The sequence below is a fragment of the Asparagus officinalis genome, chromosome 8, assembly GCF_001876935.1.
Source record: "Asparagus officinalis chromosome 8, Aspof.V1, whole genome shotgun sequence".
Taxonomy (NCBI): domain Eukaryota; kingdom Viridiplantae; phylum Streptophyta; class Magnoliopsida; order Asparagales; family Asparagaceae; genus Asparagus; species Asparagus officinalis.
The window spans coordinates 37,365,320-37,437,408 of record NC_033801.1 but is presented as its reverse complement, the minus strand read 5'-3'; the positions used below and the strand labels follow the sequence as shown (position 1 = coordinate 37,437,408).

Genomic DNA, 72,089 nt, shown 5'->3' with positions numbered 1-72,089 from the left:
CCTTCTTTTTTTAGCCAACCAAACAATCTCAAAATAATTTTTCTTAGAAATAGGTTTCTTATTCTTTGATTTCCCTCTTTTTTTAGGCAAACAAACAGCCCATTACCAGTATATCGCTAATTAGCACTTACATACCTATATAGTTTCTCTTTGCACTTGTATACCCAGTCGATCGTTCGTATTTGGTTGTATAATTTAGATCCAGAAACCAATTGAATAACACAATAATGTTCATATTTATATTCGTTTAAATTTTCGAGCTCGGATACAAACTTGAATATCATTCTCTGGAAGGCTGAAATTTTATGAATGTAAATTCAAATAAAAATGTCGTTTGAATATTGATGAACGTTTATCGAATATCACGATATATTTATTTGATTAGTTCTTTATGTTTCATCAATATTAAAGTATGTAGATCAATTTTATTTGGTTAAAGCAGATTTGGCTTAAAAACTAACCTAAAGCCCTTTCACTTGGTTAGAAATTAGTATGGAACCAAAATTACAAAGTGAAATGGGTGAAAACATGATATCATGCATGTAATTATAGAAATTATAGGGGATGAAACCTTCAGCAAATAGTTGATAACAAAACATATCAAATATAGATATGGTTAACTTCTATTCAATTATGAACAAAATTGTTTAACGTTAAATGAACTACTACTGAATCAAATATAACTGTATAGTTAGTTGAACAATTATTGAACAGTGTTAATTTTTTAGGTTTGTTTTCACCCCTTTATATACATTGAACTTTACAATATTAAACATTGTTATCTCATTGCGTGGGGGGGAAACCTTCTTTGTATAATCAACACCAACCCCTCGTGGTAAATCCCAAATGTATTATTTGGCAAAGGGTTAAGGAAGAAAGATTAACGTAATTAGCCCATTTGATAACCCGAATGACTAAATTACTAACTCGTTAAATAAGTTTTATTTTAACTCTTGTGATCAATTTTAGTGTTTGGGAATAACAAAGATTTTGGCTATACTCTTTATAAATAGAGGGATTAACTCTTAATCATTTTAAATAGGGGTATTAGTAAACCCCTCATTTTGAGGGATTAACTCATTTTAATCCCTCTAGAGGGGTTAGCTTAACACTTATGTATTTTTTATGTTTGGCAAATTATAGATGACTAACTCAATGTTAGCCATTGTATAAATGTTTAGGTTTGGTGGGTTAAGAAAATGTTAAGTCTCATTAACCCCTCACTTAACCTGTTGCCAAACGGCACCAAATTGTTCAAAATCTCATTTCCCTCCCGAAATTTACCGAGCCCCCTAAATTAAAATTTGGTTTCAACCCGGAATCAATTAAAATCAATGTCAAAATTGAATTTTGAAAAGGATTCATGCAAGATCCTTGAACTTTTGGTTTGAATTTTCTCTTATATTAGGTAATTTATCTTAAACATAAGGTTTTTAACTGCAGTAGTTACCCTATTCTCCTCTTCACTACCCATTTGGCATTTAGAACTTTAGCACCATGTGTGATCCTTACAGAATTTATACTCCATTTTAAGCTCTGTAAGAAAAACTCCCAAATTAACCCCCTATGCACCTATAAATGGTATACGTTGCTCTAATGAATATCAATATATCACTATATTAAAGTGAATGGGAAACTCTTATAAAAAAAGGAAATTGCATATTCGTCCCTTAAATCATCTTTGTCATAGGTACAATCTGAATTATGCACTTGGATTAACCAGACCATGCCTGCACTTGGATTAACCAATGAGATAACCCACTCAAAGCGTGGGACATCCACAATCAGTCTATCACTTGGTCATGGCCCATGGACCTCACCTAAAAGGCCGGATACAACAATAGAGGTCCATGTAGACATTCAAAAATACCAAACTTCAAAATATGAGGAGGGTCATCAAGAAAACGAACCTCGTCTCGATCTAAGACGAGGCTCGTTGCTCAGCAAAGATCCACTTCCCAAACGAAACTCGCCATGCAGCGAAGCTCGACAACAAAAGTGAAGCTCGTCATTGGAAATGAGGTTCGACGTTCATCTTTGAAAGATGAGGTTCATCAGTGAAGATAAAGCTCATCGTCAGACTTGAAGCTCGTCAGTGAAGACGAAGTTCATCTAAGGGAAATCCACCAAATTTGCTATGCAGTTGAACTCAACTATCGAAGACGAAGTTCGTTAGTGAAGACGAAGTTCGTCAGATGAAATCAGTGAAGACAAAAATCGTCAAAAGGTACTTGTTTACTGTGAAGTTTGCTTTGTAAGACGAACCACGTTGCATATCGAGGCTCGTCTTACATAACGAACCCCATTTCAATTAAAGGACGAGGCACATCATCCACGTGAGATCTAGCTATAACGGCTCCGAGGACTTAGTCAGCCACGTGGGCTAATCTTCAGGACATGTTATGGCACATGCTGATTTGGAGGAGGCAGTTACGCCCCTCTACCCATGATCTTAGAATGTCGATTACATGCTTAAACCCTATAAATAGCCATGGATAGCTACAGTGAGAGAGAGAGAGAGGGTTAGAAAAAGTTGATTGGTTCGGACTTCTAAAGCTTTAGATAATCATCAGAGATCAGAGCTCATGCGTATAGATCTGAAATTCGAACCTCGATTCTAGCAGTCTAACGAACGTCAGAAGCTCCACTAATCTTGTTCTGATCGTCAACGGGAGGTAATCTCGACTCAAGTATCGGGGGAAGCATCCTTTCGCCACCAAGAACCCACGTTAAACAAGGAGGAGCTAAATTAATCTTCTCTTCATCTGTAATCGAGAGAGAGAGAGAGTGAGTGATTGTAAGGGTTTCGTACCAAGTGATCGAACCCAGTTTTCTTAAAACAATAGAATCAATCCCAGACAATTTTTCAACCCTACAGACAATGGCGACCATAGTGGGAGCAGCCATTCTTTCCGACGAGATGGTGGTGGCATAATCAGACAAGATTGCAGTGGGAACCGAAGTTGAGACACTGGTCATTGAGTTTGACCAAACCAAGTACGGGGAGTATATCTCCTCTGGAGCATCTAGTCCCACGAAGGCATGTAAGTGTCGTCGAGTCTCGTACGAGACTTCAGCCTAAGTGGCTTCTGATGATTCAACTCGAGTTAACCTCGAGGAGAAGTCCATGCCCCTCAAAGAGGAGGCTCTAATAACTAGTCGTCAGGCTAAGAAATGGGTTGTCAAGCAACCTAGACAAACTTCGGCTTCTACTAGCCAAATTATGGCTTTTGATAACAAACCTCGCCCAGCTTCGGCTGAGGCAAAGGTTCCTATTGGTCTACTGTCGAGACGAGCTCGACAATGTCAGCGCCAGAACCAAGCTCGCCACATGGCTTGAACATTGGTCTCGCTAGATGGCTTTCACTATCGACCGAGAGCTGACCAGCCTAAGGTCAACAAGTCTGACGAGGGTTAAATAATTAAGGCAAGTTAAAATGACGGACCTCATCCTCGTATCCGAGTAGACTCAGAACACAGACCTCATCCTCAAAAAGAGGTTCAGCAAATTCAACAAGCGGTTCATACCGAGGTTCGTTAAGAAAACGTACCTTAAGTTAAGAACCAACCGAGAAGGCGAATGCGTCAAGCTCGTCCTATCAACGAACCTTAACACATGAATGACAGAGTTTGTTAGCCTACCCAAGTTCGTCAACCTCTATCATTCAGAGGGTCTCGCTCGGGTAAAGCTAGAACAACAGAGTTAGCTGGGGGTTGTCCTATTGGCGACCTTTGGGATTATCTCACGCGCAAGCCCAGCTTGAGTTAGATGCAATCTCATTGCTGCTGTGAGAAGCTTATTTTTGTAGTACTTTCCTAATGCCCATGTGGGGAGTCGGCACATAAATCTATAGTCTTCAAACGGTTGACTGAGCCATCGACTATCTTGTCATCAAGAAGAAGACACTTTCGTCCAAAAAAGCAAGCATCCAAGAATCGTCACATTGAAGTGATGATCAACATGGTCAGCAAGGACAAGAGCAAAGTCTTGGCTAATTCATCTGAATCTTCTGATCCTGAATACTCTCCAGGATTAGGTGAAATGCTTGTAGAAAGACAAAGGGTATTTCAACGCACTCGTACTCGTAAGGGTGTAGTGATTCTGTTTAATTACAGACGATTAGCGGGTATCACAAACGTGACTGAAGAAGAGCCTAAAAACTCAGCCATTGCCACTTCTCAGCCTTCCAACACAGATCAAAGTGAACAAGCAAGTGCTCGCATGGCCAGAAGTGAGGAAGACATGGCAAAGAAGATGGAAGAGCAACAATCAACCATCCTCCAACAACAGGAATCTATTAGACACTTGGAAGCAGTGGTGGAGAAACTCCTCGGGGAGAAGGAAAAGAAGAAGAAGAAGGTTTATCCCTAAGCCTCGAGATCAAGGCATAGGCAACCTTCACCCGTCGATGAAGAAAATAGCTGTCGAAACCCAGATGGTGATGATGAAGGCGATGAGGAGGAAAATATTGTGAAGATCCATTCTGAATCATCTGAAGCGGAATCCAATCCTCGTACGAAAGTACGGGACCAGAAGTTAGATGATTTCCAAAAGCAACTTGACGCATTGAAGCTCCAAGGAAACTTCAAAGAACTGGGGGTGGCTAGGCCAAATCCAAGTGAATGGGATATGATTCTGTATCCTCCGAAGTTCAAACCACTCAATCTAGTACAATTTGATGGCAAGGGGTCCCCTACCCAACATATTTATTATTTCCAGGCACAGATCGGACATATAGTGGGTAATGATCCTATTATGACTAGACTGTTCATCAGCACCCTAAAGGGGGTGGCTTTTGCGTGGTTCCGCAGATTTGAGCCTGGGTCAATTAAAAGTTTAAGAGATTTGGAGAAGCTTTTCCTGGCTCGATTCTTTGATGATAACACTGAGGTGTCTATGGCCACGCTATTGGCCGATAAGCAGAAGAAGACGGAGTCTGTCAGTGACTTTGTCAAGAGATTCAAAAATCGATCGTTGCATTCGCGTGATCAAGTTTTTGAAGCTACTCTTATGGAAACGTGCCACAATAATCTTTCTATCAATATCTTGTCCAAGATGGAGTTGTTGAAGCCCGTTCATTGAAAGATTTGGTTTGACAGGGAGAGCAGGTAGAAAACATACTCAAGAGGATAGAGACCGAAGAACCTCAGGAATCTCAGCCTAAAAAAGGGAGGGGTAAAGGCAACTATAATTCCTAGAAATAATCAAAAGGGAAAGATATTCTAGCTGTTGAGACAGCGCCATCCCCGAAATCTTCTGCAAAATAGGAAGGAAATGCTTCCGACAATCGTTTTCAGAAGAAGTATGATTTCAAAGATGAACATGTGATTTCCATCCTCACATCTTTGATCAAAATGAAGAAGATCAAATTGTCAAAGGTGAGGCGGACCGAAGAAGTGACAAGGACTGACGATCCTAACTACTGAATGTACCATAGGATGGAGCACCACCCAACCAAGGTATGTTACATCTTGAAAGATAAGATCCAAGCTTTGTTAGATGCAGGTGTGATGACTCTTCAAGCCGAGCAAAAGAAGGTGTCTGCAAATATGGTTTCACTGCAATTCGGAGACTTTGCTGAGGTGCAAGTTCAAGATGGTGTGAACCAATTCCCCAAGCAGAGACGGGGGTTATAAACCTTGACCCTCATCAGAAGAAAGAGAAGGGAATGATCTCATACACTACCTCTAAAAGTTAAATGATGTGGATTCATCCTGACTTACTAGTGGACGAGCAGTGGACATCGGCAAAATCGAAGAAGCGTAAAGTCAAACGAAGATCTTGCAATGCTATTTCAGCCATCCCAAATGAGGGAGTTGAAACTGTGTCACTCAGTAATTCTGAAGATGAGCAGCCAGCATTCACCGCACAACCTACACAGATATCAGGAACACGCAAAGGAAAGGAGTATTTGAAGAAATACTCTAAAACAGCAGTTGCACCACCCAAACTAGGGAGGGACTTCGTTACAACAAAGCACTCAGAAAAGATGCACCAGAGAGCTCAAAAGATCCTTTTTGGTTTGATGTGTTAGCTCAGTTAGCCAACATCCCAGCGATGATTACGTTGTTTGAGCTTTTGCGTTTATCTCGATTAACGAGAGAAGCTCTTCGTGAAGTGTTGGCAGATAACGAGGCTTTTCTTACCACTTTCCACCAAACCCAGCCGAAGCAACGCTAGAAGAAGCTTGCCCTCAATATTGTCAAGTCTTTCAAGGAAGAATGTCGTGCATCACATTTTCTCAAGAAGATATGCATGTGAGGAACCCGAAACATGATAGACCATTGTACTTCATAGGGTATAGCTCTATTCGGGTAGACAGAATTCAGGTTGCCTCCGGTTCTACTTTGAGCATCATACTGTTGAGGCTCATTCATCACATTGGAGTCCCTCTGTATCGTTTATCAACGATGGGAACCATCATCTATGGCTTTAATGCTTCCAATACTCATCCCCTTAGCAAAATTAAACTCAAATGCCAGATGGGTGACTTGAGGACAGACGTCACTTGCTACATCATTGATGCAGAGATATCTTAACATGATAAAAATGCTTGCCGATTTGTCAAAAAAGACTCTGAATCCCAACTCCAAATCCTATCCTTCTCCTTCTCTTGTTCTGGTTTTTTTTCTTTTTTTTTTATTTCGTTTTTTTTGTGTAGGTTATGAGGAAGAAAGGTAGAGGAGAGAAGATAGGGTTTTAAGAAGAAGTTGGGATTATGAAAATCCCTAAGACTAAGGGAATATCTATTTAGTGGTAAATGAGTAGTTACCAAATAAATCTGCGGAATATCCCACGGATTTGTTTTTGGGAGTTAAAGCCATGAGAGATTGTTGGCGTTATATCTGGAAAAGAATTTTTCATGATCTCATCAAACTTTCAAAAATCGCAACAAAGCATGCAGAAGGATGGAGTTGCACAAACTCAAGGGCTCTTGCTAGGTTGTGAACTCTAATGGGCCTTGATTGTTTTATTTTTTTTCTCAATTCCCATATTATGTGGGCCTCTATATGAAAGCTTGCTAGTTCATTAAATGGGCCTTAAGAAACTTGTTTTTGTTTGTTTTCTCTTTGTTTTTTCAAAATTCCATATCACGTGGGCTTTTCATATAAAACCTTGAAAAATTTGATTATTACACAAACCATACATGTCATTTCCCAGATCAATTCTATTCGAGTGTTCATGACACAGCCCAGCGCATTGAACAACCAACTCGCTAGATGGGCACTGTTGCTCTCCCAATATGATATTCACTTTAAATCTCAAAAGACAGTGAAATGTCAAGCTATTTATGATCTTATGGCCAACCATCCATTGAAGGGAAAGGTTGAATTGTACCAGAACATGCCAGATGAGACGTATTAAGCCAATGCTATTTCTAAAGAGCAGGTATGACAACTATACTTCGAGGGTGTAGTAAGAGCAAACCCTGCTGGTCGAGTTATTGCCGGAGTGGGGGTAGTCTTTATCTCCCCACAAAATCATGTGCTACCATAAGCCGTTTCTTTAACAGAGTCGTGTTCTAATAATGTAGTCAAATACAATGCTTTGTTGGTCGGCCTTGATATAGCTAAACGACTGGGGGTGAAGCACCTAGAATCATATGACGACTCGCAACTCATCATTAATCATATGAAGGGAGAATATGAAGTTAGGAATGAGGATCTTATTCCTTATCATACCACAGCGATCGCATTGGTTGAATCCTTTGAGGGTTTCTACATTGACTATGTGCCATGTCTCAAGAATACTTATGGCGACGCATTAGCATCGCTTGCGGCCACGTTGACTCTACCTGAAGGAGCTACTCAACAAATCACGGTGACAAGCAAACATTTATTCAAGTCGAAGTATGCGTTGCAGATCAACGTGATTGAAGATGAGCCCGCAACGCTCGAACCTAAAGATTGGCGATTTTCGATCATTGATTATGTCCTATATGTCTTATTGTTTGAAGACATCAAGGAAAGAGAATCTATTCGTAGACGAGCACCTAGATTCTACTATGATTCCCAATCTCAGACTTTATACTGAATGTCGTATGACAGGCTATTGCTTCGCTACTTGTCAAATAGAGAAGCAAAAGAAGCTCTTAAGGAAGCTCATGATGGCATCTGTGGAGCTCATTAGCCCGGCCCTAAATTGTGGGACCAACTACGTAGATTGGGTTATTACTGGCCTAACATGGTACAAGATGTCGTCACTTATACCAAACAATACCATGCCTACCAGATACATGCTAACTACATGTATCAACCGCCCGAGCATCTTCACCCATCAGCCACTTCATGGCCTCTTGAAACGTGGGGTATGGATATCGTTGGCCCAATAACCCCACCCTCTTCTAAGGGACATCGCTTTATTTTAGAGATAACTGATTATTTCTCTAAATGGACCGAAGCAATCTTGTTTAGAGAAGTTAAGACGAGTGATGTTGTTAAATTCTTAAAACATCACATCGTATACAGATATGGCATTCCGATGTGTATCGTCCATGACAATGGGCCTCAGTTCGTTAGCCAAGCCTTCACTCAATTCTGTGATAAATTCAGGATCCAGAATTTGGCTTCAACAGCTTATAACCCTGCTAACGAGTAAGTAGAAGCTTTCAACAAGACCATCGTTAGAATTCTCACTAAGGTGGTTTCGACAAATAAAAGAGACTGGAATGAGAAGCTGGGTCAGAGCTTGTGGGCTTATCGCACGACGGTTCGTACATTGACAGGAGCGACACCGTATTCCTTGGTATATGGATGTGAAGCCGTATTACCATTGGAAATCCAAATTCTGTCTCTGCGGATAGCACTTGCAACTGGCATGACAACAGAAGATCGTCATCGCCGACACCTTGAAGAACTAGAAGCACTAGAGGAAAAGCGACTGTTGGCTCAACAACACATCGAGCTTTATCAAGCTCGGATTTCCAGAGCATTCAATAGAAATGTTAGATACTGCACATTCAAGGAGGGTAACTTGGTTTTTGCCGTCTGACGCCCAATAATTTTGAATTCTAAAAAGAAAGGGAAGTTCGAGCCAAAATGGGAGGGACCATTTGTGGTAGAAACTTCCTACTCAAATGGAGCCTATCGTCTTGTCACTCAAGATGCTTATCAATGATAAATTTCTGAAGAAATATTACCCATAGACCCCATGGTCAAGTGTGTCTCATAGCAGGAGGAGAAGCAAATAAATGTAATGGTTTTTTTACTTCGTCTCTTCTAAATTTCCCTCACTAATCCTCTTTAATAGGATAGTGGGTCCATAAAACTATCATATTAATGATTACCTCTAATAGTCATTATTTAACTCTTGTTCAAAACATATCTTTCCAATTGTAACCTACGATGTAATTTTCGTAACGTCGTCATTCTCCCAAATGACGTGCATTTTCCAACGTTGGCCTACCAAGTGATGTGCCTTCGTTATCATCATTGTCGTTATATCCCTAAGTCACTGAACAACATGATTCTTCCTAATGTTGTCATTCTCCCAAATGATGTGCGTTTTTCAATGTTGGCCTACCAAGTGATGTGCATTCGTTATCATCATTGTCATTATACTCCTAAGTCACTGAATGACATGATTCTTCCTAACGTCGTTATTTTCCCAAATGACGTGCGTTTTCCAACGTTAGTCTACCAAGTGATGTGCCTTTGTTATCATTATTGTTGTTATACTCCTAAGTCACTGAATGACATGATTCTTCCTAATATCGTTATTCTCCCAAATGACGTGCGTTTTTCAACATTGGCCTACCAAGTGATGTGCCTTCGTTATCATCATTGTCGTTATACTCCTAAGTCATTGAATGACATGATTCTTCCTAATGTCGTCATTCTCCCAAATGACGTGTGTTTTCCAACGTTGGCCTACCAAGTGATGTGCCTTCCTTATCATCATTGTCGTTATACTCCTAAGTCACTGAACGATATGATTCTTCCTAACGTCGTCATTCTCCCAAATGACGTGTGTTTTCTAACATTAGCCTACCAAGTGATGTGTTTTTATTCATATAATGTTTGAAAATACAGAAAATTGAAGTACAGAGATTGAACTTAAAAGACTCGAACTACACTACGAAGTTCAATTACAAGTTCTTTTGATGACACTCGAACTACACTACGAGGTTCAGTTACAAGTCTTTCAACGACCTTCGAAGTTACACTACGAGCTTCGTCCACAGCAACGCTGTTGTTCTTGTTGTTAAAGTTCCATCTTTCATTCATGGGCATGAAGTCTTCCCCATGCCTAACTTTTAACTTTGGTGCTTGTAGCATATGCCTACTTACTTGGGTAAGCTGAGTACTAATAGAAACACCACAAGCTCTGAGCATAGGATCAGCACTTCTCCTATCTCCGTAGAACGTGAAGGCAACTCTAACATTGTTGCTGACTCTTCCGAAAAGAAGCACTTCACTGAGTCTGCGAAGCTACCACATAGACCGAAGTCTAAAAAAGGGACTGCATGCTTGGGGGTGCATGGCATGTTAAGACAGTAAGCATGTTTAAAATTAAGATATTCCGTTGGGGTTACATTCAAAAGTCCAACAAGTTGTCGAAGTACAGTTTGACTTCATTTCTGAAAGATTAAGAAATCCTCAAACGAATGAGCCACTGCAAAGATCAATGGGTCAGAATTGCATGAAGTTGAAATTAAGGTCTGTTAAATGACTGAACTTCATCAAACTTACAAGCAGCAAGAATAACCATCAGATCAAGAATGTTACCTGAAGCAGTGGCTTCATCAGTTTTGCCTACCTCACCAGTGACGATCATCGAAGACAAAGAAGCTTGGAACTTCACAGGAGATAAAGAGAGGAACTTTAAAATGCAGAGATCCCTCTGAGTTATTTTGAAAAGAAGGAAGATGGATCTTCTCAAAAAGCAACCGTCAAAGAGTGCTGAGAACGAAGCGACGCAATCAATTGTTTTCGTAATTAACATCGACGAGGACGTGGCTCAAAGCGACGCATTAAGTACCAAAGACTTAATGTTGATGAAACGAAGTGGCGGATCTATGTGGATCAACAGTCTGGGAACTGTTGAAGGTTACCACGTCGTTCAACGAGATTTATATTCTCGTTCCTAAGTCAAAATGACGAAGGTCGCTATTTCGATTAAAACTCGAATGTCGAGATTCAGCCAAAATTAGTTTGAACCTCATCTTTAACGAAGGTCATTCCTCTAATTGGACTCAAATGCTGAGACTCGGTTGAGATTAGATTCGAACCTCGTCTTATAACGAAGGTCATTCCTCTAATTGGGCTCAAATGCTGAGACTCGATTGGGATTGGATTCGAACATCGTCTTATAACGAAGGTCATTCCTCTAATTAGGCTCAAATGCTGAGACTCGATTGAGATTGATTCAAACCTCGTTGTAGACGGTAAAAAAATACCTCTATGGGCTTACGGGGAATTCGCCTGCGAGGAGAACTCACACGCTCGGTCCTCTAGTGCAGGCCTAAACCATGTAGGCGTCAAATGTACTCGATGCTAGGTTCGCCTAAATGATCGGCTCGCCTGCACGAGTTAAGATCGATTAGGATAGCGGAAGTTCGCCTCTTACTCGACTCGCCCGCCCGATTCCAAAGACGAATCCGCCTGCAAACCTCAAGGCCACTAGTACAGCTGGGTATCCGCTACCCCACGCGCTGGGACGGGCCATCCCATCTCTCTCGACCCGAAGGGAGAGAGCACGGTACCCCCAGACCGTCAAGCGTCTGCTCACAGTACGAAGGCCTGGACAGGTGTCGAGTCAACCTGAGCATTCATAAATGCGACTCACCTCGGCTGTCTGAGTCAAGAGCTGGATCCGCCGGCACTCGGCAAGTTGGCTAGACCCACTCAAGTACTGTACACCTACTTCGCCGCCTCTCCTGACCGGAAAGGAGAAAGCACCGTGCTCAAAGCACGTCGGACGGTCACGCACAGTACGAGTGATCGGACAGACACCTCATCAATCTGCGAACTCATAAATGCGGTTCATTAATGATGGTCAAGTCCACTCGGATAGCAGACGGCCGTTGCCTCATATACAAGGATGGGCCTTCCCATTTTAGGTGACAGGACATAAAGCACAATCCCTCGAATGACCATTCATGGTATCGAGGAGCAGCTAGACGTCTCTGAAGAAGATATGGTCACATCCCATAATTCAAGGATGAGTCAAGCTGTCCCTCTTCCATTTAAAAGCCCCTTCCAGCGCACTGGAGGAGAGGTCGTAAAAACTTGGAGAAAAGTAATTGAGACCAAGCTGTTAGCAGACCCTTGCATTACAGCACCACTGCCTAGTTCTGAGCTCCGATCGTCGGCGAACTAAGCAGACCCGAACTCCATCGATTCGAGCTTCTACTGCGAACTGAAGCTCTCCAGCAACCTCGATCGAACGGTCCAAGGGAAGCAGACTCGACACGAGCATCGAGCGAAGCGTCCTATAGCCACCTAAAGTCCCCACACAAAACAAAGAGGGCATTCCCTCTGCTTCTGTTGTAACCATTTGATTATTAGTTTGTAATAAGCTTTCTTATTAATACAAACGAACACTCCCTGTTTTCGGGAAATCAAATTTACACCATACAGAAGATGGCGACCACAGTGGGATGGCCCAAACTTTGGGATCGCCTACGGAGGATAGGCTACTTCTGGCCTGGGATGGTTACTGACGCAGTCGCTTATGCAAAGCGATGCTACGAATGTCAAATCCATGCCAACTACATACACCAGCCTCCGGAGGACCTGCATCCGACGAAGGCGTCTTGGCCCTTCGAAGCATGGGGGATGGACATAGTCGGGCCAATTTCTCCACCATCGGCGAAAGGTCATCGCTTCATCCTCACGATCACCGATTACTTCTCTAAATGGGCCGAAGCCATCCCCTTAAGAGAAGTCAAGACTAGCGACGTTATCAAATTCATCAAGCACCATGTCATATACCGATACGGCGTACCCCGAAGTATCATTCATGACAATGGCACGCAATTCGTTAGCCATGCCTTCACCAGGTTCTGTGACAAATTCCGAATACAGAACCTCTCGTCCACGGCCTACAACCCTTCAGCGAATGGCTTGGCCGAGGCTTTCAACAAAATGATCATCAAGATCTTGACCAAGCTGACTTCCACTAGCAAACGCGATTGGAATGAAAAGCTAGGCGAGAGCCTGTGGGCGTATCGCACGACGGTCCGCACACCGACCGGCACCACGCCCTACTCATTGGTATACGGCTGTGAAGCCGTATTGCCATTAGAGATTCAAATCCCATCCCTCCGCGTCGCCTTAGCAACAGGAATGATGACCGACGAAAATCACCAGCTACGACTTGCGGAGCTCGAAGCCTTGGACGACAAGCGACTGGAAGCTCAGCAGCACATTGAGTTTTATCAAGCTCGGATGGCCAAGAACTTCGACAAGAAAGTCAGGCGCCGAGCCTTCAAAGAGGGAGAGCTCGTGCTCTCCGTTCGTCGACCAATGATCCTCACTTCCAAGAAGAAGGGGAAATTCCAGTCCAAATGGGAAGGACCGTTCGTAGTAGAGACAGTCTATTCGAACGGCGCCTATCGCCTCATCAAACCGAATGGCGATAAGATCATGATGCCCATCAACGGCAAATATCTGAAGAAGTACTACCCCTAGTTCTCCTTCGCCAACTCCCACGAGTGCACGAGTCTAAACTAGCCCTCACACCCTCCAAATGGAATAAGAGGTAAAACTATTCCTACGCTTCAGTTTCTGGAACCAGCTTGCCAGTACAGGCGAACTGCCCAGATCAGGCGAATCGACCACATCAAGCAGGCCTATCAGTCTAGGCGAAATTCACTCTACCAGCTAAAACACCTTGTCTTGGTCAAACCTTCAAATAGCTAGGACCAGAGCCAAAATCACTCACTAATCCTCTTCCAAAGGATGGTGGGTCCTCAAAGTCGTTCCAATCGCGACACTCCCTGTCACGTTAACATTAAACCTCTGACAAAATCACTCTCCAATCCTCTTCCAAAGGATGGTGGGTCCTCAAGGTCGTTCCAATCACGACATTTCCTGTCACGTTAACATTAAACCTCTGACACAATTCACTTGCCAATCTTCTTCAGAAGAATGGTAGGCCCCCACAGTTGCTCCAATCGCGACAAGACCCCATCAAGTTAATAATCACCTCTGATGATTGGCGCCGTTATTCCTACGAATAGCACAGCCTAAGTAATGGCCTACCACGCGACGTGCTATTACTTCTGTCAATAGTCATACTCCTACGTCCCTGAACTATTTGACCTATTCCAGATATCCTAACATTCCCTTAGGATAACTGATGGGTAGTGGTCTACCACGCGATGGCTCCTACCACAATCAATTGTCACATTCTCACATGACGACAATTGTCAAAGGCGGTTCGGCAGACGACCTGTCTGTCGGTTCCCCAGGCAACAGCTCGCCAAGAGGCGAGTTGAAGTTGAAGTTCTTTAGTTGGCCGCAGGAACGAGCGATTGTTCTTTACTGCAAGCCAAGGGCTGCCCTCTCAATTCCATTGAAGCTACAACGCGAAGATCGGAGTTAACCCGATCCCACGCTGTGAGCAACAGAAGGCAAAACAAGAGCCTAAAACGACTAAATCCAAAACAGAATAGTCAAAGGCTCGCCAAGTTCAACTCAGAGGACAAACAGTGCAGATAAAGAAAGAGAAAACCGTGCAAGCAAAGTAAGGAAAGACATAACAAGCAAAAGAAGGCCATAGCGGGCCAAAGTTTACGCAAGTTTGCAGTTTAGCTGTGGCGCCTGAGGCACCGACTAAATTAACAAAACAACAAGAAAAAAAATGGTGGGGTAAGCGGGGACTTAAGCAGCAGCATTACAAGAATTTCAGCAGGCTAAAAGAGACAATTTTGGCTTTGAGCGCAGCACGCTCCGCCGCACGCCGGACCCTCGCCTTCTCCTTTTGCTCCTGCTCCCGCCTGGCCATGTCCACCTTGCTATCCTCTTCCTCCTGGCGAAGGAGTTGGAGCACCTGGTCCACTGTCACGGCAACCTCGCTGAGCCTCCTCGCCTCGAGCTCACGCTCCAGCAGTTTCGCCTCACCGCGGAGAGAGTCGGCGTCCTCAAAGAAGGCTCTGTCCAGGTAGGCGTCCATCCGGTCCAGCACCATTTGGTGCCGCTTCCGCAGACGTCCAAGCTCAGCCTCCTTCGCCCAAATCCGCTTCGCCCGCTCCTCACGCTCGAGCAGGAGGTACAGTGGAAGGGGCGGCGGCACGTCGGAGGGATCATCATGGGCCAATTCCTCGAGGCGGTACATCCACCCCTTCACGCGTTCAAGCTCCCGCTCGCATCGCCGTGTGAGCAAGGCATCACCCGCACGGCGGACCGCCTCTAGACCCGCTTCCACGAGAGGAAGCGCATCATAATATCGCCCGTCGCCCACGCTGACCGAGAAGCTCTGGAGGGGCACGAACGCGCCCGTGAGCACGGGATCCGGCAACAGAGATCTCGGGCTTGAGCTCGCAGTGGGAGCAGCGCCGACGTCGACGACGGTGGCGGAGGAACCGACACCCTCGGAGTCGCTGTGATCGGAAACAGAGGCCATGGGGAAGAGAAGTTTTCCGCAGAGATCTTCTTCTGGCAGATTTTTTCTTTCTCGGAAGCAGTAAAGACTCTGCTGAAGAGAGACAAGTACGGATATATATTCAAAAAAAATCCGACGGCTGAGATTCATTACCCCAAGCGATCAAGCGGTCCAGATGTCCTGCGGCGCTTCGAACTCAACGCCAATAAAGGCTATTCCTCTCGAGACTCCAAACCGACCGATCGAATTGGACACGAGAGGCGAAGCGTTCGGTCGCTTCGCCATTAATGAGCATTAGTGCGCCCGCAGAGTGTTAGCTGGCAAGCACGTGGGCCCGCAGACGGACGCGTGGCACGAGCTTCGCTCACGGTGGATTTCTGACTGTTAGCCAAACTTACCACCATCCAAGTTTCGCCCGTAGTGTAAACTCGCCATCATACGAGTCTCGCCTAAGGCTCAGATTCGCCACCAATCGAGTTTGGTCTTCAACACAAACTCACGATCTCACGGGTTTCGCCTGCAGTGTAAACTCGCCAGCAGTTGAGTTCAGCCATTTCCTTGAACTCACCAGCAGTTGAGTTTAGCTTCCAAGCAAAACTCGCCGCGATCGAGTTTCGCCTGCAGACAAACTCGTCAATCAATTGGGTTTCGCCAGCGGCGTGAACTCGTCAAGAGCCGAGCTTCACCATCTTAGCGAACTCGCTGTCGCCCTAGTTTCGCCACCAGCGTAAACTCATCAGGATAGAGTTTGGCCTCGAAAGTAGGCTCGTCATCATGAAAGAAGCTTCACCTGCAGTACGAGATTGTCGGCAACTACAGAGCGAAACACTGGAAAGCGAAATATCCAAAGAATATGCACACAATGAGCGGGCACAAACCTCATTGATGCTTTGAGACAGTACATTTGAACAAAGTTATGGTTTTTGCAATTACGAAAGTCATAATATTACGTTCAAGGAAGCAAAACATGCACCCAGTGTTTAAGACAATACATTTGAACAAAGTTATGACTTCATAAACAAACAAGTCATAAATAAAATGTCTTAACACCATCACAAGGCAAAGGTCTTAGTCGAACACGCTAAAAGTGGAGATCTCTTCTTTGGCCACCTCCACCTGGCTCGCGTGGTCCTCCCGAGCCTTGTTTTCAGCAGCCCTCCGAATCCGATCTTCACGGCTCGACCTGGCGGCAGCATCTGCCTGGCGCAAGGCTAGCAGGCGTCGAGTTTCCGCCTCAACGTTCTTACTGACCTTAACAACGTCGGACTGGAGCCCCTTCCACTTCGCCTCCGCCTGTCCCAATTCGGCCCTCAGGCGAGCCATAGTGCGATTGAGGTCAATGATTTGCTCCTCTAGCAAATGTTGTTGACCCACCCAAAAGTTGGCGACAGACTCCAAATCCGCTATTTCTTTGGAACGGGTCTCCTGCTCCAGGGCTTCCTGATGCCTAACATGAGCTAGGCAAGATTCCATGTTGGCTTCCGGACCTTGCCGTAGCAAGGCCTCTAACCCTATCATGCGTGGCTCCAAGAGACGAAGTTCACGCATGCAACGGGTAGCGAGCTGATTTTCACCCGATCGCCGCAAATCAGCCACACGATCAAAGAGAGACTGCCTGAAGCTGTCGAAACTGCCCATGCCGAGTTCGACAAGGGAAATCACCTACCTCACAGCGCTCTCAAACTCTTCGATGTGAGCCTGCCAGGACAAGGACTCGGAGGGAGCAGGTTCTTGGCCCGGAGCGAGCGCCGTAATGGGTGGGATCTCAAGGCAGGGTTCATCTCCCGGCTCGGGAGCAGGGTCTGAAGCGACGGGGGTCGCACGACCTTCAGAATCGTCATCTGAAATCAAGATAGGCTCGGCCGCAGGCTCCTCGGCAGTCGGCACCTCCCCTCGATCTGTAAAACACAACAACATAGAGAGGAGTCAAGGGAAGAATACTTGTTCAACCCGCGCGAGAGCCAGGACGAAAGAGTACCTTCGGCCGCAGAAGCCTCAGCAGCGCCCGAGGAAGAAGGTTCTTTCCTTTTCTTAGAGGCGACCCTCTTCACCTTCGGCGCCATCGGGGGTATGAGGAAGGGAAGATCTGGGTTTACTCTGAGGAAGATGATGAGAAGGCTGAAGGTCCTCTTGATAGAGAATAAGGGTGTTAAATACCCTAAGAACTCTAGGCGGTTACTCGATGCTTGATTAGACCGTTCAAGGCTAACACAGTTGAAGGGTAAGGCAAAACGGATCGGATCTTACCTGGACGGACGAGATCTGATGGTTCGTGACCACGATCTGCAACAACGGCCCGAATCGGGCGCGAGAGACGAAGAGGCCCACTACTTCGCATTTAATGCGAAACGGCTAGCCCACGTCTCCTTAACTGGCGCACACGTGGATTGACATGTGGCCCACTGAAAGCGGAACCCAGTCAGGACCAGATTCGCCGTCAAGACATCTGCAAATCCGCCTGCAGACAAAATTCGCCTGCAGGTGAGATAATCTTGCAGCAGAAACTCGCTGACAAGAGTTCCTCTGCAGTTGAGGTTCTCCTACGGCCAAATTCTGACTAATGCAGGATTACAAGATGGAGCACACACGCAAGTGACAATAGACCAAAAACAAAAGGATAATTTCATTCATAGAAAGAGATCCTAGTACAACTGGCAATCGGACAAGACGAAAAGAGGCAAAATTACAAGGCTTTCAATCGAAGTTCCGCCTCACGGATTTCTTCAGCATGGCGAAGCTCAAGCCTCCTTAGGACCTCTCGACGAATGTCTTCCTCTGTGCATGAGATCAAGTCTTGAATGGTCTCCCTGACATCCTTGAGAGCTCGATCCTTCTCCTCAACAGAGTCAGTGGTCAATCGCCGGCGAGACCTAATGCCCTCTAACTCTTTTGCCACCTGATCACGAGCCTTCTCTTGAACAACCAGGGAAGCCTGTGCGTCAGCTACAACCTGTTTCAGCCTCTCTATTTCGAAGGAGAGTCGGGAGAACTGGCTATCGACCACGAAGAGCGAGCAGCTGCCGAACAGCCCCCTCCACTTCGTTCAGACGCTGAAAGTAGGGCCTCGCCGCGGTAGCGCCGAGCCTCTTACGCAAGAAGGACGCATCGTGTTCTAGAACTTCCTTAAATTCTTCGAAGGGGCAATTCTCCTCCAAGACCAGCCGGGTGCAGTGGGCCAAAGTATCTTCGAAATTGGCCAGAGCTCGCGCCACCTGCGTCTTTCGCCAGCGTTCCAAGGGAGAGAGGGCGGCCTCCTCCGCCGTGGATGAAATCACGGTCGAGGTACCTATAGCCATAACCGTAGGAGTGGTAATTGGCACCACCGAAGCCGGGGTGACCAATGACGCCCTCGGAACAGCAGTCACGGCATCAACGGCCACCGTCGACAGGGAAGTGGTCACTTGCAGAGTAGAAGCCTCCCTTTGAAGCGGAGACTCTCGCACCGACGAACGATCCCCAGCCGACGCTTCCGCAGGAGCGGGAGATCCCCCTATTTGGCCAGGCGTGTCCTCAGGAGCCAAATCCTCTTCCTCGCTGGACAATGCCTCATGAACCGAGACATTATCACCCTCCTCAGATTCGCCCGTCTCCCCAGATGAGCGATTCGCCCAAGAGTGAGGATCCTCTTTACCTGCGACTTCACGGGCAGGATCAGCTACAAATGCACGAAGAGGGTTAACAGAGGCCCCTCGAAAGGGACCCTATTGGGACTCCCGTCTGTGGCCTCACGCCAGACTGCGGAGGAGCGTCCTCCGAAGTCGCCAGAGCCGCCCCCGATGCAGCAGAAGAGGCGGGCAGCGCAGCTCCACACCCAGACGTCACCGCTCCGGGGATGCCTGCCTGGGGAACGTTATCCTGACCTTCCGCCGCTCGGACGGTCTCCGCTGTCTCATCACGACGGACCTTCTTAGCCGCCTCCGCTCGAGAACTCTCGGCCGCTGCCTCCCGCTGACGCTTCGAAAGAAGCGAGCTACTCGGAGACAGAAGAGGCGCCCCCATCTGTCCAATTGCCGGACTCTGGACCTGTCTTGGGTGCTCGGACTCCTGTGGTCCACCAACGATACCCAACGAAGGACCAGGAGAAGGAACTCGAACCACGGGATCCTCAGACTCGTCTAAACCGGCGTCAAAGCTCTCGGGATCCTCCGTTGGATCCTCTGAGAACAGCTCCCTAGCAGTTTGCTGGCCTCTTTGCCTTGAAGAACGGAGAGACCCTCTAGCAGGACGATCGCGTTCCGGCAGACATGCGTTTTGGAACCAGAAACCAGCAGGATTAGCACTGGCGCCCCGATACCATCGGCAGTATAGGAGCGTATGGTGTAAGTCGTGATCCTTCGCCGGTAACTCAAAACGAGCCTGGGTACCACTGGCATGGGTCCAGAACCACCCCCAAGCTCCATCCACCAGTCCTCCTTCGAAGTGTAGGCGGGGATTGGTGTTGCCCACGTACAATTAGTCATACCCGAACTGATGGGCGAACCTGCAGGGGATATACGGCTCGAGATAGCACACAGAGCCTGTGCGTAGAATGTGATACCCCGGCCGAATATTCACCAACCATCGAAAAGCGCCGCGTGAGAGAGCTGTGGGGCAATCCGCCATCGGCACATCCCTAAGAGACTCGCCGTATCTTCCCCCGCTGAAGTAAGGGAAGAAGCGACGAAAATTGTAATGGACAAAATGGGAAAGTGTCTTCCGCGCATCGGGAATGTCTTTACACTTCCAAGAGCACCTCTCCAAATGCTCAAGGAATGGAACAAACCTGTCTCCTTGAAGGGTCGCAGGGACGCTCATCAAGCACTCACAGTGGTAAACAAACCACGCCATCAAGTAGGTGTACGGCAGTCCCACTCTGGGATTGGGAGTCCTGACAACGCCCCCTTCCCCTTCATCAACAGTCGACACACGGCAGAACTAGGCCGTCAACGTGTGGAGTCCTCGATGGATACATGCTATCATCGCCGATACCAAAGAATAGGACTTCCCGTGAGCTAAACAAACCGCGGGATACACCACCTCCACCGGGATCACCTCGAAGGAATGAGTGGGGACCACGCACCTCTTCAGCCACAGCATGAGGTACCCCGCGAACAGAGCCTTCCCAGAGATAGGGGACATAGCCTGATGATGAAATGAATGGAAGGTTAATCCAGATTTGAACCCGCCCTCGTCATGATCGAGAGCTATAGTAGCTTCCCCTTCAGCCATCCTCCTCTCCACTTTGGCCTGGTCGCACCCGCCTATAGGAATAGCAGGCTTCCCTTTGACGTCGTTTCCCGGGAACAGATAGTCCGCCCAATTCTTATGACTGATCCCCGGAGTCCTCTTCTTCTTCCCCTTATGATCCCTAGCCCCTAAGGTGCTGAGGCAGATGTGATAATGGCAGAGCAGCTCCCACAGAGTTTCCACTACCAAGGGAGAACAGTCGGAAAGCTGATCGATCTCTTCTTGATCAGGGACGTACTCCTCGTAAGGGAGATCCCCCATAGGCAGCCCCGACACGTCATACATCTCGTGAGGGGAAATACCAAGCTCACCGTTAGGGGTGAAGAAGGTGCCACTTTCCGCACAATACAGTTCCAGAATGCTGTGGAACTGAGAGGCATTAATCCTCAAACCATGTCGAGTGGCTTGGATGGCCACATACAGCTCCGAATCCTTGAGGTCAGAATTCTCGGCAAGGATGCAGTCGGTAATCTTGGACCACCAAGTATCACTACCTGGCGCAGAATATACCCACCCCGGGGCTCTGAAATCCTTTGGGGGAAAACTCCCGCCTACTCGGAAGAATCGGTGACGGAAAGTCTCTGCTACCGCCGTCGACTCCCCTGCAGGCGGCTCGTTAGACAATAGGCCAGGGCGCAGACCCGTCACGCGTCACCTCCGGCGAAGCCAGTGGCCACGCCCTTTGGGAGGGCTCGGTCGGAAGAGGTCACTGCAAAACAGAGTCAAGAAAAATCAGGGGGGCAGATGCAGATCCGCTTGTCAAGAAGCGAAATTCGCCAGACATGACGAGGCCCGCTTGCACAGGCCACGTTCACCTTTATTAGACGAAAATCGAACTCGCCTGTCAGAAGACGAGTTCACTCTCGCCTAATAGAGACCAATCTCGCCTATAAAGACTGGAATCACCCAACGCGAATGAAGGTAAAATCCACCTGAAAAGGGGGGGTTTTACCAAGATCACGGGGATTGCCTAACCTACCAAGGCAAGATGAGCAGCACTCATCTTCCTGGCACGATAGCGGTGACCAACACAGGGACGTTAAAGTAAAATTTCCCAAACTTACCCGAGCGCGACTCCGGCATATCGGCAGTCGCACCGGCGGACAGGCGGGCGGGGGGGGGGCCGCAGTCGCACCGGCGGACAGGCGGTCGGAGTAGCGTCCGGGACCCTTTCCCCTCACTTTACACCTCTTGAATTTCGGCGCCATTGAAACGAAGCGGGAATTTTTTCTCTTTTGGGAGGTTTTCACGCACAGTAACTTTCAAAAAGAGGAGAGGGACGAAACCTATTTAAAGGCGAAAAGACTTGTGTGACCCCGATGGCACTTGCAAAGCAAGACGCTCGCGTTCAAGAGACGTGGCCACGATCGAAATCGACGGCCCAGATTGCCCTTCACAACTTGTTCTACAGTTGCGAAAGAGCCGTTGAAAAAGGGAACGGGCCGGTCGAAGCCCGAAACCCGAATCAAAACTCACGACTTGATCTAACGGCAGGGTTCGAAAGCCACGGCCACGATGCGTCGTGGGGCGAAACGCACGAAGCTGACATCATGTTGTCAAATCACGATCACCACGACCCGACGAGATCGCGCCGCCTTAGCTGGGAAGCACGAAGCCCTATCGGCAAACACGTGGCCCATATCCCAGCTGATCTGGTTCCGCCCCGAAAGGAGGGATCTCGCCCGTGAATATTTGGCCTGACCCCACGAGTCGCACGAAATGTGGTTCCCAAAGACTAATTTCGCCTTGACAACTCATTCGCCCTTAAAATTACGAATGAAGCCAATAGAATGACCTCGCTTAAACGGTTAAACCCACGCCTCAGACGACTGAGGGTTAGAGCAGAAATCTTAGCATTAAGCCTAAGAGAAACTGTTCAGCAACTCATCATATTGAGGGGAATAGTATGGCTAGCCCGATTCAAACGGTAATCGGTAAAGGCACATCAAACCCGTTGATAGCTAAGGGTTTGCTAAAAATCCTAAAAGAAATCAAATGCGCTTGCTTCGCCAAGGATTTCTTCATTCAAAGTATTCCAGACCACACGCGGCCGGTTCAGGTCTGAAAACTTTGAAGGGGGTCTTGTAGACGGTAAAAAAATACCTCTATGGGCTTATGGGGAATTCGCCTGCGAGGAGAACTCACACGCTCGGTCCTCTAGTGCAGGCCTAAACCATGTAGGCGTCAAATGTACTTGATGCTAGGTTCGCCTAAATGATCGGCTCGCCTGCACGAGTTAAGATCGATTAGGATAGCGGAAGTTCGCCTCTTACTCGACTCGCCCGCCCGAGTCCAAAGACGAATCCGCCTGCAAACCTCAAGGCCACTAGTACAGCTGGGTATCCGCTACCCCACGTGCTGGGATGGGCCATCCCATCTCTCTCGACCTCGAGTACTGTGCACCTACTTCGCCGCCTCTCCTGACCGGAAAGGAGAAAGCACCGTGCTCAAAGCACGCCGGGCGGTCACGCACAGTACGAGTGATCGGACAGACGCCTCATCACTCTGCGAACTCATAAATGCGGTTCATTAATGCTGGTCAGGTCCACTCGGATAGCAGACGGCCGTTGCCTCATATACAAGGATGGGCCTTCCCATTTTAGGTGACAGGGCATAAAGCACAATCCCTCGAATGACCATTCATGGTATCGAGGAGCAGCTAGACGTCTCTGAAGAAGATATGGTCACATCCCATAATTCAAGGATGAGTCAAGTTGTCCCTCTTCCATTTAAAAGCCCATTCCAGCGCACTAGAGGAGAGGTCGCAAAAACTTGGAGAAAAGTAATTGAGACCAAGCTGTTAGCAGACCCTTGCATTACAGCACCAGTGCCTAGTTCTGAGCTCCGATCGTCGGCGAACTAAGCAGACCCGAACTTCAAACGGCAGATAAAAATCTGTTGATAAATGAAACTTTCGCGTCTCTCTAAAATTGCAGTCATGGTAAAATCTTGGTTTATTCAATTTTCAAGGACTCCCAAGCACACGTACTAACTATAACTACAGGCCCAAAACCTTCGACCCTTCTTTCTATATGGGGGTGCCCGGGGCACCTCATCTTGTCATTTCGTCGTTGCTCATTCCCGGTAGGCCGAAGTGTTTGGCCTTTCCTTAGTTTTTTGTGATCTTTTTGTTCAAATAACAATTAAGGTGAAGCAGGGTCAGGAACTTCCATCGATTCGAGCTTCTACTACGAACTGAAGCTCTCCAGCAACCTCGATCGAACGGTCCAAGGGAAGCAGACTCGACACGAGCATCGAGCGAAGCGTCCTATAGCCACCTAAAGTCCCCACACAAAACAAAGAGGGCATTCCCTCTGCTTCTGTTGTAACCATTTGATTATTAGTTTGTAATAAGCTTTCTTATTAATACAAACGAACACTCACTGTTTTCGGGAAATCAAATTTACACCATACACTCGTCTAATAATGAAGGTCATTCCTTTAATTGGGCTCAAATGCTAAGACTCGGTTGAATAAGGTTTGAACCTCGCTTCACAACTTCGGACTAACGAAGTTTGTAAGGTTTGTAACTCTCTACGTGAGATTTGAAATACAAGGTGGAGTTCGAATCCAACCTCGTATCAGAGTGATAAGACTTGTACTTCAAGTCTTAAATCTCAAGGCAACGAAGTTCGTGAACTTCAATACCAGACTAATGTAGAAGACTCATGCGTGTTAAGGTGTAAAGTAAAGCTAATGGACAAAGACAACAAAAGTTCTACTTATATATAAAAAACTACAAAAGTCCGATTACAAAAAAAATGGAGCTAAATTGATCCAGCAGTCTGACGAATTTCTTCAGCAAGCTTAGCTAAGGATTCTTGATGTTCTACCTCAACGTCAGCCAAGGCACGTCTACGTAATTGCTCATCAGAATAGGCGCTCATATTATTAATAGCTTTTTATAGATGTTCTATTCGATCAAGTTCTACTTGGAGCAAGGGTTGATGCTGCACATGTTTAGAGGCTAATGTCTACCTCATATCCACCATGCCTGCCAACTCTGTCCCAGCTTCTGCCAGCTTGGTCTGAAGAGCCTTAAGTTGAGCTTTAAAATGATCGACCTGACGTTGTTTTTGAAGTTCAACGTCTGCAACCTTTTTACCCTCATGGGATAAATTCTCTTCGATCTCTTTAAGCTCTTTAACTTGTTGCTTGGTCTCAAGCAATTGACAGTCAAGTTCAAATAAGGAGTCATCCCTTTGTCGTATAGTTCACATAGCTTGTTCTTCAGCCAAAGGATAAAGAGATCGAGATTGATGATTGTGCCATTGATTGAAAAGGTCTTCAACCTTGGTCATGTGCAACCAGTATGGTAACACCATAAGGTCGGAGGTCAAATTATTTATTAAGTCCAAGAAAGATATCAGTACCTCTTTAACTCCTGCAAAGTCCCATCCACGATCTAAGACTTGAACGGGAGATTCTCTTAAAATGCTGAGGAAGTTCTCTAATATTTTTGATATGACAAAATTTCTCGCTAAGATGATAGGAGAAGAAGGTGTACTACCAGAAGACACTGTTGCATGATGAGCTGCAGAAGAAATCATGGTTTCTATGAAAACTGGCGGCGCAGTGTACACAGTGGGGGTGGCGATGATTGCAGTAACTATTGCAGTAATGGTAGGAGCAGCAGCGACTACAGTACTTGATACAACGTGAATCTCAGTCGTGATAATGGAACTAGTAGACACAACACTAGTGCTCATAGTAGTTTCAGCGTCAGATATAGTAGTCGGAGTGACTTTTGTTCCTGTAGCTATCTTAGGATCAACAGTCGGATTACTAGCCATACTTGTTTCCACAGCTGAACTTGGAAACATCCCACTTTCTATAGGATCACCAGGAGCCAGTCCTGCCTTAATACCCGCATCAGTAGGGGTAATGGCATCAGTGGAAACGACTAAACACAACGAGCAAAGTTGTTAATACCTTAAAAATCTAGAAAGGTAAATGACTATATGTTTATCTTACCAGGATCAACAGAAGCGTCTTCAACATTGGTGCTTGGCGCCGGACGCAATCCAATATGGAGTCGGGCTAAAGGAACTTCATCCTCAAATTCTGAATCAGTTTCAACTCTGAGTGACTCGATCAAAGGGGTTCTGGACGGAGAAATATTTCGCCTTGGTCTCTTGGCGAGGCGTTTAGATTTGCGCATTCGTCCGAATTCTTTAGGCTTTTCCCCAACTTGTCTCGGGGCCTCAACTTCTGCAGTTCGTCCTGAATAAGAAGTATCAGAGGAAAATAAGTTGAAATTAAGACAGATCAATCTTGGCATACCAGTAATCCCTGTGTCAAGAGGTTGTTCTTCAAGAGCTTGGGATTGCTGATGAGAGCCTTCTGCAGTGGACTCAATGGGTGGAGAAAAATCCTTAGAAGCATCATGGTGAGGAAGCTCATAAGGTTCGTCAGCAGAGGCGAAATCCTCAAATCCACCAAAATCTGCTCCATCTCTAAGAGAATCTCCTATATTAGAAGCAGGAGACATGTGGCTCCCGTATTCGTTAACATGAGGGGATCTATGAAGCATATCCTCATTCAGAGCTGCGTCTATCTCCTCCTGAGTTTCATGAGAACTGGAAGGGCAGGATCCTTCCACCTTAGCACTTTCCTCAGCATACAAGAACTCCTTGAGTCTTGATATACGGCTTCGTCTAGAAGCATTTTTAGATTTATACTAACGCCGAATGTATCACAGTCCCAAAGAATTAACATTAAAGTTTGAGATCGCTGCATTTGCCATACAATGCCACTTGTAATAAGCAAGCATGGTCCGAGGCTGTGGATTCTATTACAGAAGCAAGAAACAAGCACCCGTACCTTCGACAATAGTCCAATACCAAGCTCTGGCTCCAATAATCAAGCTATAACCCTCAGATTTCAGTTGAGTGTTAGGGTTATCGATGTACAACTGAGCATAGCCAAATTAGCGAGTGAAGTGGCAGGGCAATTAAGGATCTAACACACACACCAGGCCAAAGAGAAAAATATGATACCCAGAACAAATGGTTATAGGCCACATGAAGCAGCCGAGTGATAGGGTAGTGTAACCTTGACCATTCGATGCATCCACTACGGCCTACCCATAGCTGGTCCTGGGAATATGAGGAAAACATCGGTTGAATTCACATTTCTTATGGTCGCGGAGAATGCACCTTACCAAGGCCATGTAATGATTCTCCCAATCTGAGTTCTCCAATCTCTGAATGAAAGGAGTAACTTAACCCTCTATACGAGCGGAAGGCGTGCTCATAAGGGTTGGACAGTGCAGAACGACCCATGCCATGAAATAAGTGTAGGGTAACCCTACCTTGGGATTCTGGTTGCACCTACAAAATTAATAACATAAACTCCATAGTCCATAATGAATGCGAGCAATCATGGCAGGAAGGAGTGCATAGGAATGCCCGTACGCCAAACATACGGCGGGGAAAACCACTTCCATGGGCAACATGTCGAAGCTTCCAGAAACAACAATGACTTATTGAAGCCATAACATAAGATATCCCGCTAGTAAAGCCTTGGAAGAGATTAGCTCTCCACCTTGAAAGAAATAACTCTCAGATATGGTACCGACAGGGTAACCATGTTCATCCGATTCTGATACGTGATGCATGGGTGGATCAGCAAGTAGTCGTCGAGACAATTCACTCGCATCACAAGGACCTAATTGACACTACTGGATCATTCTTGTGCTCCGGATTCTTAAAGAGGTAACGCACCCTGATGTTATGACTGAGGAGCTTTTTGCCCCTCTTATTGAGCCGTCCTTTCATATTTATGCAAATATGGTAATGGCACATTACTTCCCAAAAGGTCTCAACCACCTGGGGGTATTCTTTTTCTAGATCAGTTAACTCCCGTTGACCTGGGATGTATTCCTCATATGGATAATTCCCATACGGCAACCCGGAGACTTCCTCCATCTCATGAAGAGCAATTCCTATTTCTCTGTCGGGAGTAAAGAAAGTACGGGTTGTGGGGTTATATAACTCCAAAATACCAAAGAATTGGTGGAAGTTATTGATTAACCCGAATTGTGTTACCCTGATGGGTGCACAAAGACCAAATATTTGCAGGTCCTCCTGATTCTCCTGCAAGATGTATACGGTAACACGAGGCCACCATTGCATAGGACTCTAATGAGACTAGCCAGGGGTTCTAAAGTCTTTAGCAGGGAACTGACCCGTTCATCTAAAGAATGCACAGCCAAAAGTGTTAGCCTCCTCAACAGTCTCATCAACAGGGAGCTCTTTTTGAAGAAGCTCTGAGTACAATCCAGTAATGTAACGACTACTGCTATCTATCTTGACACCGCACTGGGAAAAGTAGCTACATGTAACCCCATCTTGTGTTAGGGTTAAATCCCAGTCCATTCTCCTTAAAGCCGAAACAAACTTTAAGGCAGTAAGAGAAACGTCACGCTCCATTTGAGGCAAGAACAAGTTTCGCCCATTCATAGTTCTAAGCCATTCATAAGTCTCGATATCCAATAAGTCGGGATCCTGTGAAGAGTCTCCAAACAAGAGAACAGGCTTCACAATGTGTTCACGATTAATGGACTCTAGAGGAGTATCAGTGATCATACGCCTAAATGTGGAAATCGAAGATTTAGAAAGAAGATCCACTTCTTCTTGCTCCCGTTCTTCAAACAAAGGAATACTCTTAAGGGTAGAGTAATGAGAATGAATTGCAGCCACCTGAGTATCATCTGCTCCAAGATCACCACACTGGGGAATTAGAACAGAGGGATATACAACTACACAAAGGACAAAAAAGGTTAGTCCTAAGAAGCAGTCACGGCTAAATGACACGAAGGTCATTTTAGCAACGAACTTCGAACTTCGAACTTCGTTCAAATGATGAACCTCGTGTTACAACAAATGTCAAACTTTGTTGCCAAGCTAACTTCATTCACTTGACAAACTCGACAGTGAAGACGATGTCCATCAATCCAGCAAAGCTCGTTGGTGAAAACGAGATTCATAGTTCATCATTTGAAACGAAGTTCATCATGTAAACGAATTTCGTTTAAATCTCGAGGAAGACTCTCGTCAAGATAGCCAACACCGTTAGACATGTGAGGTTTAACTAGCAGATAAGACTCATCAAAAGATAAGACAGGTCATAGAGATGAACCTCATCGATGACGAGCCTCATCAAATCAAAAAGTAGTCATCTTTATGATGAGTCTGGAAGAGACTGTTCATCTCCCTCAAGAAACCCATGTCTAAAATAGACAGGGTTGATGTCTTTCTGAATGCAAATCATGTATTTAGATCTATTACCTGAGAAAGCAGGTAGAACAGTAGGTTCGTATGAAAAACTGATGATCTTCTTGTCCTTGCCCTTGCTTCGGTCTACAACAGTCTTGGGGCCATCGATTTTGTTTGAAGAGCTCACGAAGAAGAAAAGATTGAAACTTTGGAAGAGAAGAAGTTCAGATAACCCAAACGACGAAGAGAAGAAAGGACTTATCATATGATGATGCTCTGTATATAGGGGTGGGAAAAAGTTGAATCAAGAGTCGCGATCTTCAATTAAGATCATTTGATGAGATCCCTTCCAAACAAGATCTACAGACGAGATCCACTGAGATCTCTAAGCACCAGCTGGCAACCATTTTTTGGGTCTAGAAAAGGTGTGTAATAGCATTGCTGACGAAGCCACAAGGTGTCAGATGACTGTTATTCTAACAAAGCTTGTATAGAAGAATGAACTCCAAAATGAACCTCGAGGTAATATCCACGTTGAACCTCGTAGTGAAGGCGAAGTTCATGATGAAACTAAGTTCGTTAGATAAACTCTGCAAGTTCAAGATGCCTATAGGTATTCAAAGTGTTTCACACTCCACACAGCCCAATTCGAGTCTGAAAACTTTGAAGGAGGTTTTGTAGATATTCAAAAATGCCAAGCTTCAAAATATGAGGAGGGTTATCAAGAAAAAGAACCTCATCTCGATCCAAGACGAGGCTCGTTGCTTAGCAAAGATCCACTTCCCAAACGGAACTCGCCACGCAGCAAAGCTCAACAACAAAAGCGAATATCGTCATTGGAAACGAGGTTCGGCGTTCATCTTTGAAAGATGAGGTTCGTCAGTGAAGATAAAGCTCATCGTCAGACTTGAAGCTCGTCAGTGAAGATGAAGTTCATCTAAGGGAAATCCACCAAATTTGCTACGCAGTTGAACTCAACTATCGAAGACGAAGTTCGTTGGTGAAGATGAAGTTTGTTAGACGAAGTCAGCGAAGACAAAATTCGTCAGAAGATACTTGTTTACTACGAAGTTTGCTTTGTAAGACGAACCTTGTTGCATATCAAGGCTCGTCTTACATAACGAACCCCGTTTCAATTAAAGATGAGGCTCGTCATCCATGTGAGATCTAGCTGTAACAGCTCCGAGGACTTAGTCAGCCATGTGGGCTAATCTTCAGGAGCACATTATGATACGTGCTGATTTGGAGGAGGCAGTTACGCCCCTCTACCCATGATCTTAGCACGTCGGTTACATGCTTAAACCTTATAAATAGCCATGGATGGCTACAGATAGAGAGGGTTAGAAAAAGTTGATTGGATCAGACTTCTAAAGCTTTAGATAATCATCAAAGATCAGAGCTTCTATATATAGATCTAGAATTCGAACCTCGATTCTAGCAGTCTAACGAACGTCAGAAGCCCCAGTAATCTTGTTCTGATCGTCAACGAGAGGCAATCTCGACTCAAGCATCGGGGGAAGCATCCTTTTACCACCAAGAACCCATGTTAAACATTGAGGAGCTGAATTAATCTTCTCTTCATCTGTAATCGAGAGAGAGTGTAAGTGATTGTAAGGGTTTCGTACCAAGTGATCGAACCCACTTTTCTTAAAACAAAAGAATCAATCCCAGTCAATGTTTGGGGGATATTGATATCCGTGGACTATTGAACGATCAGATCGATCGTTTATTCGCGAAGGAATTAAGAAGCCGAAGTAATTATCTCAGCAACAACGAGATAACTACTCTTCTCGAGATCACCGCAACATGGTAATCTCAAGGAAAGAAATCGGGAACTGTGGATCTGACAAACTCTTCTTCTCTATGCTGAAGAACTCGATCCGATCTCCTCCTCTCTTCTGAAATTCATGCTCCTTCAGTCTTCAATTCTGTAGGGCTTCATCGATGCTTGAGAATTTGAGATCTTAAAAAATAAAAGCCCTGGGACTGTATTTATAGGCTTTGGGACCTCTGTTTTTAGATAAGAACGATCGATTCACTCTTATCCTAACTCATAACCACTTTATCACGTTCTAGGATTGGTTCAGATCAGTTGGAACAAATCCAGGTGGTTAACATCGAAAAATGGCTTGAAACTACAAAAAAACAGGGGGTGTCTCGACCTGGCCGAGACACCAGCGGATGTCTCGCCGAGGCCTGGAACATTATTTCGCGCGTTCTGTCTGTTTCCGTCGTATCTTTGCTGTCTGAACTCGGAATTATGTGATTCAAAGTGCATAGGAAAGCTGACGACGAGATCTACAAGCTCTTATAGTTGGATCATATGTAGAGTAGATGGGATATGAAGGGTGTTTCATCTTTTTATCAGTGAAACATGGCTCCCGATCAGTTCATATCCTCGTTATTCTGTAGTTCCATTGCTTTACACGGTTTGTCGAATTACTTCATGTGCTCTTCGACGTTAATTAATCTTACGTGACTCGGATAGCAACGTTCATCATCTTCTCTCATCTTCGAGCTGTTTGTGGGAACTTATAAGCAATTTTTGATGCCTACAGATACCCCCTCCAAAATGTTTCAGTCTCACGTCTTTTATAGAGGAGTCTGAAATACTTTGGATGTGATCAGTCCAACCTTTAGTCGGTGTAACAGGACTTATAGTTAGCTTTGATTCTTGACTCCTTCGATTTTCAGTCTATTCAATATTTTAACGAATAGCTAAAATTCTTCCGGCGCTGCGTTTATCGTCTGGCCGTCGTTGAAGTCTCAAAAAAAGCTGGTGAGTTGATTTTGGCTCGTGTCGTCGAGTTGACTTAGAACTAACTATCTCTGTCATAATATATTAAGTTAGAGCTACGCATTGAACGACGTTGACCTTTTATCACAACGCGTTGACCGGCTTTGACCTAGGGTTACGCGTTGACCGGCGTTGATCTTAGGATTTCAGATCGCCTGGCGTTGACTTTAGGGTTTCGCGTTGACCGGCATTGACCTTAGGATTTTGGATTGTCAGACGTTAACTTTAGGGTTTAGGATCGCCTGGTGTTGACTTTTCATCGTAACACGTTGACCAACGTTGACCTTAAGGTTACACGTTGACCGGTGTTGACCTTAGGGTTTCGCATTTATCGGCGTTGACTTTCATCATAACGCGTTGACCGATGTTAACTTTCATCGCAACGTGTTGACTGGTGTCTACACAGTTTATGCTCTTAAGGCGTGGGAGCGTGACAGTCCCAAATGCTGGGGGTGCAAGACCAACTGTTAAAGTTGATTCATCTGCATATATAGAAGTTGTCAGATCCTCAAGTCACGAGAACAACTAATGGAGCTGGTGCGTCAATGACTCTTATATTTATAGAATTTTTGGCAAACCCTCAACCATCAACAGGTTTGATGAGCCTTTACTGACAACCGTTTGAGTCGGGCTAGCATACAGATTGTTTAAGTCCATTCCGTATGTGACGTTATGCTAAGAGAGTTAACTCTCTTAGTGCTACGATATTGAATACGTAGACTTTATCTTTCTCACGGGAATAGACTACTGTTAGCCCTTATGTTTTGATGATGTTCTTACAACCACCATTATCGGTACTAATGGCTTATTGAGTATAAATGTAGTAAATTCATTTGTCAAGCTCGTTAGTGCCATTAACGGAGGATGGATGGAATATACGCTACAACGAAGATATACAAAGGAGGAGGAGGCCAAGAGATGAAGCAACGTTATTTCAAGAACGACAAATTCGAATAAAAGCTTCATCCGATTTAAGCTATATCAAAGCTCAAGTATTGCACTCTATATGAGGATATTAGCTTTCTTTTGTTTCCCTCTCTAGTGCTAGAATGTAGGCAAAGAGTTACTGAGTTTACTTGAAGCTATTGGGAATCACACACACGTTTTTAGACTTATGCTTTTAAGCGTTTTTCACAAAATACTATTTTTCACAAGTATGAGTACCTATCTGCAAAATTCTTTTTCCAAACAGTTTGTTTTTAGTATTAAAAACATTTTACAAAGTTTCAGAATTTTCAGAGGTCAAATAAATATTTTGCAAATATTTCAAGTTGGTCAAAAATCCTTTTTCAAGAAAATATCAGAAATCGGTCGACCGGTACGGTCGACCGATCCTATGACCTTTCGTCAGTATTTTTCCAGAGAGTCGTCGATCGACCGGTACGGTCGACCGAAATTTCGATCTTTAAATCGGTCGACCGCGCCGGTCGACCGATGAGTCTCTGCTTGTTTTCCATATTTTCCTTAGCTGCTCGCGGTCAACCGAATTTTTCGGTCGGTCGACCGAAGCACTTTTTCGGTCGACCGAAGGCTTTTTCCAGTCGACCGAAATTCTCTTCGGTCAACCGGATTTTGTCTTTGGTCAGCCGCGACTTTTTTAAACGGTCATTTACATCGAACACTGTGCTTTCACTTGTTAGTGATTGGCACAGTCTGTGATGAGGGTCTGAAGAAGAGATTATTATCTCATTTGGGAAGATTGGGTTTTGTTTTAAAATGATTTAAACTTTTCTATAAAACCCCCCCAGACCTCTTCTTCTTCCTTAGCCCTAACGTTTTGAAAACCAGAGAGCTTTCTGTTTTCCTGAGAAAAATTTTCAAAGTCTGTTTTCTCTCTGTTTCAAGTGTGATTCACCTCCCAGCTTCAGTATACCTTCTCTTTGCTATAGGGGCTGTGTAAAGAGAGGTTCTTTCACTGTTTCTTCGGCTGTGTGAGTGAGATCTGTTGAGATCAACTGTGAGAGAGAGTGATCTGTGAGATCAAACTGTGTAGTGAGAGAGATCTGTGGAGATCGCTGTGTAGACGAAGTTCCGGCTTCCAAACCGGGTGTGTAGTGGATTTCTCCTCGAGAGTGGGGAGCGGGGACGTAGGCCAGAGGGCCGAACCTCGTTAACACATCGCGCGTCAAGGATAACGAACTCCTAACCCTATATCTCTTACTTTTATCGCATTTTTGTTTTGTGGTTTGCTTGTGCTGATACAATAGGGTTTCCACGTGTGCAACCGCATACGAAATTTGGCAAAAATTATGTGTCACACATGAAGGAACACCCCAAGTTAAGGAATCTAAGATTAGTGGACTCATGCATGATTATGAGCTATTTAAAATGCTTCCTAATGAATCCATTGATGCTATGTTTTCCCGTTTTACTAATATCATCAATGAATTACATGGTCTAGATAAGCAATTATCCATTCAAGAGATGAACTACAAGATACTTCGCTCATTGACTCCGGCATGGGAGCCCAAGGCTACGGCCATTGAGGAAGCTCATGACCTCACTACCTTAGCTCTTGATAGCCTCATCGGAAAGCTCAAAGTGCATGAGAAGAAGCTCAAGGGGAAGGAGAAGGAGGAAGTGCCATCACGAGAAGTTGAGGAGCCGTCACCAAAGTTGAAGACCATAGCTCTCAAAGGAGCTAGTGACAACTCATCTTCGTCGTCGGAGAGTGAAGTTGATTTTTCTAGAGAAGTGGCTCATCTCTCTAGAAGAATCTCTAGACTTATAAAAATGAACAAAAAATTTAACCCTCGATCTAACAACAAGTTTTCCTCTCGTGTAGGTAAATGTTTTGAGTGCAATGAACCGGGTCACATCGCTAAGGATTGCCCCAAGCTCAAAGAAAAGTACATGAAGTACAAGAAGAAGAAGGCTATGTATGCCGGATGGGAAGAATCCGAACCAAGTGACTCGGATAGTGATGAAGAAGGAGCTAAACTTGCTCTTCATGACCCAAACGTTTGTTTCATGGCAAATGAAGATGAGGTAATATCTGAGGCCGAAAGTGAATCTTTTTATATGCAATGTGACATAGCTATGGCTTTAGAAGAGTTGAACTTTGAATTTAAAAGAATGTCTAAAGAATACTCTTCTTTCAAAAAATTGCATGCCTCTTGTGATATTAAGCTAGAACAACTAACAACCTCTCTTGCTCTAAAAGATGAATTGCTTGGAGATCTCGATTTTGAGAACAAGCAATTAAGATCAAAGATTGAAAGACTAGAAATTGAGGGTTGTAGGACTAGACCCACTCATGCTTATGCCAACTACAATCACCATGGTAGAAATAGGTTTCATGGTTCTAACATTCGTACATACAAAAGAAATTTTGTATGCACCTATTGTATGAGACATGGACACATTTCTACTCATTGTAGAATTAAAGACAATGAAGATTTTTATGGTTTGATATGGGTACCCAAAGAAACCAAAACTACTAACCACCAAGGACCCAAGACATGGGTACCTAAAGCTACTACACCTTCATCTTCTTCTTTTGTAGGGAACGTCACGACAACGACGTAAGGAGATGTAGTACCTTGATAGTGGTTGCTCACATCACATGACGGGCAACAAAGAGTTATTTGCAACCCTATCAAGGATTGAAGGAGGCAATGTCTCCTTCGGTGGTGGTGAGAAAGGTAAAATCATTGGTATCAGTTCTATTGGTAAGAAACCCTCACCCATTATAGAAGATGTTTATTTAGTAAATGGTTTGAATCATTCTTAGTGCATTAGCCATAAGTGATAAAGGTTTTGATATTTCTTTTAAACCGGATAAATGCATCATTAGTATGGATGGAAAAATTGTTTTTATTGCAAATCGCAAGTCTAATGTTTACATTTTTGAGATGAATGAGTTAGTGAATCAAGAAGTGAAGTGTCTTGCGGCAATTGATGAAAATCCTTGGATTTGGCACAAGAGACTTGGACATGCAAATATGGAGTTAATATCAAAATTGTCTAAGAAGAATCTTGTGAAAGGGCTACCTAGCTTGCACTTCATAAAAGATACAATTTGTGAGGATTGTGCCAAAGGTAAACAAACAAAGTCTTCTTTCAAATCCATCCATGAGGTATCGACTTCTAAACCCTTGCAATTACTTCATCTTGATTTATTTGGTCCTATGCGTGTTACCTCTCTTGGAGGCAAACACTATGTTTTTGTGATTATTGATGATTTTTCTCGTTTTACATGGACAATATTTCTTGCAAAGAAAAATGATTGTTTTGAAGAATTTGCTAATCATGTTAAAAGAATTGAAAATGAAAAGGATTTGAAAGTTGTTAAAATAAGAAGTGATCATGGTGGTGAATTTCAAAATGAATTTTTCTATGATTTTTGTGCTCATCATGGTATAACTCATATGTTTTCCGCTCCTAGAACACCACAACAAAATGGTGTTGTTGAACGGAAAAATCGTACCATACAAGAGATGGCACGCACTATGTTAAACTCATTTGATTTACCAAATATTTTTGGGCGGAAGCCGTCAATACGGCTTGCCATGTTTTAAATCGTGTTTTGATTAGACCAAAGCTTAAGAAAACTCCTTATGAACTTTATTATGGAAAAACTCCTTTCATTGGTTATTTTCGTGTCTTTGGTTGCAAATGCTTTATTTTAAATACAAAAGATCACCATGATAAATTTGATTCCAAAATTGATGTTGGTATTTTCTTGGGTTATGCACCTCGAAGTAAGGCTTATAGGGTCTTCAATAAACGAAGCCTCGTTGTTGAAGAGTCTATAAACGTTACTTTTGATGAGACTAATGTTGGCTCTCAAGTTGTGTTGCCTAGGAAAGATGATGATGATGATATTGAGGGAGGATTGGACTTGTTGCAAATCAATGACACTCCCTCTATAGAAGTTCAAAAGGATGTAGATAGCACCAATGCTCAAGAACAAGTTGAACCACCTAAAGCTTGGAAATTCACATCAAACCATCCAAAGGAACAAATCATTGGGAGCCCTTCAAAAGGAGTTATAACTCGCTCAAAAGCCTTGAGTGAATGTGGTAATGTTGCATTTCTATCTCAACTAGAACCTAAAAAGGTTAATGATGCTTTAAATGATGAGTTTTGGGTTTTGGCTATGCATGAAGAATTAAACAATTTTCAAAGAAATGAAGTTTGGAAGTTAGTTCCTAGACCTAACAATGCTAGTGTTATTGGTACAAAATGGGTTTTTAGAAACAAACTTGATGAACATGGCATTGTAACTAGAAATAAAGCTCGTTTGGTTGCCCAAGGATACAATCAAGAGGAGGGCATAGACTATGATGAAACCTTTGCACCGGTTGCAAGGTTGGAATCTATTAGGATGTTTTTGGCATTTGCTAGTTTTAAAAATTTCAAACTATTTCAAATGGATGTCAAAAGTGCTTTCTTAAATGGTTTTATAGAAGAGGAAGTGTATGTTGAGCAACCCCCCGGCTTTATAGATCATGCTTTCCCTAATCATGTTTTCCGGGTACAAAAAGCTTTATATGGGTTGAAACAAGCTCCTAGGGCTTGGTATGCTCGCCTCTCTAGTTTTCTTATTGAAAATGGTTTTTCAAAAGGAACAATTGATAACACACTTTTTGTGAGAAAAAGGAAAAATGATTTCATTTTAGTTCAAATATATGTGGATGACATCATTTTCGGTGCTACTAATGAATCCTTGTGCAAGGAATTTTCTAAAGTTATGCAGGATCACTTTGAGATGAGTATGATGGGAGAGCTTACATTCTTTCTCGGGCTCCAAGTCAAGCAAACTAAGGATGGGATCTTCATTTCACAAAGCAAGTATGCGAAGGAATTGGTGAAGAAATTCAAGTTGGAGAATTCTAAGCATGCGCCTACTCCCATGAGTACTAGTGTTAAGCTTGACGCGGATGAAAGTGGTGAAGACGTGGACCAAAAATTATACTGAGGTATGATAGGTAGTCTTCTTTATCTTACCGCTAGTAGGCCCGATATTATGTTTAGTGTGTGTGCATGTGCACGTTTTCAAGCATCTCCAAAAGCATCCCACTTAATTGCGGTTAAAAGGATCATTAAGTATATTAATGGAACTTTTAACCTTGGTTTATTTTATCCAAGAAGCACTTCTTTTGATTTATATGGTTTTTGTGATGCCGACTTTGCCGGATGTAAGGTAGATCGCAAGAGTACTAGTGGAACATGCCAATTCTTAGGAAATTCCCTTGTTTCTTGGGCTTCCAAGAAACAAAATTGTGTTGCATTGTCCACTACAGAAGCGGAATACATTTGTGTTGCATTGTCCACTACGGAAGCGGAATACATTGCCGCCGGTTTATGTTGTGCTCAAGTTTTATGGATGAAACAAAGTTTAGTTGACTATGATTTGATTTTTCAAAATATTAAAATCTTTTGTGATAACACAAGTGCTATAAATATTTCCAAAAATTCGGTTTTGCATTCTAGAACTAAACATATTGATGTACACCATCATTTCTTACGCGATCATGTAGAAAGACAAGATGTATCCCTAGTATTTGTTAACACCAAATCTCAACTAGCGGATATATTTACTAAGCCTCTTGGAGAGGATGATTTTTGTCGCATAAGAAATGGTTTGGGCTTATGCACTATGTGAAAGTTCTACATTGCTTGCTTGATTAGTTGCATGTTGCATTTGGCATTTCTCTATACCCCATTTTTGATGGTGACAAAGGGGGAGAGAAATCTCCTCATTTGTTGCATATATTTAGGGGGAGCTCATAGATAGGGGGAGCACCTATCTATTAGTTGCATGCTTGATTATTTTTGCTCTTATATAATGGTTGGTTGTCATCATCAAAAAGGGGGAGATTGTTATCCCTTATGTTTTGATGATGTTCTTACAACCACCATTATCGGTACTAATGGCTTATTGAGTATAAATGTAGTAAATTCATTTGTCAAGCTCGTTAGTGCCATTAACGGAGGATGGATGGAATATACGCTACAACGAAGATATACAAAGGAGGAGGAGGCCAAGAGATGAAGCAACGTTATTTCAAGAACGACAAATTCGATCAAAAGCTTCATCCGATTCAAGCTATATCAAAGCTCAAGTATATTGCTCTCTATATGAGGATATTAGCTTTCTTTTGTTTTTTCTCTCTAGTGCTAGAATGTAGGCAAAGAGTTACTGAGTTTACTTGAAGCTATTGGGAATCACACACACGTTTTTAGACTTGTGCTTTTAAGCGTTTTTCACAAAATACTATTTTTCACAAGTTTGAGTACCTATCTGCAAAATTCTTTTTCCAAACAGTTTGTTTTTAGTATTAAAAACATTTTACAAAGTTTCAGAATTTTCAGAGGTCAAATAAATATTTTGCAAATATTTCAAGTTGGTCAAAAATCAGATTTCAGGGTCGACCGAATTTTTTGGTCGGTCGACCGAAGCACTTTTTCGGTCGACCGAAGGCTTTTTCCGGTCGACCGAAATTCTCTTCGGTCAACCGGATTTTGTCTTTGGTCAGCCGCGACTTTTTTAAACGGTCATTTACATCGATCACTGTGCTTTCACTTGTTAGTGATTGGCACAGTCTGTGATGAGGGTCTGAAGAAGAGATTATTATCTCATTTGGGAAGATTGGGTTTTGTTTTAAAATGATTTAAACTTTTCTATAAAAACCCCCCAGACCTCTTCTTCTTCCTCAGCCCTAACGTTTTGAAAACCAGAGAGCTTTCTGTTTTCCTGAGAAAAACTTTCAAAGACTGTTTTCTCTCTGTTTCAAGTGTGATTCACCTCCCAGCTTCAGTATACCTTCTCTTTGCTATAGGGGCTGTGTAAAGAGAGGTTCATTCACTGTTTCTTCTGCTGTGTGAGTGAGATCTGTTGAGATCAACTGTGAGGGAGAGTGATCTGTGAGATCAAACTGTGTAGTGAGAGAGATCTGTGGAGATCGCTGTGTAGACGAAGTTCCGGCTTCCAAACCGGGTGTGTAGTGGATTTCTCCTCGAGAGTGGGGAGCGGGGACGTAGGCCAGAGGGCCGAACCTCGTTAACACATCGCGCGTCAAGGATAACGAACTCCTAACTCTATCTCTCTTTCTTTTATCGCATTACTGTTTTTAATTGCATATTAGAGCCTCTTGACCCTAATCACCCCCCCCCTCTAGGGTCCAACAACTACCCGGTAACACGTGTTAGGTGCTGACTTATCCCTACTTAGGTTTCAGGATAAAATTCTCCAGACTTGGATTCTAGTATATTCTTTAATCGGTAAAAGACTAAACCGGTAACGCGTGTTAGGCGTTGACTTATCCCTTCTTAGGATTCGGGATAAAATTCTCCATACGTGCAAGGCACATATTATGGTGTTATTAATAACAACCTACCACAATGTTAAATATATGAGCTTTTGTCCTTTTTACGGTCAAGGACTAACCAGTAACGCGTGTTAGATGCTAACTCAGGATTTTTAGCAAATCCCTAGCCTTTAACGGATTTAGCTTGCCTTCACCGATTACCGTTTGAATCGGGCTTGCATGCGGATTGTTTAAGTTCGTTCCGTATGTGACGTTGTACTAAGAGAGTTAACTCTCTTAATGTTATGATATTGAATACGTAGACTTCATCTTTCTCACGGAAATAGACTACTCGACAATGCGTGTTAGGCACTGACTTACCTCTACTTAGGATTCGGGATAAAAGTCCCCAGACTTGGATTCTGGTGTCTTCTTCAATCAGTAAAAGACTAAATCGGCAACGCGTGTTAGGCGTTGTCTTATCCCTACTTAGGCTTCAGGATAAAATTCTCCATGCGTGTAAGGCACAGATTATGGAGTTGAATGATGGTGTCTCTCTTGGGGCAAAGACGAACCCGAAATGGAAGAGGAAGAATTTTATATTCTATCTCCCAAAACCAAAGAGGAAGAATTTTATATTATATCTCCAGTTATAAAGGAGACTCGAAGTGGGATTCCACCTCGAGAATCTGAAGAGTGAAACTAAGAGTGGGATATCCACTCTGAGAATCGAAAAGATTTGGATAATCATAACTGTCGGAAGGTTTGATTACTGAACTAAAGGTAAATTTCTCGTTTATCAAGAGTGAATTGTAGTTTTGGCTCTAACTGTAGGAAGGTTTAACCAAATGGGAGGTTTAAGACGACCCTAACTGTAGGAAGGTTTGATCACTCGATTTAAATGTGAACCTCTCGTTTATGGAAGGAATCGATAGGAGATTTTGGTTATGGTCCTAACTGTAGGAAGGTTTGACCAAATAGGAGGATTAAGACGATCCTAACTTTTATAGGTTTGATCGCTCAATTTAAAAGTGGACCTCTCGTTCATGGAAGGAATCGAGAGGATATTTTGGTTGTGGTCCTAACTGTAGGAAGGTTTGACCGAGTGGGAGGCTTGAGACGATCCTAACTGTAGGAAGGTTTGATCATTCGATTCATGGACCTCTCATTCATTGGAGGAATCAAGAGGGGATTTTGATTGTGGTCCTAACTATAGGAAGGTTTGACCGAGTGGACAGTGGGAGTGGGAGTACAAATCACCGTGAGAGTATTGATTTGTACAAATCACTCAGTAGGTGTTCTTTGTGTCAAGTGATAAGGACTTAACACGAAGGGGTTTGACAACTATCAAAGATTAGTAGACTAAAATTCCAAGTATTATATCTGGACTCTAATAGTGGGAGTGTTGAGTGCATAGACACAGCGAGATTTTGAGTGGATTAAACCAGGAAGAAATTTAGTGGACCCACCGTCAATTAATTTGATCAGTAAGGGATTTTATGATGGAAGATTGTAAATCGTTGACACCAGTGGGAGTTTTTTGTGAGGGAAGATTGATCCAACGAAGTGATCAAATCCCATCTCAATAAAAGAGTGTTTGGAAGTTGGTGGAATTGATCCCGACAATGAGATGTGTTTCACCCCTAAACATTCAGAGTTCGAGTGGGAGTTTCTCATTTATCACTTCTTTGTAGTGACCGGGTTATCCCTAAAAATACACCATATAGCATTCTTCCGAGAACTTCTCGTTACATGAATCATCCACCCCCAACTTTCTTTGTGAAACCGGGTTTAATATTGTACTTAGTTGGATGACCGGGTTATCCTTAAGAATACCAGGCATGGCACTCTCCAGGAACTTCCTGTGAAAGAAAGGAAATAGTTTAGACTCATATACCTGTTAGAGTATTGAGAAGCAGTTTATACTCGTATACTCTTCGGAGTGCTGCCGTTCTCATTCGGCTTATCCCAGTGTTATGACGCTGGCTTCAACCAAGTTTTGGATGCTTTTCTTGAGAGCGAAGTAAGCCTTGGTAGGATGAAGGATCCTTCTGTGGTACGCACAATACATTGGATCCGCAATATTTGTCAGCTTCTTCCTGATTTACGATACGTGGTAGCTTGATCTTGTTGTTCTCAAGGAAGGATTCGAAAATGGCTGGAACGTCTTCGTCCTTGAAGGAGTACTCTTTTTGGAGTCTCGGAACCAAAGTCTTTTGCTGTCTTCGGGGTTGTTGTTGCAATGTCTGATTAATGTCAACAATTACTGCAGGTGCCTTTCCCTTACCACGGGAGACAAAGCTTTAGTTCGGAGGGTTAGCCGTCAGTTGGTTCTTTCGGCTTTCTTCCTTCTGAGGAAGCGTTCGGCCTTCTCTCCACGCACCTTCAACTCTTTCCAGGTGTTGGATGGTACTACTCCCATAACTTCAAAGATATCAATGGACAGATTATTATGACATGTTTGGAGGATGAAGTCCTCTATGACTGAATCTCGACAATTTATTGCCTTATTTCGGAAGCGCTTGATGAAATCGTCGATCGTCTCTTCGTCTTCCTGTTTCTCCTCGAAGAGCATTCTGATTAATATCTCGGCGTTATCATCAAAGAAATTGTCGAGGAATGAGCTTTCCATGTTATCCCAGCTGTTGACACTTTTAGGCTTGAGACGGCGGTACCAATCGAAGGTAGGCCCGCAAAGGGTGCCAACGAATGACCGGACGCTCATTGTCAGGGATCATTCCTAAGCGGGACTTAAAGTAGATCAAGTGTTTAGTAGGGGAGCCCTTCCCGTTGAACGGTGTGAAGTTGATTAGGTTGAACTTCGTCGGATACGGTATCAAATCCCACTTTTTTGGATAAGGATACGGAATACCGGTCTTCCTCACCTCTCGATCAGATATCAGAGCATTGATTTTTCTCTCGAGGTCTCCATCTTCTCGTCCTCGCTCGTATCGTGCTTTGGATGATTTCTGAGAGGAATAACGGGGTCACCCCCAGTGTTGATGAAGCCTAATTTTTTTGTAAATTTTGCTAGGGTCCCAGCATTGTTATTTTTATTGGGGTCACCCCTAGCGTTGTTATTTTTAGGACCACCCCCAGCATTTTGGTCAATAGGAGGGTTATCAGCATTGATGTATTCATCCGTGTCTGAATCGGTAGCTGCTTGGTCAACATTGTTGCGATGATTGGATTTACCTATCTGATTTGACAAGGCTCAGATCTACTGGTCGTGCATTTGTCTCATCTCCTGTACAGTCATTTCCATTTCGATTTTGAATACTTCTTTTTGCTTGGCTAGAGCATCCTTAACCATTTTGGCTACTTCCTCGGTGTTAACCATAAATACTTCGCGAGATTGTCCTGGACTGGATACCGTTTTATCAGAAGCGACTGTAGAGTTGGCGTCTGATGCTTCATCCTCTAAGGATAGCCCTCTATTCATCTTCTAATAATCTCTTTGTCTAATGGTTCCTGATCGCAAGCGGGTTAGACGATGCGATATGAGTGGATCAGAACTAGAAGGTCGAGTCGACTTTCCCTTATCAGCCATATTAACCGTGACTTCTGGAAGTTCGCTACCTTGAACGACCAATCGTTTCTTATAGAAACGCTTTGGCTTGGACTTAGCCATTCCGTTGGAGATCCTCTTGAATACCGAGACCCTCTGTAGAGTGGCCTTGGGGCAGCTACTCACCGATAATACTGCCCAGATAAGTTTGACGCACGGACAATAAAAGTCCATCTCCTGGGCATCTCTCTTTCGAGATCTGTTCATACCCCCAGCATGATAGTACAATTCATTAACATGATGACCGAAGCAATCTATCGTGTGTTGGCACGACTTCTCAGGTATAACATCGTCATCTGACGAACACGTTTTCTTTTGAGGATTCATCGCCTTGTTGGCACTCTCAAGACTCGCACGTTTTGAGCTACGCCTTCGTGAGCGTGAGACCTCAATGGGCTCTTGAACTTTGACACGTAGTCTGAGGCGGTTAGCTATAGGAGTTTTCTCTTTACGAGAAGGCTCAGACTTGTTGCAAGGGCGAGTACAACCCCCCAGCTCGATGAGTTGCTCGGGGTTCATTCACCATGCCCAAGAGTTCTTTGAACAGAAATCTATCTCGATCTTCATGTAGAGAACCCAGGCGATCTTTCAACGGAATTCTGGATTTGGAGAGATTCATGCTGTCGTAGGGCTTCACTGGAGGTGCGGGAGAAATAGGAGCGTTATCTAAAGTTGACGAAGGTTAGGGAGCAGCCTCAGACCTGGAATCAAGCGAAAGACACGACTAGTGTCTCTTGTCAGGTAGAGGCGCTGTTTTGGCCTTCGACACCTAAACCTGCTTAGATCTTGGTGGTTTCTTGACCACCTCTTCCTGCTGCAATTTCTATGCTTCTTGTGCGAGAATCCGTGTGCGCACAAGTAGTACGTGGCATTTTTGGATACGCTCTTCAAGGGTAGAACAGGTTCGTTTGACACGAACTCATTTGTTAGTTAACAGTTAGGAGGAGGACCATGATGCTTGTTGTGGCGACGGCTTAGCCACTTAGTGCTTCCTGAACTCTAGATCTGCTTGGTAGCGGAGTCCGTCCACTTGCTCCAAAGCCTTGACGAACTAATGAGCAAGACGTTGACGACACCTTTGATGAGCCCTCTTCGACAAATTTGGCACGCCTTCAATAGTCAACTCCTTAATGGAGGCGGTGTCTGGATCTGTGGCTTTGGCTTCATCGAATGTCGTCGGGTCATCGTGATGTGCAACTACAGTAGTGGCGATGGAGAAATCGTCTTCTTGGGTCTTCAGATCTGAAGACCAGCGGATTTTCCTGGAGGAGGAGGCCTTCCTGCGCTTGCGAGGAGAGGCGGATCTAGAGGAGGAGGAGGAGACGTACTCCTCGAACTTCTGCTGGTTGAATTCGTATTCGACCTCTTCATTCACCGGGATCTTGATCGTTGGCTGCGGCACGACAGCCTTGGCTAGGCCGTTGGCTCCCACTGTGATCGCCAACTTGTTTGGGGAGAAAGTCGATTTCATTGACGAGTTCATTACAACTTCAAACGTTTACAATAAACTCAAAGAAACAGTCTTTTTATAAGACTTTCAACAAAAATTATAACCTTCTTTCAAACAAACGCAATAGACTCTTATTCTCTGCTGCTTGCATAGGATCTTGGCCTAGTCAGGTGGTAAATGATCGAATCGAATCGAATACTAAGTTGTTCATATTTGTATTTGTTTAAAATTATCGAATTCGAATGCGGACTCTATTATTCATATATCTAGTTTTTCGAATTTGAACTCGAATAATTGGTATTTGATAAATATTCATGAATATTCACGAATACTTATCGAATATCAAAGTATATTTATTTCGCTAAAGAGTTTAATTTTCAAATAGTATTAAAATTTATAAATTAAAATTATTTCTTTATAATATATGATGTATATATATTTAAATCAAAATTTTAATTAGAAAACAGATTTAAGATTATTTAAGTCTTAAAATCTATATATAAAACTTAAGTAGAAATGGTAAGTGGGTTAAAAATATGACATCATATGTGCAATAATACAAGTAATATGATGTGATCAAATTTTAAACGAATATTTAATAGACAAACGAATCGAATATACATCTGGTTAAATTCTATTCGTTAATAAACTCGAATACAAAAAAAATATTTGTTTAGTGATAAATGAACTATCGAATCGAATATGCCCGAATAGTTATTCAAACAATTATCGAACCATTTATTAATTATTTGGTTCATTTCCACCCCTACCTGTGATGGGGATATTGATATCCGTGGACCACCAAACGATCAGATCGATCTGGAGCTTTGTTGATTCGCGAAGGAATCAAGAAACTAAAGTAATTATCTTGGCAACAGCGAGATAACTACTCTTCTCGAGATCACCGCAACAGGGCAATCTTAAGGAAATGAATCGGGAATTGTGGATCTGACGAACTCTTCTTCTCTGTGCTGAAGAACTCGATCTGATCTCCTCCTCTCTTCTGAAATTCATGCTCCTTTAGTCTTCAATTCAGCAAGGCTTCACCGACGCTCGAGAATTTCAGATCTCAAAAAATGAAGGTACTGGAGCTGTATTTATAGGCTTTGGGACCTCTGTTTTCGGATAAGAACGACCGATTCACTCTTATCCTTACTCATAACCACTTTATCACGTTCTAGGATTGGTTCAGATTAGTTGGAACAAATCCAGATGGTTAACGTTGAAAGATGGCTTAAAACTGCGAAAAATTAGTTTTCGGGGCTGCGGACGCCCGCGGTTGTTTGTGGGAAAATTTGCAGTAAAAGAAATAAAGAAAAATTGATTTGTATTCCTTCGATCTCAATTACAATTTGGATTCCGATTATAAAAGAGAGGAGAATGAATTTGATTTTCCCCTTTGTTTAATTCTTGGTTCTTCTTGGTAGCGATGGAGTGCCTCCTTCGATTGCTTGCGTCGAATTTGCTCTCCGTTGACGATCTGACCGTCTTTTATCTCGTGGGAACAATGAACTTCTATAGGAAGTTTGATGAATAACTCTTTACGAGTTTTTAGAACTCAGAACGAGTTAGAACTCTATGAAAAGAGTTGTTAGAATCGAAAATTCGGTTAATAGCCAAGCAAATTTTCTGTTGCTGAAGGATTCTTTTAGATTTGATCTTCTAAATCTGAGTTAAATCTTCTATCCCTAAGAATTCGCCTCTGCTATCTCCAACGAAAATCCCTAGCTCCGAACCTCCTCGTGCCGTTTTTAAGTTAAAAAAATCTATCTTTTACTCGGTTGAGTTTGTTGAGGTTTTATAGGTAGATAAGAAGTTGTAACTACCCTCTAAATCCGCTCCTAAGTGGGCGTGATTTTCTCAAATCGTGGGGAAACAGTTCTGAAACCATTCGACTCATGTTTGAATGAGTCAAACGTCCAATTCGGCGTTCATGACCCTAACTTCGCGTCTTAGAATTGAGACGCGGAGTTGGGTGTTGATTGAACGTTAAAAACACGAGGGTCGCTCACGTTTCGCCTGTTGTAGCTTAGAAACGCGAGGGTCGCCTGCATTTCAAGAATCATAGCGCGGGGATGAATTCCGCATTTTAGAAGGGGTTGGTTGACTTATAACCTCTTCTGAAGAGCGTTGCAAGGACCATTGTTCAGTAATCCTCGCTTTAGCTATTGTGGGGTGTGAAAGTTATCAGATTGTAACCTTCACTGTTGATTGTGAAGACTGCTGAATAGAGTTTTTATCAGTTGCCGGAAGTGTCGTCGAATTGTAACTCTTCTCGATCTATGTGAAAAGTCCTCCATTTGCAGCTTGCATTTGTTGGCATGAAGGTCATCTGATTGTAACTCTCATCATCAAAGCTTGATGTGGATCAGCTATCTATTGTGATTTTTAGACAGCCTACAGCGGTGTCTCGACAGTGGCCGAGACACTTATGGGTGTCTCACCGAGGCCTGGAACATTGTTTTCACGCGTTCTGTCCGTTTCCGCCGTATCTTTGCCGTCCGAACTCGGAATTATGTGATTCAAAGTGCGTAGGAAAGCTGACGAGGAGATCTACAAGCTCCTATAGCTCTTCTCGATCTATGTGAAAAGTCCTCCATTTGCAGCTTGCATTTGTTGGCATGAAGGTCATCTGATTGTAACTCTCATCATCAAAGCTTGATGTGGATCAGCTATCTATTGTGATTTTTAGACAGCCTACAGCGGTGTCTCGACAGTGGCCGAGACACTTATGGGTGTCTCACCGAGGCCTGGAACATTGTTTTCACGCGTTCTGTCCGTTTCCGCCGTATCTTTGCCGTCCGAACTCGGAATTATGTGATTCAAAGTGCGTAGGAAAGCTGACGAGGAGATCTACAAGCTCCTATAGTTGGATCATATATGGAGCAGACGGGATATGAAGGGTGTTTTGTCTTTTTATCAGCGAAGCGTGGCTCCTGATCAGTTCATATTCTTGTTATTCTGCAGTTCCGTTGCTTTACACGGTTTGTCGAATTACTTCATGCGCTCTTCAATGTCAATTAATCTTACGTGACTTGGATAGTGACGTTCATCATCTTCTCTCAGCTTCGAACTGTTTGTGGGAACTTATAAGCAAATTTTGAAGCCTACAGTCAATTTTTTGACCCTACAGTCCATGACAACTGAACTCATCTCAAAAAGGTTACCATGCCTCATCCTAACCTAGCTTGGTTATATGGTGGTTTGCCTAGTTAGATATTGTTGATTCTAATTGTATCATATCCTTAACAAACTAGGAGGTATCAATTGAGTAATCAATCTCTCCGATTGCCATCTTCCATAACTTACTAGATCTACATATATTTCAGTTGTGACTTTCTAACTCAATAAGGTCTTGTCACATGGACTTACATGCATGCCAAGAAACTACCATAACTACATCAACCATCAGGATAGTGACACGTGTAGCACTTGATCTGCCCAGACAAGTAGTATAAATATGCCACCCTAAACTCAAGTAAAAGGATCCTCATCTTGACCTCGACTTAGGTTTCGTCAACATTGGTCTATGGAACTCTCCTCTCATAACCCTAACCTAAGTCTTATTGCTTTGACTTTTATCATCAAGAGTCTTACTTAGGCATTGAATGGACGTTAACAGACAACCCATCACTGTCAATCTGACGCTTTTCCTGTGTATCACAAATAATCTCAAAGCAAAGATCACCACCTAACATATAAGAAGATCACAAGGCCCTCAAGATCGAGTCCAATCTTGCGGGCTCAATTTATCAAGTTTTCCTTGCATCAACAATACTTAATTTCCAAATAGTCCCTCAAGTCTCAATGTTCGTTTATTAGTTCCTCAAATCTTTAAATTTCTTGCAAATTCATCCCTCTTGTTAACTGACGTTATCTATAAGAGTGAACTTCTATTAACTTTAATGGAATGAGATGGTGTTTTTTTCACACCCTCACCTATAATTAACCCGCTCATTTAGAAACATTAGCAACTCGTTTCATAACAAGCTTATACTCGCAACCCGCCCCAATTAACATCCAAATCCATCAACTTCTTCATCTCCAACAGTTAGGAGCTTTCCAAACCCAATCTGGAGCGTTTTCCCCTTTTAGAGAGCGAGAAATTTTCGGGAAAGTGGTGTGTTTCAATTCCTCAGGAGAGTAATGTATGCTCAGGGGCGCTTGAGCAATTTTAGATGTTAGGTTAAGCCTTAACCTAACTAGAGTTAGAGAAATTCAACAGAATCCCTGACAGAGGGATGAAGTTGCAATATGACTGAACATTTACGGGACTAATAAGTAAATACTGAAATTTGAGAGACCAGTTGGCAATTAGAGGGGGGTTATTGGTTGGGACATTTTGGGAGATAATGAGATAATTTTGAGGATTCTATTTCATAGTGTTATTCATTGGGATAATGGAACAAGGATAATACCTTTTTGTGTTATTAATTTTTTGGAACACTAGTGAGACAATTACACTACTTGGGATAAAATTACCCCACTCATATACAAAAATTTTATCCCAATAGTAAAAATTTACCACATCCTCCATATTGGAACAATGTTGTTCCACTTTGAAGGCAATTGGATAATTTTAAAATATTTTTGTATTACTTAACTAATACATGTTAATTATATTATATATATATATGATATGATATATAAAATATAACATATATTAATATTTTAATAACATAATTTAATAACATATATTAATACTATTATATAATAGTAATTATAGTATAACATATTTATTATAATATTATATAATATTTTAATAACATATATTAATAATATTATGTAATATATTATTATATAATATTAATTAGTAATTATAGTATAACGTATTTATTATAATATCATATAATATTTTAATAACATATATTAAAATTTTAATAACATATATTAATAATATTATATAATAGTAATTATAGTATAACGTATTTATTATAATATCATATAATATTTTAATAACATATATTAATAATATGTTATATTATATTTTAATTTTAATATAAAATTTTAAAAAATATTACATTGAATAAAGTAAAATATTATAATATTTTATAAAGTACATTATATCCTATGATACTATATTATAATATATTAAATTAAATAATATATTATTAAAGTACTATATTAAATATATTATTCATATATTATATCAATTATTATATAATGTAGCATACTAATATAATGTTAATTAGTAATTATTGTATAACATATTATATTTTTGTATAAATAAAATAATGTATTATATTAAAATATTATTATTACTAAAATATTATATTAAATATATTAATATTATATATAGTATAGCATGCTAATATAATATAATATAATAATTAATAATAGTAATTTGTAAGTATAGTACAATATATTATATTTTAATATAAAGTAAAATAATATTTATATTATAATAATATACTAAATAATATACTAAACCAATTGGATAAGTTAATTTAGAAGTAATTAATAGATAAAATTATATTTTAATAAGATACCACATTATTAATTACCCCACATGAATTGTTAAATCAAAGACTCAAATTATTCCATTATCCCACTTTACCCCACTCAAAATATTTCAAAGGGGTAAAATTATTCCATTAGGGGGGGTTAGTCACCTAGAACTCAAAATTAGAATTGGGATAATCTGTGGGATAAAATTTTAAGGTGTTAGTCACATAGAATTAAGAAATGAGATATTATTTTGTAGTGTTAGTCAAGTAGAACTTTTGTAGAACTAGAACTGTATTATTTTTTTGGTGCATTAGTCAAGTAGAATTCTAGTAGAATTAGAATTAGGATAATTTCTCATAATTATCCCATTAATTATCCTACCTATATATAGAAGCATGAGTTCACCTCTCTCAAATTATCCTACAATTGAAAAGAAACAATAATCGGAAAAAAGTGAAATACCTAGAACAACGTTCCGCCTCCCTCCCTATCGGTTAATTTCTCCTCCTCTCTTCTCTCCGATCCTCTTCCCTTCGAAGAATAGCACTTACAGTGTGTCGTCTCCGCGGTGTCATCTTCTCCGACTTCATCAACCACTCCGGCACCGTCCACGAACTCAGGTACGTACCACCGTAACAACGATCAGGCCTTTACAGTGCTTTGGATTTTAAACAACGATTATATATGATTTTGACAAGATTAATGTGGATATCTTATGGTTAAACAATGATCTAGAGATGACATATGTATATAGTGGTTTGGATTTTGATTTTTTTATTTGGGTAAAAGAGCAAAATTGTCTATTTTCATCAAGTGTGTGCACATGAGCCATCAAAACCTAGCCTGTGGTAGCCATTGCCTTTTTTTCAAAAGCTTGTAGGTACTTGGATTTCTTTATTTTTTAACCAGATCGAAAAAAAGCTACTATCCTGCCCAATTAGAATTTGTAATGATAACTCATCCTTAGTTTCAACCTTCTATTTGCATCGGTAGTCTAGACTAATATAAGAAAATTACAGTGAATGATCATGTACATATTATTAATTAGATGTAAACGTAGTTCTATTTTAACCCAAGAAGTTGTTCCTTGATAACTCACGGAGTTGGGCCATGAAATTAGCCATATAACTTAATTAATTTTGTGTACACATGCATTTCCCTCTTGTTTATGCTGTCCTGTTTTATCATGAATATCCTTGTTTGTCTTTGAGCTTGCCACAATGCTGGCAATGATTTATATATTATATATATGCTAGTCAGAGGAGGGATAAATCCATGCCTTAATCCCAGATATCAACAATCCACTTTAACTGCAACAACTAAGTAAATTATAATGTACAGGTTCCCAGCAATGATCAAAACATGCTGATGCGAACATGTTTATGTCACACATCTAGTCTTTAACTGCAACAATCCACTTTTATTTTTGTAGTCTAGTCTGCATCTAGTCTTTTCTGTGATGGAGGAGGTTTTTGCTTCCTTATTAGATTACTGGAGCAACCTAATGACAGTTGCAAATTGTAGAGTAAATGTTACATATAAAGCTTTTGGGTGTTGATGGTATTTGCTAAAGTCCAGTGTCATAAGGTCCATATTAAAATTAGTGAAAGGATTGCAGCAGCATAACTTAAATGATAACTGGTAAGTCGATGGAAGCTTGAATCAAAGCGAGAAACTATTTTATACTTTGTGATAGTAGATTAAATTGAGGAACTGCAGCAACCTGGAATTGTGTCTTGTAATCATATAAGATAAGACATGGAAGGAAACAATTAATTGAAAATCAAACATAAATTATTCTCATCCAAGGCATTATTTCTTTGCTCTGAAAAGTTATTGGTGAAGAAAGCAGGAGTCAAGAATATTAACATAGCCAATGCTACTCTCCTCACTTAAAAAATTTGCACACAATACCCATAATACAAAATCCTTGCGCATGTTTTCAGTAGGAATCATTCAAATTTTTTTCCATTAACGTGAAGCTATCTATAGAATACAACTCTTACATTGAGAAGGCTCCATAGAAGGTTGGCTAATCTATCTATTTTTTCAGCTCCAATTACCAAGCTACGGAAACTATAGATATTACAGGGGCTGTGCTAGATCCATTTGATCGGTAGTTATGTAGTTTAACCTCATGCAACCAAGGACCAAATCTCTTAAAATTTCCAAGATAAAAAAGAGTGCAGAAGAAATGGGGGTTGAAAATTTGTTGCAGGAACTTGCTTTCATCGCTGTAGGCGCTCTGTACAAGCCGTCAACAAATGTTGCTTGCAATAAACTCTACATACATGTACAACCTTTATATGTTTGCTGCTGGTTGATTACATTATTCATTTCCCGTTATGCAAAAGAAAACTCGTGTATATCATTTACTTGTTTGCTGCTGGTTGATTACATTATTCATTTCCCGTTATGCAAAAGAAAACTCGTGTATATCATTTACTTGAAATATGTCTTCGACCTGTCTGGTGTTATATAGTTTCAAACTTGGCAAGTGAGCAATTGCCTTTTTTTTACAAAAGCTTGTAGGGACTTGGCTTCATTCTCTTATACGTTTGTACTTTTGTGAACTATAAGCATATGAAACTCAAAATAATGCTGGTGATGTTCGTCAAAATATATGAATTAGAATTTGTATATAACTGCAATTTGTATAAGAAATATGTTCACCTTATATGCATATCATATATTACAACTATGGATAGTTGACCCATCTCCTAACGCTAATCAATTTGAGTAAGTATAGCGTTGATCTACTCTCAGATCTCATATCCTTCAAGGCATGTTTGGTCTCTCATCCCTCAAGTTATCCTCTAATTCATTCCAATCATAAAAGGGGAGCACAATGTCACTTCTGTTAATGATGTCTTGATATTATTCATTTTATTATTATTATTATTATTATATATGTGCATGTCCTTTTTATATCAGATGCATTTATATTTTAATCCAATTCCATAGTTGAGATTTTGAAAAGTTCTTTTTGAATTTGTTATAGGATAGACATAAGATCACAAAGTCAGGATCAAGAAGAAATATTTCAAGGTATAGGAAGTGAGGGACAGAAAAGAGCAATGATGATTATATGATATGGACTGAAGCAGAGGCTAATGAATTGCTTAGACTGTTAGTAGAGGAAGTTAAGAATGGAAATAAGCAAGCAAATGACAATTTTAAAAAGTATGTGATTATGAGGAATGTGATACCCCATCTAGTTGAAAAATTTGGTAAAGATTTTAGATATAATCATGTAATGAACAAGATAAAGCAATGAAAGAGAAAGATTGCACCTGTGGAGATCCTGATAAAAAATAACTCTGGTTTTGGTTGGGACCCTAGCGCACAGAAATTTACTTGTCCCGATAAAGTGCGGAATGACATTTTAGAGGTTGGTTTATGTCATGTTATTTTATATATATTAATTTGAATATAATATTAATTATTTTCATATGTAATGTTTTAGGCCCGTTCAAATACTCCAAATCTCAAGGATAAGCTGTTTGAGAATTTTGAGGATATACAGATGGTATGCAGAGACCATGGCGCTTCTGGCAAAGGAGCTATAGGTTTAGGTCCTGATGGCTTGGATGAAGCACGCTTAGAGGAAGTGGTTGGGGAGGGCATACTTGGTGCTGATGCTGAGATAGAATCTTTAGATGGAGGAGAAGCTACTGTAGATATGCAACCTGCTACCACCATTCCCACTGACAATGTGCCAGGTTTTGGTTCTGGACCATCCACTTTGAATAATGGTAAACGACGACGTAGGTCAATTGGTACTGCAGCCACATCCTCTGCAAGTTCCCAGTTATCGTTGCAAGAGGTAGGAGAGGGAGTTGTCACTATAGGTAAAGCTTTTCATGAGTTAGTTGATGAGTTGAGGAAGATAAGAAAAGGTCGAAATAAAGAATGGGTTGATGCTGTTATGTCTACTTCTGAATTGACTAAGCCACAAAAATGGAATATTCTCAGTGACAATATCCCACAAGACATGAAGGATGCCTTTATTGACATGGATGCAAAAGACCGTTATGAGTTTCTACATTTTAGGTTGACCGGTGAGATATTGAATGATGGTAAGGATGGGACTCAAGCCAATTCTGATTCAAATGGTGAATATTATGATTCTGATTTCTTTGGAGATGTTTAGAGGCGGTAATTTAGGAGTTTAGGTTACTTCTATATTTTTTTAGCATTTGTTATGGTGTTAGGATTATGTGGAATTTCGTATTGTCAAACTATTTTTCATTGAGTAGGTGGAACTTGGGATAATGTCATATTTTTTCGATTTGGAAAGTATTTTTAGGATCAGTTTCATTTCAATTTGTCAAAACTATTTATTTTTAGGATATTGCTATGCTTTTGTTTATTTGTTTATATTATGTTCTTATGTTATTTGACTTGTCAGCTATCCTAGTTTGGTGCATTTAATGGATGAATTTTCTATATGTATCATCCCAACAAATGATTCTTGTATGTTGTGTAGATGAGAGTAGAGCAATATTATGTTTTCTTCTATTTTTCAATAGTTTGGTGATTAACAATTAGCATACACGTCAACATTTTTTATTGATTGCTACTTGATGTAGAGAGAACGAACAACCGCCAATTTTTTTACTAATTTTCACTAATACATGTTCAATTACATCCATCTTTTTTGATAAAATGAACTATACATATTTACTTTGTTATCAGTCCTCTTGTGTGCTAATAATATAGTGCTTTACTTATTTTCTGTGCACATAAGTTTCATGTAAATTGATTATATTTCATTATTATATTATTTAATAGGATGGAGGAAAATCAAAATTTGCCCATTTTATATTTTCATCATGAAGACTTTGATGATAATCTTTTGATTCACATAATAGAATTAGCTACTGGGGCTGTAGATCTGATCATAAAGGTATCAGGACTTCTATCACAGGAGTTCATAACAAATACGCTTAGTTTCCGAAGTCCTCGACGTGGTATTACAGATCTTGGTCTCACATACTTACAGTCCAAGATGGATAATCATCTGCAAGATTATCGTAGAATTTACCGCATGTACCCAGATTGCTTCATGAAGTTATGCAATATCTTGAGAGGGCGGGGCCATATACAAGACACATACCACATTAGTGTTGAGGAGATGATTGCTATTTTTCTTCTCACGGTTCAAGACACATACCACATTAGTGTTGAGGAGATGATTGCTATTTTTCTTCTCACGGTTAGTCAGAATCAAAGATATTCTGTTGCAACTGATTGTTGAGGAGATGATTGCTATTTTTCTTCTCACGGTTAGTCAGAATCAAAGATATTCTGTTGCAACTGATTGATTTGATCATTCAAAATAGACCATCAGTGTATGTTTCAATAAAGCATTATACGCCCTGGTATCTTTAGCATCATGCTTGATGGCATCACCCCCTACTAATCCACCCGTAAGGTTAAATCAGAATATCGTTTTTGGCCTTATTTCAAGGTAATTCTCATTGCTTAAGATTTTACACACACACAGGCACACACGTGCACACACGCGTGCGCGCCCACACATACATCACTTGAGATGGTCTGACACATTGATTATTTAGGATTGTATCTGTGCAATAGATGAGACTCATATACCGTGCATGGTGTATAACATAGATCAGACGCCCTATCGAAATAGACATGGTTTTCTCTCTCAGAACGTCTTGGCAGCTTGCACATTTGATCTCAAATTTATTTATGTCTTAGCTGGGTGGGAGGGCTCTGCTAATGATGCAAGAGTCTTGAAGGATGCAATGAGTAGACCTTATGGACTTCCACTTCCACAGAGTAATAATCTTTACATAGTATTCTATCAATTAAAAAATATTTTTTAGTTTTATAATATTTTCCTCATTTATTTTTATTATTGTTTGTAGATAAATTTTATCTAGTTGACTGTGGCTATCCAAATAGGCTACAATTTCTTGCTCCATACCGAGGTCAAAGGTACCATCTTTTAGAGTTCGGCCCTGCTAATAATCAACAACGACCACGAAATTCAAAAAAAAAATTTCAACCATCGGCATGCGTCTCTTAGAAATTGTGTCGAGCGCATCTTTGGAGTTTTTAAGTCTAGATTCACTATTTGCAAGAGTCAACCTCCAGGTTTTCCATTTGCTAAACAAATAAAGATGTTCGTTGCATGCGTAAGATTGCATAACTTTTTAAGATTGGAGAATACAAATGATGACTTTGACATTTCTGATTTTCCACTAGAAGCTCCACGAAATGTTGCTGAGGCAGATGATGACTTCGATGAAGAAGACGAATTACAGACTCAACAGACTCAACGAGCAGCTACAGGAGCTTGGAGAAATTCTATGGTAGAGGCCATGTGGGATGATGGATTTCGAGTCACTCTAGGGATTTAGATTTTTATTTAGTTGTAAAATATTTTATTATTTGAGATGAATAATGATGCTTTATTGCATTATATTTTATAGTTATTACTAGACTAATCAATTGCTTATCAATCTTATATTATTTTTAATATACAATTATTAACAATAGTAATTTATACCCACTATTACCCCCACCAAATTATCCTACCAAATTATGCAACTTCATAATATTATCCACTATTATCCCACCAAATTATCCTACTAAATTATCCCATTCAAGAATTATCCATCATTGTTCTACGAAATTATCCCTACTTAAAAAGTTCTAGGTGTGACCCCCCTTAGAACAATTTTACCATTTGGTACCAATTTGTCCCAACCAAAAAAAAAAAACACACACACACACACACACCCCTAAAACCAATGCATTACTTGGCAGACATCTTTTATGGTGGCATTTATAGAGATCTATCGACGAAGTTTGACCTTTCAGAGAGGCAAGTTGCGATTGTTGAGTGCCTGCGGGCAAAGCACGCCCAGGATTTCTTGTTGGCCATGCCTATTGAGGGATTAGGGCAGCGTATGACTCCGGGGGAGTACCAGGCCATCCTTAGGTACAGGTTGTTGGTTCCTTTGTTCGTGGAGGAGACAGTTTGCCCAGTTTGTCGTAGAACGCAGATGGATGCTTTTGGAGAGCATGCCATCCACTGTCAGAAGCAGCCGGGGTTCAAGTACAGGCACGACTTAGTCAGAGATGTCTTGTATGATATCCTCCAAAGAGCAGAGATCCCATCAAAGAAGGAAGCGCCAGTCAACTTCCTCACTCCTCGTGGAGAGGCTAGATCTACTCTTAGGCCGGCAGACGTTCTTGTCTACAATTGGAGCGGGGGGAAGCACGCTTGTGTTGATCTCACAGGGGTGTCTCTGTTGGTGGGGTTTGGTAATGGAGAGTTCAAGGTTGGGCATGCAGCGGATAGAGCAGCAGAGACAAAGGTGGACATACATGATCAAGCTTGCAAGGACAACCACCACAGTTTCATCCCGTTCGCTTTCGATACGTTTGGTCTCCTTGCAGCTGATGCGGTGGATTCCTCCGGAGGGTACAGAAATTCATGAATAAGAATGTGGCGACAGCATGGTCCGCTGAGTATGTGTTTCGTAGGTTGGGTTTTGCAATTCAGAAAGGATTAGCGGCGCAGCTTGTTGCCCGCTTGTCATCATCACATGTGTAATTGTTTATAATTAATAAAATAAATTTTTAAACAAATTATCAATAATAAAATTATTATAACGTAAACTTAAAAAAAAAAAAAAACAGCCCCCCCCCACCCTAGGATCGACGAAAATTGCTTACCGGTACGGCGAACCGCGCCGGGCGACTGCGAATGCTACCGAGAATCCCCGATTTCAAAGCCCTAAATTTTTTAGTACTTCCTATTCACCACCCGCTCTTTTCCGATCGCCTGCTCCGCCGATCAACGCTCGTCTGTCCCCGCCTTCAAGTTAGTTCCCTCTTCGTTCCACTGCATTTCTCCGCCTCTCTCGAAACACCGACTCCGAACCTGGAAATCCATGGGAGAAGAGGCGGGAATGAGCAAAGAGAGCGGAGAAAACGACGCCGTCGAAGATGAAGAATGCTCCGAAGAACGCGGCCACGGTGGACAGTGGCCGGTGTTGAGATTCGACGTCCCACCTCGGAGGGCTTACCACTTCTTCGCAGCAGTCGACTGAGCGAACCCTACCCTTAGCCCTAACGGCAGCGAGCGAGCAGCAACAACAACTTCCTTAAAGGGGTGAAATGGTCCCCTGACGGCTCTTGCTTCTTGACAAGCTCCGATGACAACACCCTCCGCCTCTTCTCTCTGTGAGCGGTCTCTTCAACTGAATTTGACTAATCCTACGAACTTTACCCTCTGCTGCTAATTGCGCCTTTTTTTTTTTTGCTCCTCTGGTCAGACCGCAGGAAGCATACAGCAAGTGCTGGGACTGGGAATCCGATGCTTGTTTAGGCGATCGAGGTCTGATGTATAACTAACGAGGACTACGGTTTGGGTTTGAAATTTTGCGTGTATGTTTTATTACGGAAACAACGTATGGATTTCTTCTTAACAGGTATTGAATCTTGTTTCTTGCAATAGATTCCTATAGTTCTGATCTCATGGTCACTGAAGCGGAGACCGTTTATGACTACTGTTGGTACCCGTACATGTCTTCATCAGGTAGACTGACTGCAATGCTGTACTGTAATTGCGGGGGAGATAATCCATATATATGTTTCGATATATCTGAGTTAATGGGTCCAATTTGTTTTGCTTATGCTCCAGACCCTGCCACCTGTGTTTTCGTAAGCACTACGCGTGATCATCCTATTCATCTATGGGATGCCGTTACCGGTCAGGTACCAACTCAATAAATTGGATGCTTTATGATAGGGATGTCATTTTGTTGCTTTGCTACCGAGTTATTTGTGTTGATGATGACAGCTGAGATGCACCTACCGAGCGTATGATGCGATGGATGAAATAACAGCTGCACTTTCGGTTTCTTTCAATTCCTCCGGCACTAAGTATAAATCGTCGTTATGCTTATTTCAAGTTATACTTATTTCAAGTTTTTTATTTTGGAGATTATTTGGTTAATGACTACAAGACGTCTACTGGATGATTATACTTGTTTCAAGTTTTTTTATTTTAGAGATTACTTAGTTAATTAATGACTACAAGACGTGCTACTGGATGATTACTGTATTCTTACTTGTCATGTGGCAAAAAAGGAGGGGATAAAAAGAGAAAAAAAGACAATGGTTGTAAGATATGTGACACAACATGGCAAGTTAAGAAAACCGTTTCAATCATTTAAGAGTAAAGGAATGTGGAAATTGTAATCTGATCCTGTTATGGACTACGATAGTGAAGTATATGTGGTTGACCACTGATCGATTCGTTTATGTGTCAAAATACACGTGTGAATGGGTTTATATGTTTGTCATTTTGCCTTTACGCTTGTGCCTTATGTTTGTGGGTGCAAACTTTTGAAATAATTCTATATCTAAGCAGAGGCTAAGTTGCACCTTTCTAGCTCTTGTAGCAACCAAGCAGTATGACTTGAAGAATAGTTTGCCAAGATAAACAATTGCAAAAGTTGTGCAGCTTGCAGTTCCATTTATTTATTTTTTTGCGTGTTGTTCTCATTCTTATCAAACACTATTTTCGACTATGGTTCAGTATGGACCGTAATTCTCTTTCAAACGCAACGATTTGGTTATTTTCCAATAACCAGATGTAAATTAGATGTTGACCTTCCATTAGCATGAGCCATTCCTTGGCTGGAAGGGCTTTCCATAAAGCCCTGTTCTCAGGTTGCAGGCAGAAACCTACTCCTTACCATGCAGTTCAAGCTTATGTAGTCAAAAAGCGACCTTCATAAGTATGATGGCCTAAGTTAGAGTCTAGATGCAGTCAGATCAGGCAAAGTTTCTATAGGAAACATTACTCGTTTTTGAGGCTCAAAGTAAGACAAGTTAATGGAAACACTTCCCAACAATCAACCTATTAACATATGCATTAATCAGCGGTACATGTTTTCTCTTTCTTAATTTGAGGTATTTTCTATTTTGTTGCTTATGTTTCTTGCTTTTAGTTTTAAAGACATGGTATTTTTTTTCTTTGTAGATAAGTTTCATCCAGTATATGTTGCTTTGCAGGATTTTTGCTGGATATAATAAATTCTTAAGAGTGTTTGACATACATTGCCCTGGTCGAGATTTTGAGCAATATCCGCTTAAAGGCAGTGATGGGCCTTCAGGTACATATTTGCATCTTGTTGATACTATGCTAACATATGCTAGGTAACAAGGTCAATTACATTTTGTTTTTTTTAACTTATATTGTAAATCGTGTAATTCTAATGTCTTCATATTTTTGTGGGATTTGATGACAAGTTAATGGAATATGCTTTGGTGCTCTTTAGTAGCAGTTTAATGCTATGATGCATGATAGGCCATTCTGTCAATGGCTGTCATCTGTTCTCCATACTCGACATTAACATATACTCGGTAATATGTATTAGAATCAACACTCATTCTTTGTGAAGTACCAATAACTTGGCTTCTGATCTGTGACTTGAGGTTGTCTTTGTCTTTTTCGTGGGATCTTCAGGATTTTTTTCAACTGAATAGTCTGGAGTACATGAAGAATTGTATTTTGTCGATAATACTAGGTCGTTTACTCGTTTCAGTGTTCCTGGTTTATTTAGACTGGAGTGTGCTCTACGATTTGCCATTTTGTATAAGGTGGCATCAATTTTGAACAGATATCTAACTTTTCTTCAGCTACATGTAGGTCTTGTATCATCAATTTCCTTTTCTCCCACACATAGTGGGCTTCTGGCAATTGGATCTTATAGCAACATGACTGCAGTATATGCTGAGGTTAATATGGAACTTTTATATGTTTTGCATGGTCAAGTAGGCGGTGTTACACAGGTGGATACAGCTGCCTTGCTGACTATTCTTGCTTCTAAATTACCATTATGAAGTATCATAGAAAAATATAGCATGGCTAATTGTTTCCACATTTTCAGGTCTTGTTCTCAAAAGATGGGAACTATATATATACTGGAGGACGGAAGGTAATGAATTATTAAGTTTTAGGGATTTTGATATTAAAATTTCCATGAACCCTTTTCTCATTTCATTTTTTGTCCAGTTCGAATAATGGTTGAAGTCTATTTGTAAGTTATATTGCATCATAATTTATAGATAGGACATTTAGTCAGGTCTATACATCAACTTTATGCTCATTTTCTGCCATGCTTCCTTACCCTTGAAATTTTATTCCTACTTCCTTACCCTTGAGATTGTATTCTGCCATGTTCAGTTCATCTATGCTTGGATCAAGTATCGGCAACTTTTCAAGCCAATTATTTAAAGTGTGTCCAAAGCTACAGTACAAAAGACTGGAGGGAACTGATCCTTGGCATATGAGAAAAGACAAAATGCTTCACAGGAGAAACTTGAATACACGTTATGCATTTGCAGCATGCAAATACAAGCTGGACTTTTTTGATGTATTTGATGCCAGCACATGCTTTTAACATCTTTACTGTCATATGCAAACCCAAGAGGGTAGTCAACTCATTCACAAATGCCCAAACAGAAACAATACTTGCTTTTCCCCCCCTTATCTGACCCTTCATTTTCAGTTTTTCACACCTAATCGTTCATTTGCCCTGAGAGAGGTACTACAAAATTCATCTCCGTAAATTTCTCTTGTTAGCTCCATGTCCATCTGTTATGTGCAAGTAATGTTGTTATGCATGGCTATTTCCAAGTCTCATGGATGACATTGACCAATTAATATATATTCATTTTTCTTTGCATACATAAATAACTTTTTAATTCATGTTCTTCTTACATGCCAAAAGCTGGTTCCAAGTTAATGCTAATGCCCAGTACTACAGGCTGTATGAGAAGTTAAATAGATAATTGTATTTAGTCTTTTAAGTTGCCAAACATGTTAACCATTTGTCTTGAAATGCTTTCTTTTTCTCTCTGGCTCTCTCTGTACATTATAGATGAAGTAAGTTCCTAAAGAAATCTATTATCTTTTCTTTCTAGTTTCTTTTCTGGTCTAGGAGAATTTCAAACATTTGTTCCTCATTTTTAGTTGCAATCTGACCTATAAACATGATTTCCTGCTCCCAGTTTATTGGATTCATGAAAACCCCTGTTTATTTAGCCGGGAATCGCTGCTTACTTGGCAGGTTGATACAGGTTGACAACTGGTGTAGCCTTGTGCTTGATAGCTGACCCCACTTTGATGTTTGGTTAATTATTTTGACAAGTCTTTTCTGTCTGTAAAATTTAAAAACATTATGATTGAATCCCAAAACAGCTGATCCTTGTCAAGTGTCATTTTAAGTTTATGAACTACTTTTATTGACTATGGCGTATTTGAAATAATCAGCTGATGCAAGTTTTTCACATTGATATCAGGATCCATATATATTATGCTGGGATATTCGTAATACTGCTGGTATTGTTTACAAGTAAGTATATCTGGCCTTTCTTTCCTCAGAAAAATCGGTGCAATATTTAAACTTTTCCTTTTTTTTATGAGAATACTACTTTATTTTAGTGAAATTAACTTCTAAACCTGCTTTTGAGTTCGATGAATAAAAATAATATATCTTCAGAATAATATATGTAGAGTTGTAGACATGCCAATCTATGGTTTCTTAGAGAATATCAACACAATCAAATGCGTAACAATTGAACTGTTAAAATACCTCAATTTGCAAAATTTGGCTGCTTTTTTTAGACGTAGTACTGCATTTATACCTTTTTATTTGTTTGGCCATTTGTACAGCATTCTGCTCCCTTTTTCTAGCACTACTGTGGAAGACATATCCAATGGTTTAATATAATTTTCTCGTATTTTCTATTATTGACAAGCCTTTCATGGAAACCTCTTGATTCATGGGAAAAAAGTCTTCAAACTTTCTAATTTCTTTATCATTGATCTTGTAGGTGATGAAGATTGGTGTAAGTAATTTTTATTGTTCATGGATGGCTCACGTGTGTTTAGGCTGAACCCGTAGTGCATTTCTCATCTTTTGCTTTAGAAAATCTATGTTTTTTTAAATGTTTCTCTCCGTCATGGATTTTCAGCTTCTGGTTCCTGGATAAGATCCAAAAAAACAGTTATAACTTCCAACTACGTTGAAGGAATTTTATTTCTCAAGTCATAAAGGACTCGGTGTTGAGCAGTGCCATCACATCTCACAAACTTCTAAAAATGCACGAAACCCTATCCTTAACACCTGGAACAAACTATAATAAGAAACACACTTTATTGCTTTCTAAAAGTCTTCAGTAGGTTATAGAACCATTATTGTCACGCCCCGCTTCTCAATACCAGGGAATCGGAACGTGAACAAGCCCGCGACGTATTAGACTGAGGAGAAATAAGTAGTAGTCCTTTTCTGCTCAATCTAATATGCTACGCGTCAAGCAAATATAAAACGAAGGCACAGGTCCCCGATCACAGTGGCGAGAATATAATAAACAACTCAGAACAAAATAATATACATATCACAACTGAAATATCATCCCAGATATAATATTCGGGCCAAACATGCCCTTATACAAAACTATCTGAATGAAATACTGGAAAAATATAAAATACAACGATCCGACAGAAAATAAAAGTACTACAAAAGTAAACTAGGGTCATCAACTAACTAAAAGAGGTAACTAAGCTTCGACTTGTTCTTCTGCTCCGTCTGCAAAGCCTTCCTACGGGAGATCCTCTGGTTCCTGTACTATTCCGAACTGGAGTTGTATGTCCTCTAAATCTGACATACAACCCGAGAGAACAGGAGTACGTCAGCGTGCATGGCACACGGCAAGATCCCAAAAGGAAGAATAGAAACGGTCGAACGACCAATGTAATAATGGCAATAACAATGCAAACATGCAACTGAAATACTAATAATCCAAATATAATTTTCTACTAGAATAGAATAATCAGAATAATCCAAAATCAATCGGGTAACGAGGTCATGCAGCTAGCGATCAGAATAATCATTCAAGTACAGTGTTATACACTAGATGAAATTAATACTTAAAAATCTACAACAAGAGACGTAATACATCGAGCGAAATAATCCAAACAAGAAAACCCTCATGTATATACCATAGTCTCAAATTGTAGATAATTAAATATTAATCTCGATCTATGTATGAAAAGAAATATAACTGGTTCGTATCTCACAAGAAATCATACCTAGCCAAGAAGCAAGGTCATGTAACTAGCCATTCTATAACAGGTTACTGGTCACATCTCACACAGAGTCAACGCTCCTGTCATCGGATACTGACTGTTCACAAATCCCCTACGTGCATCCGATCCCGCTACACATGCGGTCAGAGGACTACACGTAAACCGTTTTCTGCTTGGTCCGAACTCAAGTAAAACTCGGGTGACGAATTCAATTCCCACTGACTAAAGTGATGTACACACTTCACTTTAGCCCTACAAACCAACCCCAGTGACGACACCAACCACGGGTAAGCCTGGAAGATACATCAACAGTCTTATCCGATCACATGAACACGGACTTTCCCATCCCTACTCTTCTCGTTTTGCTAAGTCAACACAACACATGTCTCTAGGTCTTATTCATGTCACACAGGTCATTATAGTCATAAACTCCTAACGGTTCTTAATCACAACAAGGAATAATCAATGCAACTAATCATGTACAATAATATCATAACATATCAGATAATCAAGTCTAAGAATTTGAACCATAAAATTGTTCTAAAATAATAAAGTTATTTACTTAAAATAATTCCTTTTACAAAATGAGTTCTTTCAAAATAATCCCTTTTTCAAAATAAGTTATTTTCTCATTATAATAATTCTAAAAATAATCTTTTAAAATAATAAATTCATAAATTCAAAAATAATCTTTTTATAAGATAAATTCTCATTAATTCAAAATAGTTTATTTTCTCAAAATAAAATTTTAAAAAAATATTTATCATTCTAAAATGATTTCTTCCACAAGATAATTTCTAAAAATTATTATAATTATTCTAAAATGATTCTTTTTTCAAGATAATTCCTTTTAAATTATTATAATTTTCTTAAAATGATTCCGCTGCCGAAATAAATTCTTTTAATTTATCATAATTATTTTGAAAATACTAATTATCATATTATTATGATTTATCTAATATTATTCATCAAACAATCCCACGCAGATAATTATTAACTGATCTAAAATTATAGATAATTCATAATAAATACAAAATTTAGATCTGAGCAAGTAAGATCTTGCCTACGAGGCCGAGGGGCCTGATGATGAGACGGTGACGTCGCTGCAAATGGTTCTGGACTGAGGGGGCAGCGGAAGTGAGCTCCAGGTGCGGCGACGACGAAGCGGCGTCGCTGCTGGTGGTGTTCGAGGCTGAGGGAAACGGAGGAGGGCGGCGACCGAAGGTACGACGGTGGCTTGAGTTGGCTTGGGCGAGCGACGCGAGGTAAGCTGGGAGTGAGGGGCTGTTGAGAGACGACGGGGTTGTTTGGGGTCGACGGAGCTCAGGGGCAGCGGCGAAGTTGATTGAGGTCGCGTTGGGGCGCTGTTAAGAGGTGTTGCGGAGACTGGACAGCGCGGTGGGCCTGAGGGCGTCGGTCGGAGCTGGGCCGACGATAGGGAGGCAGCGGGTGGCGGGGCAGTGAAGCGGCGGCTCAGGGAAGGCTGCAGCGGGGACTCGCGACGAACTTGGAGCAGAGCGACGGTGTGTGAGGCGTGGGTTCAGGTGGCTGTCGGGCCGCGGTGGTGGCGATGGCAGGTCAGGTCGAAGGAGGGGCAGTCAGAGGCGGTGCAGGCGGGTGGCTGGCGACGCTGCGGCGGTGAGGTGGCGAGACGACGGTTAGGCAACGGAGGAGGGAGCTGGCTGGCGTGGCAAAAGGGTTGGTCGCGCGGTTGCTTCGTCGGCGTGGTGGTGTTCGTCCGCGAGATCTGGTGGGAGAGATTTGGGCGGTTGCTTTGTCGGCAGTCAGGCGTCAGGCGGGGGAAGGAAGGGGAGGCCGCGAGCTTAGGTGAAGGGTGACTGGCCTGGGGCTGAGCTCGGAGATCGGAGCTCAGCTTGGTGGTGCGGTCGGCTGAGCGGAGTGGAGGTGATGAATGATGATGGAGAGAGAGGGAGAGATATAATGAGATGAGAGAGAGAGAAATGTGAGAGTGAGGGAGTGAGAGAGAGATGGTGAAGGGAGAGGGGAGTTGGCTGCGGGTGATGAAGGAGAGAGAGAAAGAGAGAGGGGGAGGAGAAATAATAGAGGGGAGAGAGTGTGAGAGCGACAGAGAGAAAAAGAAGAGAGACTCTATAAGGAGCGGGACACGAGGGAGAGGAGTGCGGGAATTAGGGAGGAAATTATGAGAGGTGGGGTAAGGGTTTGAGGTGAGAGATAATGAGAGAGAGAGACTGATTGGGGAGGAAAACACATGAAAAAGCCAAATAACAAATTGACTGTCGTGCTGATCATCTGACAGCTACAAATAACGGTAGGGGATAAGGGGTGCAAGCTAAAATTTTAATATAAGATAATTAATAATACAAATAATAATAATAATAATAATAATAAATAACCAAATGTTAATTTAAAAGTCTTTACCGTAACAATTAAAATTTATAATTAGCAAAACCTTTAAAATAAATATAAAATCGTATTTTAAATCATAGAAAATTCTAAAAAATTAGGGGAAAAATACAAATACTCTTTTTAAAAATAAATTTTAATATTTAAATACCAGAAAAATTATTTAAACCAGTATTAAAAATTTACGGTCATTACAATTATTACCTTTATCTTCTAGGAAACTAGAGCAATAACTCAGATTCTATGCAAACGTATTAGTTCCATTAGTTGATTCTTGTCAAATTTGGCAATGTTCGGCCCTCTGATTCGACCAATCAATTGGCCGCTGATTTCAATACTTTACCCCTATTCTCTGTGCTAACATTAGACCTAGTTAGCTTTACTATCAGGAAGTAAGTTGGCTCTGATTTAACTGCCAAGCTACTGAATGCCTTTGAGTTGTGCAATCAGGTTGTATCGTTCATCAGAGTACACAAATCAGCGAATATCCTTTGATATTGAACCCTGGGGTAGGCACCTTGGTACTGGAGGAGAGGTATTATTCTAAGTTTATTGATCGTGGGTAGTAGCACAATCAAGCAAAGAGCTCATCTTCATTTTCTTGTGATGCCAGGATGGTCTGATTCATATATATGACCTTCAGACTGGACAGTGGGCAGGAGGATTTCAAGCTGCCTCTGGTAAATTTTAATGATGCTTTAAGTTTAGAGCTGGAAGTGTATCTTCCTTCAATTGTGGCATCCTGCATTTCAAATCTGTCCTGTAGCTGATTTTTGTGTTTCTTTTAGATACCGTCAATGGCTTTTCTTTCCATCCATCATTACCTTTTGCCGCATCCTCGTCTGGGTGCCGCAGGTTTAGCATGGACGATAGTTCCGAAGAGGACATCAGTTTGACCGGTATAATCATTTTCTTAGCCAAATGTCATTTTTAGACATTAACATTCCGATCCACCTTCGTATCTTTATGCTTTTCATTTTCTAGTAGTTATTCATACTAAATGTGGTGTACTTTTATTTCGTTAGAAAGACTAGCATGTTGGCTGATCACAAGCCTTCAACAGAATACTAGTTTTGTATATAATTTGTAGTTACATAGTTTGCATGTGAACCCTCACATTTTGTTAATCTTTATTACTTACTATTTTCTACTTGTTACCCATAACACTTGAGGGTACGAATTTAATTTTTCTCTACTTGATCTTTTGCTATCAGCACGATTTTTTCTAAACTTTTTTTGCCCCCTATACAGGTGATGAAAATTGTGCATCTGTTTGGGCCTTCTCTTGTTTGACGGAGGAGGATAACACACGTAACTCATGAACCCGATTCAAAAGCTTATACAAGATCCAAAGCTGACGAATCTTTCTGCTGACCCATTCTATTGCTGTTGAATTTTGTATCTTATGCGTGTTCTTACGTTGCATTGAAGTATGCCTGAGCTAGTTATTTTTGCTGATGTGATGTAGAAGGAAGCTAAGGGTGTGTTTGACAATTCTAAAATATGATTGAGTTTGGACTAGTTATTTCTTAACTAGGTTAGAGTTGGTCCCTAGGGGGTTTGGTCCAAAAAAGGGCTAGTTTAAGTGTTAAAATTTGAACTAGAAAAAACTAGTTCAAATTTGACCCAAGTTTTGCCGAACTATAAACGACATTTGGACCCTATTTATATCCATTAAAACTAGGCTTTTTGGAGTTACCACATATACCTCTTTCAACAAATTAAGAATTGCAGTGGAGCAGAGACTGAATCAATTACTGTAACTATTGGAGCGGTGATAAATTTATAATTACGTTGTTTGTATTATATTTGGGGTAATCAAATTACTAGTTAATTAGATAGAGAAAGTATAGCGGATGTTTTAATTTTCTTTCTTTTTACTCTTTTAGAAAGACGCATCATGATTTATGAATCATGGTCAAGCAGCGTATATGTATAAAACGTGCTTTTTTTATTGACAAAATTGTCTTAGAAACATAGGAAATTTTGCTACTTGACATTGTTAGCAAGATGGTTTCTAAACCATATTTATAAGTTTGGATAAATCTTTTTGTTGTCAATGTTACTTTGACCCTTTTAGATATTACAATTAAGCTAATCGAAAATTTGTTAGACAATCCAAGTTCAAATAGGAGTTAGTTTTTATACTTCAATTTAAAATAATTTTGATTAAAATACTTTTAATTCTGATTCATGCGTGTTCGAATCTTTGTTTTATAGGAGTTATCTATAGTCTTAATTGCTTTATTTTTTCTTTATGGTATAGTAAAAAAACATAAACCCGAACTATAGAATTAGAGTGTATTTGACCAATTGCACATGCATCCCCCTAATACCTTCAAAAGTCTTAAATGCTTGCTTAGGAAGCGTTTACAGCTCGAGGGGAGGAGGAACTGTTTTTAACATTAATAATATATGAGAAAACGAGAGGTGAGCTGACAGCGTAGGAAATTTCCTACGCTGCAAGTGTATGACATGTGAGCCCCCCTACTAGTCACATCGGTGTGGGGCTCACATGTCATACACTTACAGCGTAGGAAATTTTTTACGCTGCCAGCTCACCTCTGCATTTTCTCATAATATCTTACTATATATAATATATATATATATATATATATATTATATTATTATATAATATATATATATATATTATATACTGAGAAAAATGGGTGTACTTAAGTACCAAGGATCCTTGGTAGTGATGTGGCGATATCTTGTCATACATCAACCTAGAAGATGAGGCCTCACCACTCCAAGGTTGATGTATGGACAAGATGTGTCCACATCACTACCAGGATCCTTGGCCCAAGTATACCATATTCCTCTAATATATATAGTATTATATATCATATATATATATATATATAATAATATTTATATACTCTATATATAGTTATATATATATATATATATTAGTATATATATATATATACTATATATATATATAGAGAGAGAGAGAGAGAGAGAGAGAGAAACTTATGTCAACTTAAGTGGATCATCCACCAAAGTTTCTATCCATTGATGAAAAGTCTTTTCATATGATGTACGGATCTCTAGGTATCATCAATGGATAGAAATTTTGGTGGATGGTTCACTTAAGTTGACATAAGTTTTTTTTTCTCTCTCTCTATATATATATATTTGCTTCATTAAAAGTAACAATTAAGTTAACTAAAAGAATAAGTTAGTTTTTAATTGTTATGGTGTTCTTAATCGCCAAAGTGTGATCATTTGCCAAAAAAAAGCAACGAACATGTGTACTTCCGCATGCAATGTCCCAATCAAATTGGCGGCCAAACATCAGCAAGGATTCTAATTTAACCGACTCGCTGAGTCAACATTCCCTCATGTCGACTCGAATGACGGAACTTGTCGGCCCTCTTGTCGAAGACGACTTACTACGAGCCCACTCGACCAGCTTTTCGACACCATTGAGGGGTTGACTCGAGAGATGTTACTTCTCGGCTAAGCCAAAGGATGGTCTCAGTCTCGAGCCTCTCCCACTGACAAACGTGTCATTATCAAATTTAATGCTTGACAAGCGCCATCATGCCTCTAGCTCCAATAGTCTTCATGACTTATCGGTCCACGTCAGCACCGTCATGCCTCCAATCACTTCTCATCTAATGAGAAAGTAATCTCTCCCCAGTCGCCAGTCGACACCTGTGAAGTAGGTATTGACGCAGCCGTCAGCCCACACTTCCCAGTCGCCAGTCGACACCTGTGAAGTAGGTATTGACGCAGCCGTCAGCCCACACTTCTTCACCGCCATCTTGTGCTCGGTCGAAGTGATAATTCTACCCTTATACCATCAGTATAAATAGAGGTACTATTCTAACATAAAAAAGGGGGTTCCAGATTCTGATCTTTTTCCAAATCAGATCTTTTAAGCAATATCTGCAAATTACACCACTCACAAGAACTCACACAGTTCTTCATTTTTCCCCACTCAAGTTTACCAACTGACTTGATCGTCAGAGGAACCACGGGGGAACCAGTCCACATCCTCTTACGAATTTCTATATGTGCAGGCTTCAGTCACTCAACTCAGAATCGGATATTCGAGGAAGGAAGTGACACATCATCAATCTCACCTCCATCCAATTATTTTAATTGATTGTTTGATCACTTAACATCAACAGTTTGGCGCCCACCGTGGGGCCTCTTTCTTTTTCGAGAAAACATGTTTGGTTCTGAAGATAGGGTTGACCAGTCTCACCATGTAGAACCGCACCAGAGCTACGTTACTCAAGCCCAACTTGAAGAAACAGCTCAGAAGATTTCTCAAATCTTCCAACAGCAACTTGCTACCTTCACTAGCGAATTTCTCAGTCGGCTTCTACAGCCACAGCAAGCTGCATCAGCCGTCCCCCCACCTTCTGAAGACCTGCGGTCGGAGACTCACCCTTCTTCTAGAGCACAGCAAGCAGTCCCGCCTCGGACTCCTCATACTGCTGTCAAGCAGTTGAGGGATCGTGTTGAGTGTGTGACCCTACCACCTCATTGGTCAACTCGCCCAACAGAACCTCGTCGACATCTCCTCTCTCACCCAGAAATCATCGGCGAGAGTCCTGGTCCTGGTCACCTTGGGGACCGCACTAGGGGAACAACCTCTAAGACTCTCCCCCATCACTGTGCTTCTCCAACCCCCTCTGCTACCTTGGGGACCTTGGGATACGATCGGTTTTACAGACTGATCGCGAAAGCCATTGGGGGCAACACCCCTCTTTCAGATGACCTTATGAATGCCCCATGTGAGAAGTTCAAGATGCCTCACATGGAGAAGTATAAGGGCGAGAGAGACCCCTCCGAGCATGTTCAGAACTACTATGACGTAATGAGCATGCTCCAAGCATCAGAAGCAGTCATCTGTCGATGCTTCCCCATCACTCTTTCGAGAGTGCCAAGCTCTGGTGGAACACTCTTGAGAAGAAGTCCATCAACAGCTTCCAACAACTCAGTCGGAAGTCCATCCACTACTTCCTAGCTGACATCAAGCAAAACATGCCCCCTCATATGTTGATACAGATGCGACAAGGGCCTGA

The 72,089-nt window shown here is 41.6% G+C and overlaps 2 protein-coding genes across 4 annotated transcripts; both read left to right on the top strand.

Moving 5' to 3' along the window:
- Positions 53,987 to 55,607, top strand: LOC109822290. 2 transcript variants are annotated; one of them, XM_020388474.1, is made up of 2 exons: positions 53,987 to 54,592; positions 55,308 to 55,607. In XM_020388474.1, exons 1-2 carry the CDS (start codon positions 54,040 to 54,042, stop codon positions 55,373 to 55,375), a joined length of 621 nt encoding a protein of 206 aa, XP_020244063.1. In that variant the 5' UTR covers positions 53,987 to 54,039; the 3' UTR covers positions 55,376 to 55,607. The 2 variants fall into 2 exon arrangements, with proteins under 2 accessions (XP_020244063.1, XP_020244062.1); XM_020388473.1 differs by lacking the exon at positions 55,308 to 55,607 and having other exon boundaries at positions 53,987 to 55,110.
- On the top strand, positions 58,243 to 68,569 carry LOC109820299 (telomerase Cajal body protein 1). Of its 2 annotated transcripts, none has more exons than XM_020386429.1 (13): positions 58,243 to 58,739; positions 58,832 to 58,893; positions 59,014 to 59,094; positions 59,200 to 59,273; positions 59,359 to 59,441; positions 60,579 to 60,679; positions 61,216 to 61,358; positions 61,457 to 61,504; positions 62,871 to 62,923; positions 67,495 to 67,579; positions 67,658 to 67,724; positions 67,833 to 67,943; positions 68,296 to 68,569. In XM_020386429.1, the coding sequence occupies exons 3-13, from the start codon at positions 59,034 to 59,036 to the stop codon at positions 68,364 to 68,366; spliced, it is 897 nt and encodes a 298-aa protein (XP_020242018.1). In that variant the 5' UTR covers positions 58,243 to 58,739; positions 58,832 to 58,893; positions 59,014 to 59,033; the 3' UTR covers positions 68,367 to 68,569. The 2 variants fall into 2 exon arrangements, with proteins under 2 accessions (XP_020242018.1, XP_020242019.1); XM_020386430.1 differs by having other exon boundaries at positions 58,832 to 58,921.

What these genes read in the sequence shown, in the direction of transcription:
- LOC109822290 (XM_020388473.1), top strand. Translation starts at nt 54,040, where the DNA reads ATGGTATGCAGAGACCATGGCGCTTCTGGCAAAGGAGCTATAGGTTTA.
- LOC109820299 (XM_020386429.1), top strand. Translation starts at nt 59,034, where the DNA reads ATGGTCACTGAAGCGGAGACCGTTTATGACTACTGTTGGTACCCGTAC. An exon ending in TATATACTGGAGGACGGAAG is followed by an intron (nt 61,505 to 62,870) that starts GTAATGAATTAT and finishes CATTGATATCAG; the next exon opens with GATCCATATATATTATGCTG. An exon ending in ACCTTGGTACTGGAGGAGAG is followed by an intron (nt 67,580 to 67,657) that starts GTATTATTCTAA and finishes TTGTGATGCCAG; the next exon opens with GATGGTCTGATTCATATATA.